Genomic DNA, 72,089 nt, shown 5'->3' on the forward strand with positions numbered 1-72,089 from the left:
TTCTCACACCATGACTTCAAGCACAGAGATTCTGCTCTCTGCCTCCATTGCCCTGCATTCGGAGGTCCTGTCACAGAAGGGCCACGTCCACACCCACCTCTCAAATTTCCCCAGATTTGGAATCCTGGATGGCCTGTTTTATTACTGAGGTGTCATCACCTCTGTGCATGTTTGGGATTCGGGGTTCTCGACAGTGGTTCCTTCTGTGCCTCCCATCAGGGCATGGTATCACTCCTTCTTGGATTGCACTGAGGGGCCCTTGGTGCCCCAGTTGTTTGCAGGAAATGGGCCGCAGGTGCTGAGGGTGACCAGTCACTCACCAGTGCCCTTGGTGCTCATTCCACTCCTCTCTGCCCGACAGCATAGCACATGCAGATGGTAGAAAGAGTCCTTACCTGCTTGCCCTGATGGACCGCTATCTTTGGCAGCACAAGCAGTCAGGCCCATCAACATTTGGGAGGTTTTAGGCAGGGGACCCATCGTGTCTCTCAGATTTGGGTTCCTTTACACTCCGTGCAACTACTTGACTTGGGTGCCGTTCCATGATCCATGTGTTCAGGGAGCTCCCAATGGGCCCCATGTGGATGCCTTATTCTATGCTGCCAAGTTTGGTGCCTAGCTGTTTAGTCCCTCCTCCACAAACACTGCAGGGTGCTATGTACGCGGCCTGTGGGACTACCATCAGCCCCCTGCTGCTCTGTTGTAAGTTACCACCAGGGCTCTTTTCAACATTTGACATTATTTACAAAATTGTCATGCCTTGTAAGAATTTAAGAAAACCGTTATGATTCACATCCATGTTGTCGAAGTCCTGCATAATTCAAAGGGGCAGATTTACAAGGAACTGACGTATCTGCATAGATGCGTCAGTTTCCTTGCGCCACAATCAAATGTCCTTGTGCCTCCATGGATGCGCTGTATTTACAATACAGTGCTCCATGACGCAAGGATTAACAGATGCGTCAGAAATTCTGACGCATCTGTTGGCTCAAAAGTCACTTATTGCTGGAGTTGTGTCGCAAGCACGACGCAACTCCAGCAATGTATTTTGAGGCCTATGCTTACTGTACTGCGTCACTTCTTACACCTGCTTTAAGCAGGCGTAAGGTTTTGACGCAGTGGTATCCTAAATGTAACGCAGTGAAATCTTGTAGATTTCAATGCGTCACTTTTACGAGGCCTTCCTGCGTGGTAACGCCCACCCTGCATATATTATACCTGACGCAGGTATAATGTGACGCAGGGCTTTACAACGTGACGCATCTCCCTAGATGCGTCACGTTGTAAATAGGCCGCATTGTTTGTGCCGCCATTGCGTCAAAAAAAGTGACGCAATGGCGGCGCAAGGAGGCGCAAGGGGCTTGTGAGTTACAAGATCAACCAAACAACTCACATCAAGCAAAATGGTCACTGAAATGTACACACAATTAATATTCCTCTTTATTAGTTATGGTTTAATGTAAATGAGATTTAGTATATTGGCTTGATGCCACCGCACTCACGTCCTTTTAATGTACAGGGCAACAGATTTCACTTGAAATACCAAATTATCATTCTGATAGGTGGAGCAGGAAGTAAAAAATGTAACCAGAAGATTTAGGCAACCTCATCCTTGGTCTGAAGATCATTATTAATATGAATACTAGCATATACAAGCATTAAAATCACCTGAGACTTTTAAAAGTTAATTTGGAAATTAAATCCTCATTAAGGCAATGGTCTGGTAATATATTCTCATGCAATCATTTTAACAATTTATACATAGTGGGTAGATTTGCACTTCCTACACATACACATTTCCTGATCACAGGCTCAAATATAGCTCAGGCCATATCTTGTTAAAGCATTTTTTTTACTGTTTACGGAAATTCTTAATAGATACTTCTGCATTTTTCACTCCATCGCTGTCTAATAAGCCAGCTCTTACACTGTCTCTGCTTTCGTTTGTGTGCTCTAGAGTACAGTGAATTTAGACAACATAGGGCCATATTCTCAAGGAGCTATCGCCGAGTTTACGGCACTTTAACGCAGTCAAAGTCGCGATAAATTTACCGCCCCATTCACAAGCTGGCGCTAGCAGCCCATATCACCAGTTTTCCGGCGATAGCAGCTGCAAAAAACATCGCCACAGATGACCCCGGCAACTATCGCTAATGAGATGCTGAGTAGGCGTTCCCGTGCAAAAAGCTGCGACAACACCACACCCCAACATTCTCAACGACCAGCCTGATCTGCGATAAGATCACAAAACAGGCGATAAGGCGCATTAGCACCAGGAAACGAACACCTGCTCCGACCTGGTGCAATGTCGGACTACAACCTGCACCAGAAAAGAGACCCCAGCCCAGAGCCACACCTGAAGAACCACAACATCCACCGCCACCACCCCAGGACACCCCTCTCCGGCACCCCTCCCCCGGCCAAAGACATGCCACATCAACTACACAGAATCATGTACCAAATAACCCGCATGATGTCGCACAATCACATCTGGTGACATGCATGTGTTGTCACAAAAATGAGCATCATACATTCACCTTCAAAGCAACAAATGAAAATGTATTAAAATAAACACCGAACAGAAATGAAGACACATGGAGGCTCCCTTCGGGACAATCCGTAGGTCACAGCCTGCAAGACAAAAATCGCGATGAGAAGGTGTGTCCTGCACACATCAAGGGACAGAGAGAGAGCGAAGGAGAGAGAGAGCAAGAAAGAAAGAGAGAGATAGAGGTACAGAGAGGCAGAGAGAGAAATAGACAGACAGAGAGGTGGAGCGAGAGATAGATGGACAGAGAGGGGGAGAGAGAGACAGACGGACAGAGAGGGGGAGAGAGAGATAGACGACAGAGAGGGGGAGAGAGAGACAGACAGAGAGAGAGGGGGAGAGAGAGATAGACGGACAGAGAGGGGAGAGAGAGAAGAAAGGAGAGAGAGGGGGAGAGAGAGATAGACGGACAGAGAGGGGGAGAGAGAGATAGAGAAAAGAAGAGAGGGACAGGGAGAGAGAGTGCCGACACTGCGTACACTGGCCACATTGCTCACCTGCTGCCACCGGTGTGTCTCCAACCATGTGCCAGTATGTAGTGCAGTTCACCAGGTCCCACATCTGAGACAGACCCGTCATCTGAAACAGAGTCCAGATACCTGAATGGCAAAGTACATACAATTGCACGTGACATCATCGCCTGTCCGCCCCTGCGCATCCAGGCAGCTGCGTCCCAGCCCCTCCCGCTGCCCAGCGGTGCATGCCTGCCCCTGCGCACCCAGGCAGATGCCCCCAGCCCCTCCCGCCGCCCAGCCGTGCATGCCTGCCCCTGCGCACGCAGGCCTCACTGCTCACCTTCCGCCACCAGTGTGTAGAAAAGAGGTCCCACAACGTGCCGCTGCAAGCCACAAGCCCGGGGCCCGCAGGCATGGCACTCTCCACATCATGCAGCCCTGCTCCGCAGGCCACCAGGTCTCAAATTTGGTGCTGGGTCTTGATTACACCATGGCAGAGGACATACCAGTGCACCCGGCATCATCACAGGCTGCACACCCGCTCAGCCTCAAAGGTGCCACTAACTCTGTGATCCAGGAGGTGACGCCACGTGGCGGTAGGCCCGTGCTGCCCGCTGGCTCAGGCCTACACTGCGGTACAGCAGGGCACACAAAACCTGAGCCGTCTGGACCACCGCGATGGGCTATCATCGCAGGCTGCACACCCGCTCAGTACTTAAGGTCCCCTACCTCAGTGCATCAAAAGTAACCGTCCTGTGGCGGTGTGCCTGTACCGGCCGCAGTGTATCCGGTGCCACCAAGTCTGTGCCCCGCTAGTCATGGACCCTCTATGATTTGGATATAGTGGTGCAGAGGCCATCATGTCACATCCGGGCCTGCAGAATGTGATGTCGCAGGTCCCTGGGCCCCCATGCCTACATGCACATCACACGGATACACCCTGGGAGAGGTTGGAAATGGCGTCGTGCACATGCGCCAAGCCCTATTTATTGGCAGGGTCACATGTGCTGTGACGCGTGTGCTGGATGGGTGTGGTGTTGGTGTAAACTAACTCTGAGGGAGTGGCTGTGGCATGCTGACAACTAGACCTGTGAGTAGCAGATCACTACATGGGAGTCCTGGCACGTGGCTTTGTTGCCCCCCCCGTAGTGGCCCAGCAGAAGGGTCTGAACAATGACCCCGGGGCACTGGCCGTGGTTCCATACGAGGCTGGACAAGGAAGTAACAAATGCGTGTGTCGCTGTTGTTGCGTCGGCACCACCTGGACGACAATCGGCAATGTGTCACCCTGCGACCCAAGTCCAACGACATGAGCCACATGAACGTACGGGGAATTCACTGACCCTACATTCATTCATACTACCACACTTGAAAGACCATAGAGACGACACATCTGTGTGATTCAGAATTTAATGCACATTCATAGGAGTGTTGCATCTGGAGCAGTACAGGCCCATGCAAACCCCACTTTCAAATGTTGGCCCGTGGAGGGCCAGCCAGAGTAATTCAGGGAATGACAAGTCCAAAGGAAGTGGAAGAGTTCAGTCCGAATTCTGTTAGCTGAGTCATTGGCAATTAAAGAATATGGCAGTCCATTGCAAGGTTCAAGGTGAGTGTCGCAGAGTGTAGCGGGGGACGATGGAAGGTGATGATGCAGAGGGCAGAACCAAGCTCAAACCGGCCATATGGCGGAGATGAATGCTACAGTTTTCTCTGTACCTGTAAGGCGGTTTCCTCTGCATCTTCGTCCTCTGCTGTTTCATGTGCCTCATGTGTGGGTGGTGCTGGCCTTTCTCCAGCACTGTGTGACAGTGACACCTCAGGGGCCGAAGGTGAGATGTCTGCCGCACTGTGTGGCACTGACACTTCAGGGCGCGGAGATGTGGATGTAGTGGTAGCAGCAGCATGCATCAGCGCCAGACCTTGTTGCAGAAATGCCATGAGGATGGTTTCGAGGTCATTGTGGAACCCAGCTACTGCTCGCTGGTGTACAGCCGTGGCAGCTGCTCTTTATGCATTGGCCCGCTCCATGGTCTCCATGAGCCTCCGCATGAGTCCCAACTCCCGGGCGAGCTCGCTGTCATAAGAGAAGAGAGGTTCGGGCTGCTCTGCAGGAGGTGTTGATTGTTCCTCTGCAATGTGAAGGGGAGATGCAGTTTAACAATGTGTTCACATGTGTGTTGTCGCATTTTAAATGTTTACATACAGACTGCAGGACTGTGTACATCCGGATGTGTGTTTGTACTTGTACAATATCAACTCAGATTTTCCTACAATGCCACTTGTGATTGGCCAGTGTCTACACCCAGTCGGCACCAGTTGTGTCCTGTGTTCTTGTGTGGACGTGATGGGGTTTGTGCCACTTTTTTGTCAGTGCTGATGTGCTCTGCATGTAATGTGTGTGTGCTGCATTGGGGGGTGGCCCCTGCTGTTCTGTTTTGCTGCACCTTATCCCTTTCATGCGGCGTGCCTTTGACTTATGTGCTTTTACAGTGCTGACATGTAGCATACTTGGGTACATTGTTCTCTTGGTGGGAGTTGGGGTCTGGGGCATGGTTTGTCCGCAGATGTGCTGTGCTTACTTTTGCATGTGTGCCATTGTGCCCATCTCCCCCTGTCCCCCCAGTCCCTGGTCGTCAGTCACCCTGGTGCTGTTTTGTCTGGTCCTGTTGAGCAGTGTCAGGTCCCCTGACTCCAGCCTCCATCTCCCCACTGATGACTGTGGACACCATTTCCTCCATGTCGTCCAACACCTCCTGTGGCGCAGGACTTCCTCCAGTCTGCATTGCTGCCTTCCGGTTGTTGGCGAGTTTCAGCTTGGTTTTGCGCTTGCCGTCATTCCAGCGCCTCTTGACCACTTCCATTGTCCTCTTCAGCACTCCGACTGCATTCACCTTGTCCACGATGGACTGCCATAGTCCATTTTTTGTTGCCAATGACACAGTGGAGGTGACGAACAGTAGTCGATGGTGTTCGACCACCTCTGTTATCAGGATCCTGTTTTCCTGCACACTGAAGAACTTCTTCCTACTCTACTTGTCCTTGCCCTTCCCTGACCCCGAGGTCCCAGGCAGGTCCTCCAGGGGGTTGTGGGGTTCTCGTTCTCCTCCGTACTTGCTCCGGCCACATCCATTGTGCTTGGCTGTTGTTTGGCATTTGTTTGTCAGTTTTTTTCCACTTTTATGGTGATTGTTCCCGCCTGATGCATGTGAATTGCAGGCCTGTAGCTGGCTTTCGCTGATTTTTGTATCGCGATTGGCCTCATCGCATCTTTTTTTGCGTTCACATTTCGCATTTTTGCGGCATGGCGTTAAATTTATCGCGGTCAGTTGACGCGTTATCTGGTGACTATCGCATAGTACCGCCGTGTTGTGATTTCCTGGTTAACACGGCGTAAAATTCCCGCGATGGACTGCGATGTTGTAGGTTGCGTTAAGTAACTTTTGCGATGGTTATCACACGTTCTTGAGAATATACACCATACTTTATAAAGTCAAAATCTATTTATTTTAGGCTTCGTTTCTTCATTTAGAGTAGATTGGCACGTCTCATAGGGATATACAAGCAAGAGACTGCAGTGTATGCATGCAGGGGCAGGCAGACCAGGATTCTTGGGGGCACAATTTGGTTGCCTATTTCAAAGTGGAGCAAAGAAGCCAGAGGCCCTAACAGTGGGAGTAGTCGAGAGTGCTAGGTAATATTTCAACAGTATGAAACCTAAAGGGCGGAACAATAAGGCCTTTTATTTCTCTCTTGTTTTTAGCCATGATTACATGTATAGCATTGGCCATATGTAAATATTTATGAATTGTAACCTTCCTTCTGATTGCCTCGTATTTATGATATTTATGGTATTTTTAATGATTTTTTTAACCAGCTTTTTAAGTGGCTTATATGTGTTTGTGCTAGCTCATTTCGATTTCACTATTTTTACGACTCATTGATATTTATTTTTGTATCTGATTTTCCCTGGGTATCAATTAAACAAAAAAAAAATACAAAAAAATAGAGTAGATTGGCTAGTAGCCTAGAAAGTGTGGTTACTGGGTGGCAGCAGAAAGGACACTCAGCCTCTGCTTTACTTTTTTGCATACCTAAAGAATGCATGCTAAAGAAACTGGAAAATTGGAAACAAGTTAAAGCAAGTCTATTTAATTTTATTTAATGCCCATAAATATACTTCAATTTAAGATATCTCGGAGGATTAAGGCAATTCTTAAAGCAATGTGCGTATTATGTTATATTACTGGTAATGTAACTCAGTGGTTAACACAGTTCCTGGAGTGATCCATGCATAATATATATTTATAAGTTAGAATCATTAAATATATCACAAGATAATAACAGAGGATGTGGCCTAAAGGCTAGGGTGGTCGACCTCAAATCCGGGCAACCGGTTCAAGTCTTGACAATGAGGCCCAACATCCTGTGATCCTGGGCAAAATCACTTAAACCCTCCGTGCCTGACCAAAACAATACAATGTGTCCTGATGCGCTCTGATACCTTCAAGTCAAGTTCGCCCTATATAAACCCCCCTCCACCCCCCCCAAAAAAAAGATTGATGGGCCAGTTGCAGAGAATTCTACCTAACATATAGGTCACAGATTTCTATTTTGTGTGTGATAGCACAATGGGTTTACACATTTGTTGTGGTGATCCATAACTGTCCCCCACTGCACAATTTGCAGGCAATTAAAATAGGCCATTAAGTTATGCCCTCATCTCAAACATCGTTATGTAACCTGTGTAAAAACAGATTGTCGAAATTCTAATGTGTGGAATGCGAAATGGAGCTTTAGCTAACTTAGGACAACCTTTCTTCTGTCCTCCATCTTGGATGTGACAGTGCGATACCCCATTTGACTGTTTCCACTGTTTACTCCCCACTGTAATAAAGAACTTTCAGACTTTGCTATAACAAGAAGCAGACTTTCCCAGCCAGGTCAAACAACATGTACCTCTCCAAAGCGAAGTCCCAAACTGCATAACATATGATGTGACATTTCATGTTTTCTGTGTAGAAGCTGTGAAACCCAAAGCAGTAGAATGATGAAATAATCACCGAATGTATTCTGTATCAAATGGTTCTCTTTGCTTATTGGTTAAAAGCCTGTGAACTATGTACTAATGTAGTGAATGTATGAAATACTTTGTCTAAAGTCCTATAAAAGAGTGAGATTTCTCCATTTAAGAAGAGACCCTTTCCGCATTCTATGAAGGTGAATCTAAGCCGGAGTCGCCATTGTTTGCCCTTTACTGAGGTTTGACTTCTCACTCCTTATTGAATCTATATGCTTTGCGGTAACTATTTTATTCTGAGTAAATCTTTAAGCTGCAACCCCTTGTCTGTCTTTCTTTGAGCAGAACACTTTTCTTTCATTTATCTAGGATTTGATCTTACAATAGAAGTGGGATGGGTTCTGAAAGGAGCACCAAAGTCCAATAGAGACTGCACTACTCCCTGTCCAAATTGCCAGGGTGCTAGGGAAGTTAAATCAGAGGCAGGTTAGTGTAATGACAGATCTGGTAGCAGAGCTGATGGTTCCTACTGGATCCGGTAGATATTGTTTGGACCTGCCGACATCTGTGATGTTTTTCTTTTGATTTTTAGGATGTTTTGGTTGGAGACCTTTGATGTACAAGGTTACAAAGAGGTACCTCAGTTGCAGTTCAAGATTTAATAACTTAATGTATTGACTGCTAAGGTAAGGTGTACTGTGAAGTGCTATCAGCCACACCAGGATAGGGTTAAAACATTGCTATTGTATGATTGTACTAAACGAGGTCAGTAGTCATTCATTCCTCAGGGCACAGGAGTGAGCGCACTGGTCACAGCAAGCTCCCGTAGGTTGAGAATCTATAAGCGAGAGTATATGGATAGCATTTTCTATCTTTTAGAAAATGTCTTGTATAGAAGAAGCAAATGTTACATTTTAAGGGAATTGTGAAAAGAGCTTAGAAAAGTGCTGTAATACACAGCCTGGTGGGGAACATGCACAGGCTCCCTATCCCCGTCTGTGCGCCAATCTACGTGTTCAGACCAATCACAACGATGCATTGCAGCATTCTTATTGGCTTAAGGGAATCTGGGAGCCTGGTTGCTTCCTGTGACGGACGATAGGCATCGGCTGGCAACGCAACCAGCAGGTAAGTTTACATTTTTGTTCTTTCTTTTTTCTTTTCTACCCTCACACTTCCCCACCACTGTTTCCGACCAGCCACCATATACCAAAAGGGTCAGTTCTAAAACATCGCAAGACACTACAGACAGAGAAAGACACTGCAAGACTTTCTATGCAGCACACATAAAAAGAGGAAAGAAATTAGGAGAAATAAATATATTTCTCCTCGTTACTCCTCTCCTGGGGAGGTCTCTCTTTTTGGAGCATTCCCAGGTTTACAAGGTCTTGTAAATCTGGGATTGCATCAAAAACCATGGGAGTTGCGTGGGAACATTCACACAATGCCCAGGGAATGCCTACTCAGGGCAGAGTAAAGCAACTCAGCTATTTTCACTACGTTACAGCATATTTCTGGAGCCCAATCAAAGCCACGCAAAGTGGCTTTGCATGGCTTCAAAAATATGACCTACAGTTTGTGTCATTCTTGCACCATGTTGCGTGGTTCAAGAACGACACAAACAAGATCATAAATATGGCCCTGAATTTGAAGATTACTGGTAATGTAGGACTAGGCTTTCTAAGTGACTATACAGAGAGCAAATTGCTTTACTTGAGCAAAGAGACCGCAAGAGTAGCAAGGGAAGGATATGCGAAGATGGAGAATTCAGTCAATGAATGTGGATTTGATTGGACACAAAGCAAGGAATTGTGGAAGAATGTCAGGATGATGATGAGTGACACAGATGTAATACTTTTAAAGCCAAAGGGGTTGAAGACACATGTGGAAGAATTGATCAAATGTATCAGAGAATGAAGCCATTTGGAAATCATTATGGAAAGGTTGAAGATGAAACGGAAGCACAAACCCACAGAAAAGGTGACAAGGGAGGCCGTAGGAGGAGTGGTAAAATAATACCCTTTGAAAGAAGTACAAAGAAGAGCATATGTGCATGTTCCATGGAATTGAGCACATCTCTTCCATTTCACAAACACTCTCCTGAAATTGAGGGAAGAGCCTCACAAGTGGTAAACACAAATAGATTTTGTGTTATGCTGATTTGTATAGCACACTAATCACCCGGAAGGGTATCCTGGTGCGCGCACACACACACACACACACACACTGATCCCTAATAATACTCACGCCATTGCCTTCCCGGCTACCTTCACGGTTACTGAGTTAGCCACCTTGTCTCTCCTCGGTCCCTGGGAATCAGGATAAGAGATGTTGGTTGGGTTATTGTCAGCTCAAATGCTAGAAAAATTGAGAAAAAGCGTTCTGCTCAAAGAGAGACAGCCAAGGGGCTAGGGCTTAAATATTTACTCAGAATGCATAAGCTGGGCTATCAATTAGTAATATCAAAGCATATAGGTTCAATAAGGAGTGGGAGTGGGAAGTCAAATCTCAGTAAAGGGCTAACAATGTATTGTGGCATGGTTTGTACCTGCTCTTTGTGGTAGTGGTTCTAAAGGATTTATGGGCAGAATGCAAGCGAGCTGTAGACTGGACAGCTCAGGATCATCCGAGAGTAGCAAACACTAATGCCCCATCACCATTAGTGAAGACCAAATACGATGTGGTTATTGCACATCTCATAACCAATGTTACCCAGAAGAAGATGAGCTGGCCGAAAATGTTCATAAGGACCCAGGAACCCGAAGGAATCTGTCCATGATTATTTTGAAAGATTGATGCAGGTGTACAGGGAACATTGCAGTATGAATGATCCCTTGGTGACAACATGGGAAGGTTCCTCACATCATTTGTGTATGCGCTCCAACCAGAAATCATCACCTAGATAATTCAGGGCGTTCTCTGCTGGCAAAGTAAGTCTTTGGACAAGATAGTGCAGTCTGCAAAATTTGCCGCAATACCCTGGATGCCAAGTGAAAGGCATTGAAGGAAAGTTTCATGGTCACCCACACCAAGTTATCTCAGATTGGGGGCATGAGACCTGTGAACGTGTGTGACCCAGTTCAGGAATTTGATATGAGTACTGGACCAAATGTGGAGGGAGTTTTTATGACTTATGGAGGGCATGCACACATTTTTGGGTGAGGAAGTAGAAGTGGGAATGTCACAAATCTTAGCGCTTTAAAGAATGTTACCCTTTGTAAAAAGGATGGCCACTACAAGAGAGAATGTTGATTCATCCCTGACAGAGTACTGATCAATGCCCAAATGACTAATCTCACAAGTAAGGGGGGAATTCCCCCTATGTCAAAACCTCCTATGATGAAACCAAAAACCCAGAGGCCCGGTCTACCTCAGACCTCTTTAGTACCCACACAGGTGCAGAATGGAAATCCTAATTTCCAGCCCAGGGCTAGAACCCAACAGAATTCATTGATGAATCATGCTCCACCATGATCATGTTTGGAAGTCCAAAGCGATTTGGACAGACCCAATGCCTGTGCCTGAGAGGGATGAGGACTGTTTACTTAGCATAGTTCTGGAAGTGGATCAGAGTGGCCTTTATTTAGAAGGGAAGCCAATGGACACCCAATGTCAGTTTTAATAGACACCGTAGCCACTCATTCAACTGTTAAGACTGTTGAGGTCCAGAATCTTCCCCTCTCAGGAAGGGAGGTGCACGTTGTTGATTGTGAGGATCTGGGTGCACTATATGATATGGCTGTGGGGCCTTATTATGGATTACACTCACAGATACCATCTTGGGTCCAGTCAGTATTGTTTATTTAACCTTAGCTCTACCCTGGGTAGCTGTTCCTGTGTGCAGTAAGGCTTGGCAAAGGAACTTAGTGTGAAGCATTTAGCAGCACCAAACGACGAAATAAGAAAATCACACACCAGTAAAAAGACACAGCAACAATTTATACAAAAGAGCGCATGTTTATGATATGGATTTTAGAACCTTTTATCACTTTAAAATGGAACATAAACTAGCATTGGCAACTGTAAGATTGAAAACTTTAGAAACATTTGGAAACGTTAATGCAATATTCCTGCCCGATATTGGTGGCCAAACCCAGCAGGGTTATGGTCTAGGGAGCCAGAAAGGATACTTTGGACAAATCCTTGGCCACCAAAGCATTTCTGAAGCAAGTTCTCAACTTTACAGGATGACCGCCATAGACTTTAATGGAAATGTCCTAATGCTGAGAGATGCAGGCAAAGAATGCTCAAAGGATGCTTCTAATGTTGTGTGATTGACAGGGGTGAAGTTTGGTCGAGTCCTTGGTCCACAGGGGGTGGAGGTGACTCTTTCCATGGATCTCGGTGTCCAACGAAGTCCTATGTGCAAGATTCCAAGGGCTACCAATGCAGACCTTGCGCTTTTGTAGCACAGTGTTCATAGTGCAAATCTTTGGTGGAGGCTGTTGTCCCCCTTGGGCAACGAATCTGATCACAACTAACACCCACGGGCCCAGCACATCTGGGCGCACCTTTTGGCTATCTCGAAATTGTGCTTTGGATTGACTGGCAAAAATTCTGCTGTGGCTACCAGAAAAGCAACTTGGGCTTTCCGCTTTAATATCCCCAGTGCCATTGTGAGAGATTCGCCAACTGACCCTTGGCGTCCCTGCTTTGGACTGGGGCAGGAAATCAACTTTTCCCCCAAGTCAGGCACGCTGTACAGGGTCCAAACTGCTCTAGCCCAAAGTACAGCAGGTGCAGTCTCTCTGATGTTGCAGCCTCTCTTTGTGCACTTTCAACAGGTGCAAAGTGGTCTTCTTCTTGTCCTCTTTCCAAATCCAGTGAGTACTGAGGGGCAGGGTGCCAGGGGTGCCCTACTTATCCCAGTAACATGGTCACTAGCCAATGGGCTACTGCGTTCCCTCCTCTTTAGTGGCAACGTTCCTGTGATGTGCAGGATCTGGCTAGCCCAGAGTGCCCCTATCTTGCCCCCCTTAATATGGCACAACACTTCTTCAGTCATTGGGAGAAGGGTAGCCCACCCTAGAGGTGTGGATACCAGTGGGCTACATACCCACGGAAAAATCAATTTGGACACAGGTTTTCTACCCTTTTCTCTGTTTCCTTGCATGGGTATAACAAATCAGCAACACAGGAACAAAGTTACAGCCCCTGTACAAGTAAAAATGCGGACCATCAAACACTATCACCAGTTTCCCATTTGTGTTTAGAGTCCTGTGAACCTGCTATGAAGGGACCTACTCTGTAAGCTCAACTGCTATTGCAAGAAAGAAGAAGTTGAGCTAGAAACCCAGGCAGCCGACGCTGACACCCAACTTAAGATCCAAGAGTCTGTAGTAAGGCGGTAGTACTCTGTCTTCACCAAATAAGACCTATGCCCTGATTTGAAGGAATCAGTCAGAGAGGAGATACAGAAAAGGAAATTGGCCTTATAAGGGGTGCCAAGCCATTAAGGATTACCCTCAGATAAAAATGCACTTTTCCCCAAACATGACCTCACAAATTGACCCCAGAAGCCATAGAAGGAATAACTCCCATCATCGAGAACGTGATAGAACAGGGCATTCTTAAAGAGGCCATTGGGAGTCGATGTAACTCTCCGATTACAGCCTTGAAGAAAGCAAATAAAAGGTGGAGAATAGTGCAGAACCTCAGAAAGAAAAGCCAAATTGTCATGCCATGCTATCCTGTGCTACCACACCCTGCCATTATACTGTTCCAAATTCCCCCAGAACGAGAGTGGTTTACCGTACCTGACTTATGACAGGCATTTTTTTCCATTCCCCTCCACAAAGAGAGCCAGTATCTCTTTAACATTCCGTTTCCAAGAGAGAATCTGTGTGTGGTGTTGCACTTCTCAGCGGCATACAGAGAGCCCCTCATATTTCAATCAGATACTGTTAAAAAACTTAGAGATACTATAGCTATCATGCAGTTCTACCCTAGAGCAGTACACCGATGACCTACTTGTGACATCAATAACAAAAGAAGTTTGTAGTCAAGACAACATCGCCCTGCTCAACCACCCACCTTGCTAAGAATGGGCATATGGGTTCCCCTGAGAAATTACACCACTGCCAAAGAGGTCAACTTCCTGGGACATCAGATTGAGAAGGGAAGAAGAGTATTCCATAAGCGTATTGAAACTGTTCTCTAAATGGAACTCTGAATCACACAGAGAGAAGTATGAATGTTTTTGCGCATGGTTGGCTATTGCCGACAATGGATGTCAAACGTTGCCCTTGTGGCAAAGCCGTTGCTGAGCCTCACACACACTGATGTCCATGACCTGGTGATGACTGGAGCCTTCCAAGAGCTCAAACATTTGCTCTGCAGTGCACCCCCTTTTGGGATGTCAGACTATACTAAACAGTAGGCGCTATTCTGCCATGAGCAAGATAGGTGCGCACCAACTGTGTTGACACAGACCCTTGATGAATCAAAGCGTCTTTTTGCCTACCTATCAGCTACCCTTGATCCAGTAGGCACAGCATTACCTGGTTGTCTCAAAGCGGTTATAGTGGTTATAGCAGTTATAGCGGTTAGCCTGAGTGTACAACAGGCCAAAGGTATTGGGATGGGCCACTATCTTATAGTCGTGGAGCCTCACTCCATTACAATTCTCATGGCCCATATATGCACACAGCATTTTACCAATAGCAACTTAACCCACCATGAGAGAATCATTTTGGCTGCAGATAATATGTCACTAAGAAGGTGCAACCCCCTCAATTCCTCAGCCCTGTTACCCACCCCAGAGGGAGATGATTGGTATGAATTTGACCACAATTACGTTGATGTCACTGAATTGTGCACAACACCGAGACCAAATATGCTGGATGTGCCCCTTGTTGAATCTGACTATGCCCTGTTTGTTGATGGTTGATGTCTGAGAGACAGACATGGTGTTTTATGAGCAGTGTATACTGCCTGTACCCTAAGTGGAGTGGTGGAAGCATCCTACTTGTGCCATGTCACTTCTGTACAAGTACCTGAACTGATTGCCTTCATCTGAGCCTGTTGCACATCCGATGGGTCTAGAGTCACCATTTATACTGACAGCAAGTATAGATTAGTTCTTGTGTATGACTTTGGGAAGTTATGGTGCCAGAGAGGACTCTTGATTTAGTTTGGCTCACCAGTAAAGAACAGCTTGTGCATCCTGAACTTGTTAAATGCACTTCATCCGCAGAGGAAAATTGCTGTAGTGAATTGTGCTGCACAAAGTAGTGGCACGATTTTGTAACAAGAGAAAATAGGTACGTGGACGAACTTGCCCACTAATGCTTTCTTCGGTCCAGAATGTTCCACTTCTATGAGAAATTTAGTGGGGAATAAGAGCACGTTTCGAGCATGCTGTAAAACACACACAGTGTAAACATTCAATGAGCTAAGGGAGCTACATCATGAAGCTCCTAAAAATGAGAAAAAGATTAGAAAGAACCGGCTGTACAAAAGATATTAACGATATATGGATATCCGGTGATGAAAGTCCTGTTTTGCCCGATTACATGCTGCCTGCAATGGTAAAACACATGTCTTACATAATGGAATGGTGATGAATTTCAAATGATACTGGTGCAACCCGTATTTATGAGTCATGGCCGCGAGATTGTGCAAGCATTGCAGAAATGTAGACCAGAAAGTTGTGAGTATGAGCCACATAGGGAAATCAAATGGCCCCTTCAACTATCACCAGATTGAATTTGTGGAGATGCCCTGATGTAATCACTTGAGATACAATTAGTCATTGTGGGGCAGATTTGCAAGCCCCTTGCGCCACTTTTGCGTCACTTTTAACATGGGAAAAGTGACGCAAAAGTGGCGCAAGGGGCTTGTAAATCTGCCCCTGTGTGTTTAGTCTTTTGCTGGTTTGAGGCTTATCCCACCAGATGTGACAGTCTGACAACTGCCAAACTACTACTGCGGGAATTAATCCCATGATTTGGAATGCTGGTTCACCTTAAATCAGATCAAGGAAGTCACTTCAAGAATGAAGTGATGCAGCTTTTATGTACCAAGCTAGGCATTGACCAAAGATTTCACTGCAGTTACAGACTGGAGGCGTCAGGTTTAGTGGAGAGAATGAATGGCACAATCAAAGCCAAACTAGAAAAAGCTTGTGTCTCGACATCCCTCAAATGGCCAGTTGCACTTACCTCAGTACTCATGAACATTCAAAGCACTACATGCAGGAGAACAGGACTCTTCCACCATGAAGTATTCATGGGGAGAGCCCTGAGAATCCCTTCAGTACCGGCAGCTGCTCTTGTGAATATCACAGATGATCTGGTTGTCACATATTTCAAAGGACTGGCTGATGTGGTGCATTCTATTTCCCACCAGGTCGAAGGTGCAGCTCCTTCTGAGAGAGGCTTCATGCCATGATCTGAGCCCTGGTTACTAGATTGATGTGAGAAAACACGTCCGCAAGTCATGCTTGGGGAAGTGATGGAGAGGACCCTACAGAGTCATCCTGATCAGCAATACTGCAGTGAAGTGTGCTGGACTGCTGAGGGTGAGAAAATCAGAAGAAGAAGCGGAGCCAACATCCACTAATTCCCCAAGTCCACCCCGATTTGAGGTTTCTGAGGCATCTGAAGAAGATGAAGAGAGTCAGCCTGGGACTTCACAGCCTTCCAGGACAGAGCCACAGCTGCCACAAGAGGTGAACAATGGTACAAAGGCAACAAACATAAATAGCACCAGAGATTCCATATTGAAGTTGCGCATTCGCACAGAGAGCCCTACCTCCTGGAAAGTGGAGCCTGATTAACCTTGGACAAGCACTTTGACATTAAATAGCGGAGTAAAGAAAGAAGACTGGTTCTGAGAATGAAGCGATCACTCATGAGCAAGAAATCACCAGTACTTCAGAGTGAAAATCAAATATCAAGGAAGAGTGGCACTAAAGTAGAACTACCAAGAGAGAACAAAAGGTGAATCGCAACTACTCAGGTCCTGACTGGAGTTACTTTGCAAGGAATGTAAATGAGTCTGATGACTGCCTGGCAGAACTTAAGAAACCTCCATGAGTTGATTTGACACGCTGAAAGACTCAACTGAACTAGGCGTTTCTGACAAAAAGCCAAGGGTACATAAAAGAGAGTCAGGGCGAGGGCCGGCTTTAGCACTGGTGGCGCCCGGTGCGACAATCATTTTTGGTGCCCCCACACCCCATGATGGCCTCCTCAGATTTGCTCATACCACCAGGCAACACTCCCCCTCCTCTCTCCAACCATAAGTTATTACTCAAAAAGACACCCCCTCTGAGGTCGCGCCCCCCCTCCACAGGTCAGAGCCCAGTGCGGCCGCACCAGTCGCACTGCCCTAGAGCTGGCCCTGGTCAGGGCAAAGGTCAGAGGACCACAGGGCCCTCAGGCAACCAGTTGACTTCGAACAAAAATCACTACAGATTCCGAGTTAGAATAAAGACTATAGGATAGGGAAGAAAGGATTAACAGCACCCAATCAAGAAGCAACACAACTTTACTTGATCTGATCTGATATTAACATGGCACAGCAACGCTGCAAAATTGTTTTAGTAGTAATAATAGTTGTCATAGCTGTATCTATAGGTGGATGGATGGTAGACGTTGTTAAGTAAAAGTCCACCACACAGAAGATGGGTCCAAGTCAGGTCTTTATTCAGCATAAAGGTAAAGACCACCAGTCCACAAGCAACTCAATCTCCAACTGGCTCCAAACACCCAGCATTCCAAACAGGGCCAGCTCTAGGGCGGTGTGACCGGTGCCACCGCACCGGGTTTTGACTCTTCGAGGGGGGCCATGTTTAGACGTATTTTATTAATGTAAAACCACCTGCTGCTGAATTTCTGGCCTCTGCAATTTTCACACAAAAAGAAAAATGTCAAGATAACGCGGTGATTAATGTTCTTCCTGGAGAGAGAATGAGTTCTCTCAAGCGGAAGTTTTAACTAATTTATGGTAGCACAGAGTGTTAATGTCCCTGCTACAAAGATTGTGTACCATGAAGATCACAAAGTGCATATCTTTTAAATAGGGCAGTGCATTCGTCAGAGAGATCCTTTTGTTCCTAGCAGTGTAGATGTTAAAATCCTAACATGGAACAGTGATCTAATAACTGTCATCAAAGAGCTGCATGCAAAGGGCAAGGTATCGATTAGAGAATTATGATGTTTTCCTCCGTCTTTCATTATTCTAAAAAAGAAAATCCTTATTGTTACCCCAAACCATGGGGTTATTTTTAAAATTCTGAGTCTGTGCTTCTCCAGACCAAGCACTCTTAAACTATACTGTCTACCAGTATGGATGACATGCTACTCCTACACCTTGTATTATGTAACATTTCTTATACACTGATTTACACACTGATTGATTGTCGCTGTGTAGTGTTTGTGATGTAAAGTGCTCTGACACCCTACACTGATGTAGGTAGCGCTATTAAATACGTCTGAGAGAGAGTGGTTATGGAGACTTAAGGGGGAACTGTTAAAGGGTAGTAGTGAGGGAGTCTGTGGGGAGTGCCCGTGGGGGGCGCCAGTAAACATTGTCGCACATGTTCCATGGTTGCTCAGCAACACAGCCAAGACACAGAATGGAAGAAAAGAGTGCAACCACAACACATCTTCCCCCCACTAAATGAAAAGAACAATGTAGAAAGATGAAATAAAAAAAACGCAACATAAGAAAATATCGACAAGAAGGAAGAAAATTGAAAAATGCATATATAAACATAAAAAACATTTCTGACCTTAACATTGCAGTATTACAAATCCAAAATATATCATTCAACAAGCCGTAATCATCATGTCATGGCATAAGCACCATGCCAGACAGGAGGAAATCTCGATCTTTTAGTGGACTGTCTACCAATAGAGTTCTGGTCATTTGTACCACCTGGTTGAACAGGAGGACATCTCCTAGTGAACTGTCCACCATCAGAGTTTTGAACCTGGTCACTCAAACCACCAGGTAGGACAGGATGACTCAAACTATAAGGAGTTCTGTTAGCTCTTGGACTGCAACCATTCCACTTAACCAACCTGGACATGCTCCACACACCTCCAGAATCCAAATGCACCACATTCTTCCTTACTTCAACAATCACAAATGAGCCCATGAACCTAGAACGTCCTTTCCTCAGGAACCCCGGTCCCCGGACCGGCACTTTTTCTCCCACACACCAACCTTTGTCACAAACCCTATTTCTAAGATCAAATCTGGCCTTGTACTTCTCTTGGTGAATCAATCTCTTGGTCTGGATATCTTCCCTAGAAACAGGTTGACTCACAGCGTGGCACTCACCTAACACACCAAGGCTCATCCTCAACTATGCAGGATTTAGATTATCATGAGGCTTCCTGCCCCTTAAGACAGAAAAAGGAGATACTAAAGTCACACAATTGGGAGTATTACAGTGAGCCCACCAAGTCTCCCTAAGCATGGATTTGAGAGATTATATAGTTTGCAAAGCTCTCTGAGCACAACTCTTCACAATTTTATTAATACTTTTTGCTAGACCATTGGCTTGCGGTGAATACAACACGGTTTTGTAGTGCTTAACAGATAACTCCTCAAAAAAGGAACACATTTCAAAAGATACAAATGGCACCCCATTGTCAGTAATGAGTCATTTTGGGACCCCTTCTCTGGAGAATTCTTCATAAAGAAACTCCAACACTGTCCGAGTGTTAACAGTAGACACACACTTAGTTACAACCCATTTCGAAGTGTAGTCAACAAGTAACAACACATAACGTTCATCATGTCCCAAAAGCTCAAATGGTCCAGCAATGTCCAAACCCAATTTGGACCATGGTTCAACAGGAATTTCAACTGGTGACAATGGAACAGTATTAGTGTTCTTACTTTTGTCACTGTTGGCATATTCCCAACAATCTTTCCCAACTTCCTCAACCTGCTGGTCCATATCTGGCCACTAATATCACTCACGGGCCCTAGCCTGGTCAAATTGCTGCCTAAGTGTCCTTCATGTGCTAGATTTATCAGTTTACTCCACAAACCACGGGGAGGTATAACTCTCTGACTCCTCAGCAGTTTCTCATCAATTATGCACACCTCATCTCTCACATGCATGAAACATTTAAAAGAGTCTGGCACATCCTGATCAGCCGGCCAACCCTTGACAACCCAATTCTTCAATTCCTCCCAATCCTTATCTTCTTGGCATGCCTGAGACCATTCATCAGCATTGACAGCATTGACAGCAGATTCATACACCCATGCCACTAAGGAATCTTCAACTCCACCTCCCTGCCGATCTAAGGGCATCCTAGACAAACAATCAGCTGGTAAGTTTTTTGAGCCAGAGCCTGAAGTCAAATTCAGACAGTCCCTCGTTCCATCTCTTGATACGTGGAGACAAATTTTCAGCATCTCTACACGAAAAGATCTGGCACAATGGTCGGTGGTCTGTTCTAACAAGTATGGGTATCCCCCACAGGAAGAACTTAAAGTGGTGAATAGCCCAAAATACAGCCAACACCTTCACCTTCTACAACGGAATACCTTTCCTCAGCACCATGGAGTGAACGTGAAGCAAACGCCACAATCGTGGTTTCCCCATCAACAACCTGAGACAAGACTGCTCCCAATCCACTCATGCTAGCATCAGTTGTCAATACTGTTTTTTTGCAAGCATCAAAATGCCCAAGGGTAGGCATCTTGCCTATGATTTTCTTGATGGTATCAAAAGAGAGAGAACATTCTTGCGACCACACAAACTTAGCATTTTTTTTCAATAACGATCTCAATGGTAAAGACAAACTAGCAAAATTGGGGACAAACTTTGAGCAAAATTATGCTAGGACCAGGAAAGACCGTACTTGGTCCTTGTCCAAAGGCACAGGCACCTTTAAGACCCTCTTAGCCAGATCCAATTTTGGACTGATTCCTTCTCCCAAGATCGTATCCCCCAGATAACTCACAGAAGTCACACGAAACTTGCATTTTTCCTTCTTGATGACAAGTCCAGCACTTTGTAAATGAGAAAGGACCTCCTGCAACTGCTTGTCATGCTCATGTTCATCTTGACTATATACCAATATGTAATCTTGAAAAATTAGCACTTTATGTAAACCCTCCAGCACTTTGCACATGACCCTTCAAAAGCAAGCAGCTGCAGAAGCCAAACCAAATGGCATACGGATGAACCTGTATGCACCCATAGGTGTGACGAATGAGGTGGGATGCCTAGAATCCGGATGGAGCATCACCTGGTGGTAAGCGGAGGACAAGTCCATCACACTGAAATTTGTTGCATCTTTTATCAGTGCCAGAGTCTCCGAAATGTTAGGTAAGGGGTGTCTGTCCACCCAGATGTGTTTATTTAGTCCCCTCAAGTCCACGCACATCCTAAAATTCTTCCCACCATCCTTTGGTGCCAAAAACAATTGGAGCCAACTATTCTGAACACTTGATCTCCTCGATGACACCTGTCTCAAGAAGTTTCTTGATCTCACGTTCTAAAGACTCCATCATCAGATGCGGCACTTACCTTACTTTTGACACAAAAGGTTGGGCTCAATGTTTTAAGACAATTTTGTGCTCAAAGTTTCTCAACAGACCCTGCTTGTCACTAAATACCATTATGAATTGGGAACAAATATCATCAGGTAGTTGACAAGTGGACAACAACAACACTTTTTCAGGAGCATTGGGGTTCAATGTAATGCCCATATCGCTCTGGTGTCTCCATCCAAGCAAATTATCTCCTCTCTTTCCTACATAAACTTTCCCTACTGTTTCCCTATCTTTGAATTGTATCTTCATATAGCCTAACACATCAATCTTCATGCCACCGTACCCCACTGGATTGATATCAGGTGGAGAAAGTTCAATATCTTCTGTATTGAATAAAGTTTCCCAATTTTTATCTCCCACCATTATGTAAGGTGATCCAGTGTCAGCCAAAACTGCCAACTGTTTACCACCAACCATTTTATTTTTATTTGATTTATTTATAGAGTTTTATATAGCGCAAACGTGACCCTGGGGTATCAGAGCGCTTCAAATTTACATGAGGTACATTTGGAATACAGCGGGTATAGCAGCATTAATATATATAATATTCCGGTACACGTCTTTCTTAGCAGTTTCAGCAAAAACAGATTAAGGAACGAGGTGTAACTATATTTCTATACAAATGGTTCCAATGAACTTTCCGTGAGTTTTACACCAGAAACAATTCCAGATCGACGTTTGGGTATTAATCACGATGCTGATGATGATCAGTCTAGTCTAAGGAAGGAACTTGCTCATTAGGAAGATCTTCGCTTCCTTCTTGAATGTTGCTGTGTTTTGAATTTTTATAATGATTGGAGGGAGGGAGTTCCAGATTCTGAGGGCTGCTCCGGAGAAAGCTCTGTCATACGTTTTCTTTTTCCGAAAGATGGGTGGTTTCAGCAACAGCTCTCTGGCACTCCTAGCTGGTCTGCTTCCCCCTGAAAGCTCAATTATCTGAGCTACGTACCTTGGTGTTTTGTAGTGGAGCACTTTGTGGGTAGTACATGCCAGTTTAAGTTGAATTTTGGCTTCGTATGGTAACCAGTTTTGCGCTTTCAGGTGAGGGGAGATATGGTCGTATTTTCTACATCCAGTAATGAGTCTTGCGGCCGCATTTAGACATGCTTTTAGTGGTGCTGTGGAAATGTTTGATAGACCTGCTAGAGTTGTACATACATATTCAATCCTTGAAATAACTAAGGATTGGACTGCCAGTTTGAGGTCCGCCGTAGAAATTAGTGGTTTCACTTTTCTGATATCGTTCAGGTGAAACCGGGCACTTTTTGCCATTGATTTGATGTGGGCTTTCATGTCTAGATTCTTATCAAGCGTGATTCCCAGTGATTCAGTAGATTCAACTAGAGTAGGGGTGCAGTTTAGCACTGTGATCAGTTTGGTCCATTCCTTCACTTCTGTGGGGTTCTTAGTTGCTGATATTAATAGGAATTCGGTTTTGTGCATTTAGTTTCAGATGATTGCTAGTTAACCAGTGTAATGACATTTTTAAGGCTTCATTCATTATCTTTATGTCTTCCAGTGATGCGATTTCGATGTAGATCTGAGTGTCATCAGTGTACATGTGATAAGATATGATTGCGTCTCGGAGAATTTCTGTAAGGGGTTCGACATAGAGGTTGAATAGTAACAGAGATAGTGTTGATCCTTGAGGGACTTCAATCGAATTTGGGCATGATGGGGATAGCGTCTGGTTGACCAGGAATCTCTGTGTTATGTTCTGCAGGAAGGATTCAAACCATTTCAGAACATTTCCAGATAGTCCCATCCTGTCTTGAAGCTTGGCTAGCAATTTTTGATGATTTACCGTGTCAAAAGCAGATGACAGGTCAAGAAGGACTAGTAGACATGTTTGATTTTGATCTAGGGCCTGTAACGCATCATCCACTATATGTAAGATTAAAAAACCATGATAAAAACCATAAAAACCATGATGTCACAAACAGGCATCTCTAGAGTGTCATCATCAATTACTCCATCGTCTCTTACTCTCAACATAAATTTCCTTTCCTCTTCCACACATTGCACCACTTGGCTCTTTGCACTGCAAAACACACGGGCGTAGTGTCCTTTTTCCCACAATTCTTACACACCGTAAATCTTGCAAAGCAACTCTGACTGTTGGACAAATGTCCCACACTACCACACCTGAAACACTTGAAACCACCAGGGAAACGCCAAACACTGTGGTGTTCACCTCCAATGGTTTTCTTGCGCACATCAGGATTGTTCTGTCTTTTTACATCACCACCCTTGTCACTGGTACTATTGTCACCATCCTTCTTTACCTCATAAACAACAACTTCTTCAGTAGATACAACATATGTCTTATCGTCCCTCATCTCACATACCCACATATTGGTATTTTCTAAGCCTTCGACAATAGCTTTCACTTCTTTGAGGTCAGGATTTTTTACCAGGAGTTTTTGTTGAACCCTCACATCATTGGTGCATCTTACAATTTGATCTCTTACCAGAGAATCAGTGAGTTGTTTCAAAATTACAAGTGCGAGCTAGAGTCTTCAGTGTCGCTACATAGATCCCAATTTTTTCTTGCTTACCTTGAACCCTCATGAAAAACTTATGTCGTTCTAATACAACATTTATCCTAGCCCCAAAATACCTCTCTAACATCATGACTGACATATCATATACATTGTCTGGTTCACCTTCACCACGTTCCAAGATAATCTCATCCAGGCTCTCATGCACATGTCTGCCTTCAATTCCTAAGTTATGCAGCAGAACCGCTTGCTTCCTGAGAGCAGAGAACTTTTTGCCACGAATAGCCAATAGGTATGAATCAAATAAAAGTTTCCAACTGTTCCAGGGCAAGACAGGATCACCTTTATCAGAAAGAAACTGTGGTGGCTGGGACATGCTAGATGATGCCATGGTGTAAGCATCAAGCAACAAGAATTATTTATTAAATTTACAAAAGGCTAGAATTAAAACAAATTAGTGATTCTCAAGGTTAATATAAGATAAACAATCTATTCACAAGTTTCAGTTTACCATATCAGCAACAATAGAAAAAGTAATGCGCAGATTGCATACGTGCCCAGAAATTCCATAAGGTGTGTACATCACAGTACTACTCACACCGTATGTCTCGGTTAAATTCCACTAAAGATTGGTGTGCGCATCACTGCGCAGCTTTTAGAACAGATGCCTACCCAGTATTGGTGTAGGTGTCTCCACACCAGTGTAAACTCAGCAATATATATATGTATATAGTGTGTGCATCGCCGCGCAAGCTCAGGAGAGCAGTGTGCACTACAGGAAATTGTTAGAAATTGTGTGCGCATCACTGCATATGCCTAAAAGATTCATGAACGCACTTAGAAAATTAAAGAATGATGTGCGCATCACCCCACATGCCAAACAGCAACCGGAAGGCTTCCAAAATGCCCCGGAAGTGCTGCGGAGGGAAAGCGTTGCATGCCAGTGAACGCGGCTGGGAGAGAAATGCCTTCGGGTGCCAGAATAGCAATGAGGAAAAGTGAGCAGCGCAAGCCTGCGGGAGCGAAGGCCTTGAGGAGACGGCTGCGTCCAAATTCAGCGATGTAGGTGTCTCACACGCTCCGCACTCACGAACACCGCCACGTCACAGGAGGCTCAGACGTCAGAAGGACAGCCGGGAGGAGCCGTAGTCACGTGCCCGCATAATTCAAACCCTTGGAGGTAACGGTCAATGCCAGATTCACTGTTACTTTAAAAAAAAAGAAAAAATTGATTTGTAGCATTCAAACGAGGAAATCAGTACATTGTAGCCCTGAGAAGGGATCACTCACGATTCGTGTAAGACAGTAGTTCCACTTGAAAGACGATCTTCCTTATGTCCAATTACACGATAAACCCTGGGTTCTAGGGGAAACTGGTGGACCATCAATACCTGTCCTCAGCAGGTAGTCACCAATCGTCGCCAATGTTAAGTAAAAGTCCACCACACAGAAGATGGGTCCATGTCAGGTCTTTATTCAGCATAAAGGTAAAGGGCCACCAGTCCACAAGCAGCTCAATCTCCAACTGGCTCCAAACACCCAACATTCCAAACAGAATGCCAGGGTTGCTCAGCAACACAGCCAAGACCCAGAATGGAAGAAAAGAGTGCAACCACAACAGAAGAGTATCTCCTGGAGGAAGATGATTTACCTAAACAGAATAATGCAACTAGCCTAACTGTGAGAAATAAAGAAACACGTGTAGGTAGTCTTTTGTATGTTCCCCATCCTGAGAGGGCGGAATTTGCATAGTCACGCTACGCAAAGCTCCGCGAAATGGTATGGCTGTTTGTGTGCTCGGGGGGAAATATCTTGTGAACACGTAGTTTGAGAACGCGAACAAGCACAAAAATGGCGAAGCCGCGGAACACAGATTTTTTGGCAATTCCGCGGTCTCTGCGGAACACAAAATTACCCAAATTCTGCAAATTCCGCGAGCGAAACGGAATTTAACGCCCAGGCCTAGTTTATAACTATACTGTCTATTGCAGATTCTTGCTGAATATGGTAACTTAATACATGTTGAAAACTGTTATGTTTATTCATATGTGCCATCATCCGCAGCATAGGGCTCAGCCTATTTTCACATTCCACTTTCGTATGCATTCTCATGTAGCGTATGTATCAACCTGTTTTTTCACCAACACTTGATTAAACTGTTTTATACCGATTATGAATGTCCATTAGAAAAAGTACACATAACTAGTGATTTTAGCCTGTATCTGTGGGCAACAAAAACATGCTTATCACTTTTCTAAAACCTTCAACAAGTGTGAATATATGATGTAATTCTTTACTGCTCTTGCTAACAAAAACCTCTCTAAAACTGGTGCACATGATCAAACCTGCAAACTTAGTGAAGATGAGAGAACATTTGTAGACAAATGAATGATAGTATAAAGCAGGGGGAAGAAAAGATGGAGAAAGGAGCAAAAATGGATGAAGGAGAGGAAAAACAGAAGTGTTGGAAGGAGGATGCCCCATCGAAGTTGTGTCTAGATGTGACAAAGAAGAAAACCTTATGTGTATTACGCAGACCAGAAAGTAATGAAACGATTAAAGGTGTAGAATGGAGTGAATGTGAACATAGCTAGTTAGCAAAAGATAGAGATAACTTTATCGGCATATACTATGTGTGTGGTAAGTCAGCTTACTTTCAGCTGCTGCACAATTGGATAGGTAGTTGCTATGTAGCCTTAGTTTTTCCTAAAATTGATCAGACTGATGAAGTGAACACAAAACTCTACACATACCTGAGATAAAATAAACATATCTTCAAACAGATGATGGCTGATATTCGTAGAGTGAATGTGGCATCGATTTATTTAAAGATTAGGAAGCTGTCAACTCTAGTAGATCGACTGGCAACACACACAGCAGGAGCACTAACCATTATGAACAAGGAATTACTTGCTATGAAAGCTATGATCTTTCGAAATCACCGCTCTTTATACACACTGCTTGCAAAGGAAGGCAGAGTTTGCAAGGTAATACATGCCAGAGAATGCTGTGTATACATCCCTAATGTATATGCCCAGATTAATAACTACATTGTGAATATCATTAATATCACCCATGAACTTATGAAACTAGAAGAAAAAGGTGCCTGGGAAAGAGTGGGTTTAATATTTAGATACACAGGACAGGGAATTGCAAAGATAGGTGAATGGTTAGTGTTAGACTTGGCATCCTTGGCATGGTACCCATGACTTTTTAAGTTCTGACCTCCTGTTTTGCTGACGTTAGTTTTGCTGGCTTTAGGACTCTGGGCACTTTACCACTGACAACCAGTACTAAAGTGCACGTGCTCTGTACTTAAATTGTAGTAACATTGACTTATCCACAATTAGTATATTTAATATACTTATACGTCCCCATTAATGTGCACTATATATGCACAGGGCCTGCAAATCGAGTACTACTAGTGGGCCTGCAGCACTGAATGTGCCTCCCACTTTAGTAGTCGTTTAAACATGTCTGAGGCCTGCCACTTCACAGCCTATATGTACAGTATGTACAGTTTTAAACTGCCGTGTTGACCTGGCAAGTTAACAGTGGCGGCTGCTACCTGGAAGAAGCAGTGGGACGGGGTGGAGGGATAGGTTAAAAAAACACTTACCTACCTACCGGCAAGCTGGCCAGCCGCCGCCTCTCCTACGTCCTCTTCCTGGCTTCTTGTGGGAGACAAGAACAGGAATCACCAGGGCTCGCAGACTCCATGCAGCTATCACAATAATGCAATGCATTGTGATTGGTCTGAGCGCCATGATGCGGCGCTCAGCCAGGGGGTGGAGGGGTGGCATGTTCTCCACGCAAGCTGTAAGGCAGCCTGCATGGAGAACTCAGTATGTTCACATGATTGTTTTGGGCGGCCTGAGAGGGCCGGCTAAGCACTCATGCTCACATAGGGAGTGCAAACCACTTCTCGCGCTGCTCTGTGAGCAGCCCTGCCCCACAAAGACACCGTAACAAGGAACACTAAAATGATAACAACCTCAAATTTTCTTTTTCCTTTTTTACATTGCAAAAAGCAGTGGGGCGACGCTCCTCTACCTTAGCGGAGGAGCCACCACTGCAAGTTAACTTTCTTGCTAGCCCCAAAGCTTCCTTTTTAATACAAATAAGTCACCCCTAAGGTAAGCCCTGGACAGCCCTGAGGGCAGGGTGCAGTGTATCTAAAAAGTTGGATATGTACTTTTGAGTTTTACATCTTGTAAGTCTAATTCCAATTGGAGAGAGATGGGACCACCAAATTTGATGTCTCTGGAATCACAATTTAAAATCGAAACATATGGTGAATTTAGATTTTAAATTGTAATGGAAAGAAATGGTACCGAAGCACACAAACAAGTCCTAACAGTTCTCTTAGACAATGATACTTCTCCAAAAGGCAGCCTACACGTTGTAGCTACAACATGAGCTGTTAGCCACAACTTATTTCCTCTAAAATGGTTTTAGGGAATCATCATTTCACACTTTTATTATTTCTATTTCTTCCTTCATGGGTACGTTTCCGTTATACAACTTCTAAACTTCAGTGTAACCCCACAGGGGTTAATTGTGCTTCCTGTGTTGTCATTTCAAACTCACAGTTATGTGAGCCTTTTATGTACACTATTTTCAGCCTTGAAAATGTCTTATAGACGGCTGCCTTTTGGAGAAGTGCTGTATATAATACGAAAACTTGAAGAATGAACCATAGAATATCTATAAAAAATGAAAAGAATATAAACTTTGTTTATCTTTACTGCTGACATATTATTTTCTAAGAGAACTGTCTGGGACTTATTTGTTTGCTTCGATACAATTTCTTTCCTACAACTACTGTGCTGGGACCATTCTTCAGGACGGATTTTTCACCCGTGATGGCAGGGTGACAGTACTAAGTGAGCGCCACCATTAGGACAGTCTTTACCCCTTTTGACTTCATCTCTTCCTACTTTAACCACAAATTTGATGTGCGTCCCCTGTAGCATAAGCCATCACATTGTTTTGGTTAGATTTGAAATTGTAATTCTGAAAATGCCACTTTTAAAAGTTTGCACAAAGAACAAGTTAGAAGTTTAGCATTTTCTTACTTTATCCATTTTGTGCCTTCAGCCTGTCTCTGAAAACATGTCAGGGGTGGGTGAGAGTTGGGCTTTGTGCATTCCTTCCAGACAGCCACACCCAAAGGGAGCTTAGGTGTGACTGATGACCCATCCAAATCCTGATTGGCCATCTTGGGCAGGATGTGAGGGGGGAGCTGACACTTAACCTGAGTGGGCTTAGGTCTGTCCCTACACAAAGGGCTGCATACACCCCTGTAGTGAGAATGGAGCCAAGGCAAGAAGGGCAGGAACTCTGTGCACTTCAAAGGCCTATCTTTGATTACTCCCCCACTTCAAGTACACTTCTGGACCTGTAGATACCTTTCCAGGAAGAAGGACTACTGTGCTGCTGAAAGGACTGTCACTCTGCTGGACACTGCTTGACTTCTGCTCCGCTTTGCTGGCCTGCTGCCTGCTGTCCTCTTGCCTGAGAGTGAGAAGGACTGGACCTGCACCTCTCCACCACTTGAACCCAGGGTTGCTCAAAGGGCTAGTCTACTTGCCTCCTGTTGGAAGTCTCAGGGACATCAGAGACTTCACTCCCATCTTCAACAGTACCTTGACTCTGCTATCTGAGAGTCTTGCCCTGCCAAGTGGTGCCAAGCCAGTTCTGGAGCCTTGTAAGTGGGTTTAAAGTGCTGCAACTTCAAAAACCCACTCATCGCCACCATTGCATAGCTCAGAATAGGCACACCTCATTCGATGCAAAGGCATCGCTGCTGCTGCCAGGATCGAGGACATCACATTGATGGCTGCGCGGCTTGAAGATTATATATCTGCTACATCAGTGAAGTTCAACGACAATGCATTTGCGATTTGCGCGGCTCAGAACCAACGCATCGTTGAGAGAATGTGGCCTAACAGCTAGAGTAGTCGACCTCGAAGATGGGTAGTCGGGTTCGCGTTTTGGCAGGGAGGCTCAACATCCTGTAATTCTGAAACCACTTAATCTTAACAAAATGAATGTGACCGCCTGTAACGCAACTGGTGCTCATGTAAAACGCTCTGATACCTTCTGGTCAAGTTTATGCTATATAAAACTCCACCCAAAAAACAAAATGTCTACAATCACCAGGATCGATGCGGATGCATCGCCTGCTTTCCTCCTTGCATCTTGTCCTGTACACAACCCTGATCCAAGGTACTGTTTCAGAGCGCCAAGGCTGATCCCTATATCCGACCCACTACGCATTGCGGTCAGCCTGAACTTTTGGATTTGACCCGGTCTAGCGTAACCAGATAGTCCTGGTTGGTGCTTTATGCTTTTAAGCACTATATTTCAAGATATTCTTTAAAAATTCATAACTCCGGTTCTCCTTATTGAATTCTTGTCATTTTGGTCTTGTTTTGTTCAATAAATTAAGGTCTATTTTTCTAAATAAGTGTGGTATCTTTTTTGTGCTGTTTTCACTGTTGCACTGTCTTAAGTGTGGCACAAATACTTTACACATTGCCTCTTAAATTAACCCTGACTGTTCTGTACCAAACTACAAGAGAGTGAGCACAGGTTAATTTAAAGTGTGTATCTGTCTGCCCCTGACTAGCATTGTGGTTCCTGCTTGCAAAGGGTGCACACTTCTGCCAACCAGAAACCCAATTTCTACCAGTTAGGCAGCATAGGTGGAGACATATTTAAACTGCTTTGGACCTCTCTCTTGGTCAAACTAATTGTTGCTGCATGTGTGCTTCTTTTAAAACTCTGCAGAAGAATTCAATCGAAGAATGGATTGAATAATGCTTAAAAGAAGCTGTCAGCAATGAGCAAAAGAAAGAGGAAAAGAACAGATGTTAAATTGAGGAAATACAAAGTGAAATTTATCACAAGATAAAGACGTTGGAAGGATCCACACAAAATAATCCAAGAATGATGACAACTGTCCTGTGATGAGCCAGATAACCAGAAGGGTGATGATTTAGTAATCATGAGGGGAGGGAAGAGGGGTGGGTTCTGAAAGTAGATTATCAAAGTTTTAATGTGTAGAACATGAAAAGGTTAATTAGCTAACTTAGGACAACTTAGCTTCTGTCATCCATTTTGGATGTGACATTGCCACCTCATTGTGACCACGTGATCAAGAACTTTCAGGCTTGCTATAACGAGAATAAGACTTTCCCTCCTGGGCCAGACAAAATGTACCTTTCCAAGGACAAGTAAACTCTCTCAGACTAAATATTATACTATGTAACATTTCTTGTTTAATGTTTAAAAGCTGTGAAACACCTGAGCTAATGTAGTAGAATGATGAGGGACTCATCCGAAAGTATTCTGTCTCAAATGTTTCTCTTTGCTTGCCTCTCATTGGTCAAAAGCCTGTGAACGATGTACTAATGTAGTAAATATTAGGCCTGGGCGAAAATTTCGTTCCGTTCGCGGAAATTGCGATAATTTGACATTTTCGCGTTCCGCAGAGAGCGTGAAAATGTCAAAATTTCCGCTTTCCGCACCTTGGCGATAATTTGTTTCTTGCTCGCGCTGTAAAATAATATATTCTCGCGCGCGCGCGATCGCCTTACCTGAATCCCTGCGTGCGCCGACAAGTTTTCTTGATCCGGTCGCGTTCTCCATGAGATGTTGTATTGTTTTTAGCCATTTGCGCTGTCTCGCGACAGTTCGCGTCCGCAGTGACGTCATGCGTCGCGCGATCACGTCTTTCTTCTCGCGTTCATGCACTCAAAACAAGATGGCCGCGCCCGCGAGCAACCACATGGGTAAGTTGGCGACCCGCAACCACGCAGAAAATCTCGCGAACATGCGGGAAAAAAACGTCCGCATCTTCGCGATATTTCCGCTTGTTTGCGATAATTTTAAACATTTTCGCGATAATTTGCAAAAGTGGATTTCGCAAATTCCGCCCACCCCTAGTAAATATAGGAAATTCATTGTCTCCAGTCCTACAAAAGAGATTTCTTCATATAAGAAAAGACCCTTTCCCCATTCTGTGAAGGTGAAGCTATGCCGGATTTGTCATTGTTAGCCCTTTATTGCGTTTTGACTTCCCACTCTATTGAACCTATATTTTTTGATATTGCTAATTGATGGCCCAGCTCATGCATTGCTGTAACTATTTTGTTCTGAGTAAATGATTAAACTTCAGCCCCTTGTCTGTCGTTCTTTGAAACTATTTTAGCATGGTTTTTAGATATAAGCAACATGAAGAATTGAGTTTTATATATGTACATGATAGTTTTTTAATTGAACATATTTTTTGTATTGCAACGGTTTTAATTAACTATGCAAATAAACTACTTGAACTGTCGTTCTTTGAGGAGAACACTTTTCTCTAATATTTCTAGGATTTGAACGCAGAATGCCAGAAAGATGGGTCCAGCGGGTAGTTCCAAAGTCCATCACTCGTGGTCCAAATTGCTGGTGTGCAAGGAAGTTAAATCAGAGGCAGGTTAGAGTGCTGATTTACCTGTATGACATACATTTGAACCCTTGCAGGTTTTAACTCAATCGATCATTATTTGATGTTGCTTAAATGCTGTTGTTTGGGTTGTTGTAGTAAATTCTTATTATTAAATGCCAATGCATTACCTTATATTATATGCAATATGATGGTAATTAGTGTAGTAACATACAAAGACATATTTGACATTCCTTGAAAGCATATATTACACAGATCTTGAGCCAAAAACAATTTTACATCTCACTTTATCTCTTGGAAACTTGTGTACCTTCGTTTTTGCTGAACCTGGAAGCAATGTTCAATCTGTGTTGCTGTTTGTCTTCCATCTCATAAAGTGGCGGCTCCTCTGCTAAGACGAACCGGGGTTTAACCCAGCGGCATCAGGGACACGCCTAAGATCTTCGAGTTCACCTGTCTTGGTATACAGAGACACGGAATACTTCTGGATGGCATCAGAGACCAAGTTTATTAGCTGCAGCTAGTAACAGTGATCCCAGAAATACTTCACAGTGTAAATTCTCAGGAGACTGCTCATTTTACTAAGGCGAGACGTCTCCTTTTATACACAATATTCACATTATAAATGTACACCCACTGCACAAAGTTCTAGCCAATAAGGTACATTTTCAAACAAAGTGTCACATAACAAAAACTCAATTTACAGTATCCCAACCCAAAAGTTAATTATTAGGAATGTCCCAAATTCAATCTCCACAAGCCTGACAAACCTATAATTGAAAGCATAACCCATGTAATGAAGAAACATAAAAAAAGAAACGGTAACAGATGCTGAACAAGATAAGGCATGTGCAAGGAAACTAAAAGTTAACGATGTCCTGAACGTTGATTGGCAATCTCAGACAAAGATCGATCAGGGAAATTGGCGTTGCGGGGTCAGTTTCAGGTGCAGAGGTCAGTTTCTTACAGTTCATTTCAGAGTCAAAAAGAAATCTAGTTAATGTATACATGAACTGAGAAGGCCAGGCCACTTTATTCGCCAGGCTACCTTCACAGGCCTACGTGAGGGCAACACAAAATGGTGGCACAGAACGAAATGGAGTCAGACTCGAGAATTACAGAACCTCAGACCCTCCTTTTGACATTACGTAGGCAATAACCTAAGACTCATGTTAATCTGAATCTAGGCCTATGTCAATATTCATTAGGTCATCAAGGTGTTGCTGTAGCATCATCTTATTATTTTCTACTTCTCTCGGGACAGGTCTCCGAACACACATAGTAGCACAAAGACTACAAATGGTGGGACCACACTGGATGCAAAGACAACAAGAGAAAAGGATGGTTAAAACCATACCAAGGAATGTCAAAATCTTCCATCCCCATTTGGACAGCAGTCCCCAAAACCATCCCGTCAATGACCAGTCTCCTTCGTCTACATGGATAGACTCAGAGATTTTATACAACCTAGAGATGGCTTGGTACACTGTAAAGGCATTATCTGGTATGTAAACACAGCAACTAGATCCAATCAATTTACATACTCCTCCTCGATCTGCAAGTATGATGTCTAATACCATACGGTTCTGCAAAGTCATAAGGCGGTCCGCTTCAAGCTCAGCTGTAACATTACTAAGAGCACCTGCTGTCTCATTAATAGTAGCTTCAACAACGCGGACAAGCTGTCGAATATGCCTACTATTGATCATAGGACCCCAAAAGGGCAAGAAGCCCTTGAAGAAATCTCCTACTTCATGTGCTGCGGTATCTTCCTTATTGAAGACACCTCTACCATGTCTCGTTCTATGATAGTCTGTAGCAGTAGTGTATGTAGGGGGAAGTAGAAACGCCACATAATACGTTCCTGAAAAATCAGGTGGCAACCATGTATAGGCTCTGTCATGACAAACAAAATATGGGCCTTTAGCTGGCACAAACGGTGGAGAAGTCCGAGATGAATAGACATAGGTTTGAGCACACACACTCTTACCTAGCTGAGCTTTTGGATTCCGACCATTACCTTGAAAACAAAAGTGGCCTTGGTGGGGTACAATCCAAATAGGGGGAGACCGTTTTTGTCTCTCCTTCTTTGTCAAACTGGTACTATATCCAGTCACGTTCCAACCAACGTAAGCCTGCACCTCATCCTTAGGGATAGCATTATATGCATCAATATCTCGGATCATAGCTACTATTCCCCTTATTAAGGAACTATTGCTCGAGTTATCTTTAAGGGAACGTAAGGGGCGTACCTCATTTGCATAGATAAACATGGTCTGAAAAGCCCACACAGACCCATTAAAAGAAAAAGACAAAACCAAATATGGCATACCTTTATCTGTCGTATGAGGCATAAGACCACAAACCCAACAATTAGTGGTATTTACTACTAACTGATGCTGATGCAACAACTATATAAACGAGTTGTTGACAAATTCTGATCTCCTTGTCTGTTCATGTTCAGGCAACGTATAAAACTGGTGCAAAGAAACAGTAGTGAAAGAAAGCATAGGTTGGGAGGTGGGTGCAGATGTCTGTTGTGTAGCATATCAATAAACAACGAAGCCAGTGTATAATAAGGGGGCACTCAAATCAATGTGGTACATCAATCAATCGAGCCACAAGCCTCAGATTCCCTGTGAACCGTTATGTTCATTTGGAATATGCTTGGCAACAACAGAATGTTGTGTAGCATAGACAGTCCAACCCACACAAGCTAATGTGATACCTACAAACATCAGAAAGCACAATATTATAAAACATTTGCTATGTATCAATGTACAAAATCTTGTCTTAAGATCTATTCTCTCAACATCTCTTTCAGTTACAACAGACTCCATCCTCTAACGTGCTGCTCGCGGCAATTTTCCTTCTTCACTCAAGTGTGCATCCAGGCGTCCTAGACGTCCCTAGAACTGCAGACCTTTCGTCAATACGCGGGCCACCGCTTAAGTTCTTATACCGCGACCCTGCAGCTGAACCCGGATGGTGGTTCGAAAAAGAAAAAGAAAAATAGTCTCTTGTCTGAAAGAGTGTAATTCACAAAAAAAGTCCAATTTTATTTGTCCTTTTTAGACCTTAAGTTGTAGCGTTCTTTACCAGGCACAGTTTGATCCTGAAAGAGTGTCTCTGGGTGCGTAGTATCAAGTCTCAAATACGGCGGCACAGCTTCTTGCACGACTTTATCATCCGCACGTTCTGACTGAGTCCATTCCAGATGTGCATCGCTAAAAGGTACAAATCTCGGAACCCTTTCACTCTCGGAATCGGCAACACCTTCCCGGACCCACTTATTGTACGGTAAGGGCAAAGGGCTCTTCTTACAATGGGTACCATTTACCCAGTTTTCATTGCTGAACACCTTAATAGCAGTCCGAATTGATAACAGGACTTGGTATGGACCGGTGCATCTTGGTTCCAAGTTCTTTGACCTCTGGAAATTCTTGGTTAGAACCCAGTCGCCAGGTTGAATCATGTGGCCTGCATCTACAGAAACTGAAGGCAAAGTGTCATGGACCTGTTGTTGAAGAACACGCAATTTAGCAGTCAAATCATGTAAGTAGTCAACCAACATAGGGTACTCGATATCACTGTACTTCTTAGGCCTCGGCACACCCCAGACATTCGCCGGGCGTCCAAAAACAATCTTGTATGGGCTAAGTCCCACGCGAGAATGTACTGTCGTTCTCGTGGACAAAAGTGCCAATGGTAAGGCATCGGGCCATGTAAGACCAGAGCTCGCTTGCACCTTGGCCAACTTCAGCTTCAGAGTTCCATTATAGCACTCGACCAGGCCAGCTGACTGGGGGTGATTCGCAGCGTGAAATTTCTGGTTAATACCCAGACCCGCACATACTTTCTTCATAATCTGACCCACGAATTCACTTCCATTATCACTCCATACCATCCTCGGCAAGCCATATCTGGGAAAGAATTCTTTGAGCAAAACCTTGGCTGTAGACAGGGCAGTATTATCCTTTAGGGGGTAGGCCTCTATCCATCTGGAAAAGGCACAAACAACCACAAGGACATACTTCAAGTTATTGCATCTTTCCATATGAATATAGACTATCTTCAACACCTCGAACGGATACGTTGGAGGAGCAAAATGACCTGCTGGAGTTGGGGTTCCCTTTCCAGGATTATGCATCAAGCAAATCATGCAGTGTTTAACCAAATTCTCAGCACACTTAGGAATTCCACCATTCTGCCATACCGGGGCCAACAACTTACATATCCCTTTTAAACTAATGTGAGCCAACCCATGAGCCATAGTAACCACCGGAAGCGCATTTGCATCCGGCAAAAACCATCGCTGGTGCTCTGACAAGTCAACCCAACAGCCTGTTGAATCCAACATTCCCGTACTCTCTCTCCACATACTCAATTCTTTCTCAGTAGCTTCTGCCTGAATCATCTTCACACTTTCTGTTGTATCTTCACACATTCCTCCTTCCACAACCCATCTGGCAGGACCTGCAACATACATCCAATTAGTCACATCTTTCGCCGTTTCTCTCGCTACTTCATCTGCAAACGCATTCCCTTGACCCACATCATCCGTAACCTTCTTATGCGCACTACACTTCACTATCGCAATTTGGGTCGGCAAAGTAAGTGATTCAAGAAGTTCACTCACTAATTGTCCATGCTGAATTTTCGTACCATGGGAAGTAAGAAATCCTCTCTCTTTCCACAAGCAACCAAAACTGTGAGCCACGCCAAATGCGTATTGGCTATCAGTATAAACATTCACTCTCTTTCCTTTTGACAACACACACGCTCTAGTCAATGCTATCAACTCCGCTGCTTGCGCTGAATTCTGTGCAATACGTGCTGTTTCAACAATCGTGTGCAAAGTTGTAACAGCATATGCTGCAGTCGTCTCTCCATTCGGAAGCTTAAAGCACGAACCATCTACCCATGGGCTACCATCAGGATTCGAAAGAGGAGTATCTTTCAGATCAACTCTACCCTTCGTTTCCTCCTCTGTCCGGAGAAAACAGTCATGCTGTTCCTGAGCATATGTCTCTACAAAAATCGGCAACAATGTAGCTGGATTCAATGTGTTGCACCGCTTGATGTGCACATGGCTAGCCAAAAGCGTCAACTCATAACCTGACAAGCGCGCACTGGTAAGATGTTGAGTCTTCGTTCTATTCAATAGGGTATCCACTGCATGTGGGACCATCACAATCAATGTATTATCCAATACCAAACCAGCAGACTGTCGGATAGAAACAGTCACAGTCGCTGCCGCTGTAGCTCTTAGACAACTAGGCAACGCCCTAGCTACCGGATCTAAAGTAGCTGAAAAATACGCACATGGGCGCTGCTTGTCTCCAAAATTGTTGTGCCAACACTGACAACGCACAACCTCCTCTCTCATGCACATAGAGTGTAAAAGGCTTACTATAGTCAGGAGTACCTAACACAGGAGCAGAACACAGTGCAGTTCGTAAATCCATAAAACTCTTCTGACATTTCTCTGTCCAGGGAAGAGGGTGTGGTGTATCCTTAGGAGTAAGTGCCAACAGAGGTTTCGCTAACAGAGAAAAATTTGGAATCCACTGTCTACAATAAGATGTAATGCCTAAAAATGCACGCACCTCTCTCTGTGTACGTGGTACAGACATTTGAGCAGTTGCTTGAATACGCTCTGGGGTCAATCGTCTTCCCTCCTTCGACAAGAGAGGACCTAAGTAGGTCACCTCTTGGCGGCAATACTGCAACTTAGAAGGTGAAACCTTATGATGAAGGTCAGACAAATGGCGTAACAAAGAAAGAGTAACTTCTTTACAAATGTCCTTAGAGTCAGCAGCAACCAAAAGATCATCAACATACTGGATAAGAGTAGCACCAGGAGGCAGAGGAAAGGTATCAAGCTGTGTTTTCAAAGCTTGACTATAGATAGAAGGACTTTCACAATAACCTTGAGGAGCTCGTTTAAACCGGAAGCTTCGGCCTCCTAAAGAGAAGGCAAAAATATCCCTACTCTCTTCAGCAATAGGAATGCTTAAAAAGGCATTCTTCAGATCAATAACAGAAAACCAAGCAGTTGAGGCAGGGATGATAATCAATAAAGCAGTAATGTCCGGGACAACAGGAAACTGTGGCACAACGATCTTATTGACCTCTCGAAGGTCGATCACAAACCGATACACAGGTGGCTGAGAAGAGTTAGTACGCTTAAGGACAGGCAGAACAGGACTGTTACACACATTACCTCTTGTTTCTTCAACCACACCTTTCTCAACCAAATCATAGATAATCTCTAAAAGAGCTCTTTCGCCATCACTGGAAATTTTGTACTGGGGAATGCGAGGTAATTTAGCATTCAACTTAAGGGTAACAACGTAGGGTGGAATCTGCAAGAGACCAACATCATTGGGACCTGTAGCCCAAAGTGTATCAGGGAGAGCACGCAGTTCCAGTGGAAGGCGATCCTTAGACAGATACATCGGGGAAATCACTGTCTTACCCACCGTAAGATGTACTCCCGAAGGAGAACAATATAATGTCGCATGCAATCTTTTCAACAAGTCCAAACCCAACAGATTCTCGCCACAGCCCGATGTTAGAATAAGGGGAGCCTCCAATTCACAGGGACCTATAGAAAGGGGCAAAGGACAAGAAACCGGATTATGAACTGGGGTGCCAGAAAATCCTACTGAAACATTAGTCAAGCCAGACAAAGGTGCGCCAGGGAGTTTAGAGTGCATGATAGAACTCTTTGCTGCACCAGTATCCTAAAAAAAGGTTCTGCCACACCTGATGTAATCACTTCAACATAAGGTCCACTTTGGTCTACTGGAACTGACACTACTCCCTCCCTTTGTCCATGGCTGTCCTAACTATCATTAAAACCAGCACTCTCACTTCCAACATAATAATCATTAGTATAGTACTGAGCGGACTGGACAGTCGGAACATTCTGTTGGTCAAAATAATTCATAGAATCCTGAGGGGAAAAGGAACGTTCATTCTGGGGAAGCGTACCACTGAGGAAATATGAATTTTGTGATCAGTTATGTCCCCTATCGTAGACCCCAACGGCTCCATGTACATGCTATACGTACATGTATGTTCCCTCCTGCTCCAGTTTTGAAGACGCAAATATATGTGCGTCCACCGTCAACATGTCCTCTTTCAGATCCACTATGAATGGGTCAGATATTCCTTTCCTAAGTATGAAAGGCCACCGACTTTATGTGGTTCACTTTCCACATTTTACAGATTCAGGCGAGTAGGCCCGAAATCTGTCATCAAGCCTTTTCCTGCCTTCTGCCTCTGAAAGCTCCAGTCTGAGCCTGCATCTGTGACCATGAACTTTGTCTCACTCCCTGCGCGGCTAACGGTGCCTGATCCAGCCCGTCGCCTGCCAAAAACTGTATTTCACCTTCAAGATTATCTCCTCCGCCCCTCATCCGATGCATTCCTGTCTAGTAGTTTAGGTAAACATTCCTCCAGCTACCGTGCAAAGGGCCAGGCCTCGCTGTCCTCATGCAAGTAATTCATAGCCCTGTTACCATGGAATATTCCTACCCCCTCGCATCTAGTGTAGACACTTAGACGCTTGTACACGCACTAACAGTCAGTATAGTCAGTATAGAATAAGATTCTATCCTAAGAGACCTCTCTTTTTGGATAACACAGTTCTTTAAACATAGGATATTAGATATGATTTGGGATTAGGTTGACATAACCCCAGACTTCAGTCTCCACATGTAGAGCTAAATGTCAAGTCCCTTTCTCCCTCTAGTTGCACGTCAATCACACGTCATGCGGCTGCGCACGCATCTCTGCCAAATATTTCTGCTGACATTGCAGGATTCTCTTATGGATCCACCCACTTGTGACATCATGTATAATGACGTTTTCTAGTTACGCCTATTCTAGTTACGCATGCATATTTTATTTTATCTTATCAGTTGTTACGCCTACTACATCTGTTTCACTGTAATGCCTTTTCTATAAAAATGATTACCTGTCAATAATATATGCCCTTCCTTCCTGAACTTTCGTGGTGATGGAATAGAACGCCTACAATTCGAATTGTATTCCTTTGTATAGGAATAAAGCCTTTTTAAAACCTCTAATACCACGGATTCTGCCTCTCATTTTACTGAGTTGTTCTTAATAGACTTTACCGCATAAAAAATAGTACCGGTAACGAAATATTTACCACACCACGTCCCCTACCCCTAGGTACTTGTTGGAAACCACCACGACCTCTCAGACCAGACATACCATTTGCACGCTGTAGCAAGATCGGGCAACTATTCTTGAAGTGACCTTCTTCTTTACAATAAGCACACTGATTAGGGCATAGCGGGAGTCGCGAAGCAAAAGACTCAGGCTTTTGCAACAGTTTCTGAAACTGTGGGGGTTGCTGAAACTGGGAAGGTTGCTGAAACTGGGAAGGTTGCTGAAACTGACGCTGATTAGGGCGAGGCGGATAAGCCTGCTGCAGAAGAACTTTCGTTTTTAATTCTCTAGTCTTCTTCTCTACTTTATCCTTCACATCTTTATCTCTATTCTCATAGTATTGTGCAGTAGCCAATATCTGAGCCGAAGAAGAAACAGCCCATGAACTCTCAGAGTCCTTTAACTTATTAGAAAGTTCAGGAAGTAAATTAAAAACAAACTTATCTACAAACAACCTCTGACCACCTTCTGTACTCATATCCTGACCACTATGATCAATGAAGGTTTCCTCAAACCTAGTGAAGAAATCAGACACACTCTCGTCTTTCTTTTGTTTGCATGCTGCTAACTTGTCCCAATTCACCCGCAGAGGAGGCATCATAGTTTTCATTAAATTAATAATCCTACCAGGTAGTTCTGCAACTAAGGGTTCAGGTTTGGCACCTCCTACCTGCCGACCATCTGCAGCAGTAATATTAACCCAGGTATCTCCTAACTCTGGCGCGTGATCCTCGTGACGGATCTTCGCCCACAAGGGTTGAGGAACTACATTGCCCATCAACATATCTATGTCAGCTAAATTCATAACACACGCATCAACTGTCTGAGACAACTCCTTATAATAACAGCAGGATTTTTACGGGGGTCAGGCAAAGTCTGCTTAAGAGCCAGGACCTCAGCTCTCTTCCAAGGGACATGCACTAACACTCGCTGAAAATGAGCCGGTGCAGCCGCCATACCATGAGCGACATCAGCCACAACTGCCTCCCTCCATACAGGGGGAACCTCTCTCATAGGATACTGCTTCACTTTTCTCCTAATAGAAGGGTCAGGTTCGAACAATGACTGAGGTGGAAGTCTAGACCTAAAAGTGAGTAGTGTCTCTACCGCTTCCTCAAAATCGGAACCCACTATCATCCCTTTAGCAAATTCAGACTGAACATTAAGCAATTCCAGTGGAATTGAACCCAACTCATTATCTTCCCACTCCTGACGAAGGAAGGTACACATGACATCAAAAACATACCTTTGTTTTGGTGCCGCCCACTGTAGGAAGATATCCATAACCACTTGTGGACTGTACTTGGAGGTCTTCGAAACCCATCTACGAGCAAGGAGATCTAACACTGCCCGCTCTTCGGGACCAGGGAGCTGACTACGTCTCTGCTTACGTTCAGAAACAGGGGTCATATTCAGTGACCCAAAGAAAGGAGACAAAAGACTAGTGACAGTCTCAGTCATTTGTTGCCGAGCAGAAGGAAAAGAAGTTAACATGAGGACAGGAGACAAAGTGTTTTGAGGTGACAGAGACGTAGGGACAGAAATAAGAGAAGTCGAAGATAAAGGAGTGTAAGGCAAAGGAGTTTGAGGCAAGGCTGGTGGCAAGGCTGGCGGCCCTAGAGGGGGCTGCGCCGGGGAAGGAAGAACCACCTGTGAAGCAACGGGTGGCTGAACAACAACAGGGGGTTGAACGACAACAAGGGGTGCAACAACTGGAGATAACGGAGGTGCAGTAGCATCCTGCACATAAGGGGGTGGTAATCTCAGTAAATGTGACATCAAAGGATCCTTTTCAGGGTCTACAGTCACATTTGAAAGGGGAGGTGGCAAAGCCGGGTAACATTTGTCAATGGCCATGCAATGTTGTCTATCTGACACTTCAATCGCACAATCTTCTTCATCTTCCTTAAACTGCCTAGCAGCTTGCATTACCGATATATTCCTTTCCTTCCTATCTCTCTTAGCTTGCTTAATTTCTCGCTGTTTGGCTTCCTTACGCCAAAGACGGAAAGAGTCAAACATCGCCGGCCGGGCTTTCTTCTTAAATAGCGCAACTTCTAGGTTATCTAAAACATCTGATTCAAAACTACCATGTTGGGGCCATCGTAAAACACCATCTTTCCTCGTATAACGAACCCATACTGCATTAAAGGCAATGGGACCTACACCATGCTTTGAATAGAGCTCATAAATTGGAGTTCCAACCGGAGGTATCAGACACGAGTCCTCCAATCGGGAATCCCTATTACAACTACAACAAAACCATTTCCTAATTTTGCTAAAACCAGGCATCTTTTAGCTCACTAGTCTTGCCTCAAACTTCAAGGGGTTATCAAAAATGATACACTCGCAAATATACGAACCCCCCGGCTTCGACTATTGCAATGGCCGAATCAAAATCAAGAAACAAAACAGTCGTGGGAGCGACCCACTTATACTTAGCCAAAATGTCTGTCACGCCACCAGAAGACCGTCTAACGTCTCGCCTTACAAATCATCACAAGAGGGTCCAAGACAGGGCGACAGTCGGGCAGCAGTCCTTCGCAGCCGTCGAAAAGGGGAAGCCTCGCAGAAAAAACCTTCGGTCCACGTCGACATGCAGGGGTCGATGAAGTGGCGGCTGTCCTCCAGAATTTCCTCACGGGGCTCCTCACAATCTTCGGGCTTGGACCGGTACCGCTGAAGTCGCCCCACGTTGGGTGCCAGTTGAAGAACCGGGGTTTAACCCAGCGGCGTCAGGGGCATGCCTAAGATCTTCGAGTTCACCTGTCTTGGTATACAGAGACACAGAATACTTCTGGATGGCATCAGAGACCAAGTTTATTAGCTGCAGCTAGTAACAGTGATCCTAGAAATACATCACAGTGTAAATTCTCAGGAGACTGCTCATTTTACTAAGGCGAGACGTCTCCTTTTACACCCAATATTCACATTATAAATGTACACCCCACTGCACAAAATTCTAGCCAATAAGGTACTTTTTCAAACAAAATGTCTCATAACAAAAACTCAATTTACAGTATCCCAACCCAAAAGTTAATTATTAGGAATGGCCCAAATCCAATCTCCACAAGCTGGACAAACCTATAATTGAAAGCATAACCCATGTAATGAAGAAACATAAAAAAAGAAACGGTAACAGGTGCTGAACAAGATAAGGCATGTGCAAGGAAACTAAAAGTTAACGATGTCCTGAACATTAATTGGCAATCTCAGACAAAGATCGATCAGGGAAATTGGCTTTGCGGGGTCAGTTTCAGGTGCAAAGGTCAGTTTCTTACAGTTCATTTCAGAGTCAAAAAGAAACCTAGTTAATGTATACATGAACTAAGAAGGCCAGGCCACTTATTCGCCAGGCTACCTTCACAAGCCTACGTGAGGGCAACACAAAATGGTGGCACAGAACGAAATGGAGTCAGACTCGAGAATTACAGAACCTCAGCTATGCTGGAGGAGCGTTGCCCCACTGCTTTAAAGCAGTGCGAGAAGTAGAAACATAAAATGATTATAACTTTTAGTTATTAGAGTTATATTTGTGCTGATTTGCGGGCGGGCGGGTGGGCAGGGCTGCTTTGCTCTCGAAGCAATGACTGGTTGGTCTGCCCTCTCAGCCACCCAAACCAATCATGTGCACTTTCCATGTTCTCCTCCCCCCCCGTGCAACCCGCCCATTCTGCCCCCGGCGATGCCAGCCGACACTGATCTCATATGAGCATGACACACAATTTGGAAAAAAGGAGTTAGTGATTGTTTGCACGTGAGCCACCTATTGCCAGGCAGGGCTGCAAGGAAAACAAGAACCTTCAACCCCCTGCCGAATGCACCTTTGCAGAGCGAAAGAAACAATTTATTTTATCCCCTGAAGGCGTCCATGTCAGCACACAGAATCTGATCACAGGCAGGAAGATTCCCTGGGTGTGGATGGCAGATCCCGGTTCTGGCTCAGGATCCATGGCTGTAACCGGAAACCAGCTGGTTCCCATTCTAATACAGCACTACCCTTAGTTTACGCAGCAACTGCCTCAGGAATGCTCCGGCAAAATCCTCTTTGTGCATAAAATGACACCAACCCTTACAGGAACTCTGTTGCTGGAGAGTTCTTTTATTAACTTAAAAAAACTTTAAAAGGGCTTAGAGCTTTCCGATTTCTTACCATTAGTTGGCTTCATCGTCACTCTCATTTCCTTGTTTCTTATTGGTGGTCAGCACGTGCAGCTCTTTGTATGTTTATCTCTTTGAAGGAGCAGGGACCAAATACTTATTAATGTCTTTATTAGTATATCTTTTTTTTTCTTTCCCAATTGTGGGAAGTGCACAGGACTGTAAAACAGAAAGCCATTTTAAAATACTAATGTAACCCAAAATATTTTAAGAGAAGTGAAACAAATGCTAGTGTATCCAACGTGACTCTAACTGCACTACGTAACAGGTTTAAAGGGTAGTTTATATATTTTCCAAATAGTACTTTGTAAAAATATGAACAATAATTCGAAACGTGAAATTTAATCTGAGCATCAGCTGTTTTCATTTAATAGTTTTAATTTAATCATGCTTTCTATTTATAGGATCTTCAAATAATATTTACAAATTATTTTAGCTTTGATTAGACCGTTGTTGGCAGAATGACACACATACATGGATATTCACCATTAGGATGTAGCCACAGCTTACATGCTACTTGACAATAATAGCAGTACAGTGCAGTTTTTGCAGCAAAGTGTTACTAGTGAGCATGACATACTGTACACTCGCTGTGTTTCATAGCCACCAAGTTTTACGTTGGCCTATGTGTGACACACCAACTGCAAACTGCATTAGCAGAGCAAGTACGTCCAAAAGGCGAGACATAATGGCTTTGCCAGTGCTTGTTCATTACTGTGTGTTTTTCATTTACACTCTCTTCCACCAATTCTGATAGACAAATATTTAAATATCAGTGATTGTTTTAAAGTTTAGAACATTTACCCTACTTGTTCTTTTCCTCGTTTATTCTCAGAACAAGTTTCTGCTTTGCTTCCCAGGGTGTGCTTTTTTATTATTGATATCTGCAGTTTCTTTAAATGTTCTCACCGCTAGTTGAGACCCAATAAAAGACGTCCACGAGTCCTAAAAGCATTGATTTTTTTGCAAATAAACATAGCCATTCTTCACTTTAAAGAAATCGCAGTCTCGGCTGTTTTATTAGTTTGTTTTAGTTTGATGACTCGATCATGGCAGCCTATAAATCTTTGACTAACCAAAAGTTTGCGTTTTATTTTCAAAGACGTCTTTAGAAATGCTGTGTAGTGAACGGATTTTCAGAACAGAAATTTTTTTTTTTTTTGCATTTGCTTTGGGGAATACATTTTGATTAGCTATGCCTTGCCCAACTCCATTCCCCAGTGAGAGGAAGGGGTTGGGGTGAGGCAGAGAGAGCGAGGGTCAGGAAGAGTGATACTGTGACAAACGAGAAGCGAGACCGAGAGGGGAGGAACAGGGGGTGTATAAGAGAGAGAAAGAGTGAGGGTGAAAAAGGATAAGTGGGGGAGAGCACGGGGCGGGGGCAGCGTTTGCGCATGTATCTGTGCGTGCGTGTTTGGGTGTATTTATGTGTGTGTTTTTTGTGACTCTTAAACCAAATGATTTGCTTACTTACTAAAACGAGGCATAAAGCTGGTGTGTTGTTTTTATGCTTCACACTCTCCTCCCCATTCAGCCTTTTTCCAGTTGTTGTTTTGTGATCGTGTTCATCTCTACTTGACGAGGCTGTTGTTATATTCTGGTGTTTAGTTCCTAGACAAACCAGCTGCAGTACAGCTTAGGAACGCTTAAAAGGGTTCTTGCCCTGTGGTAGGCGCTTTGTAGAAAGCATGAATGTTCACATCTCCAAATACAGGCCCTTCCTGGGAGCTAGATAGGATTTGATAAAGTGTAAGAGAAGTGGGATTTCGTGCAGAAATTACGACTTTCAGAAAAAATGTTGCATGTGATAAAGTGTCCCATATATTTTTTTGACAATTGGCAGAAAATAATAAATAGCGTTCCCCTAGTGGTCCTGTTTAGGGGGGGGTACAAAAAAATGACTGATGCACAATGTACAAAGAGCATCTCAGTCTAATTTTCTACATAACTACAGGACAAGAGACAGTCGCGCAAAACTCATAATACCATCAAAATTAAAAACAGGCATTCATGACATTTGCAACAAGCAACCCCTTTGTAAGTAGGACCCACAGACTGCCCTATTGAGAGGAAGACACATCTGCGTGGACACCAGCGACACTTGGACCACTGTGCAGTCGGACTGAGGCCTGACCTCTGCACGCCAAGCCTCAGGGCTCTTTTGAGGAAAGGACAAACACGAATAGAGCTGATCACAAAAGGACAGGGATAATGAAGGGATGTTGTGCGAATCGCACGCACAGGCTTCTGGGCGCTGTATTTTGAGTTTGGGCTGAACACATATATTTAGAAAGAGCGCCCTGTGATTAGTGGAAGGGTGCCAGGGGGCGAGGTGTATTTTGGTTTGCGTTTTATGGGTAGTCTCCCCTTAGCCCTATTTCTAACTTTTGCTAAAAGGCACAACTCCCATCCGAGTGATCTACCTGGATGATATCAGTTAATGCCTCAGTTACTTGCCAGTAATCTTCATTACTCTGAGTCCTAGTCTTCCTCGCCACAGTATAGTGTCCCTTCCATCCCGGCCCTTTGCTGGGGCTTCATGTTCTATAACTTTGTTTACAGGTCATTGGTGTGTATGTTGCCTCCTTTAATCCTATTGGTGGATGAAGTTGGGGGCCATGTTGGAGGGATGGGAGACTAGTAGGTTAACTTTACTTTGCTAGAAGTTTCTGTGGGAGCCTAAAGCTCATGTGTTAATTGCTGTGGCGAGGAAGAGGGATGAGGAGGTATTGAGAGGGGTATTGTGCTTTCAGCCCTGAGTTGCACAGCTAACACCAACACCCTCTTGTGAACTTGTCACCATTGGAAGCAGGAGTTGGAGGTAGGGCCTGCTGGTGGTCCACACCATCTTGCCCTACCCCGGGGGTGCCAACGGATGCACAATTCATTGGGGAGTGGTTTTATTCAGTCACGGGTGCCCCCAGCAGGGACAGTGATTTGAAGTTCCCTGGTTGCAGTCATTTGTAAATAAGTGATTCTGATATTGCAAAATGATGTGCTGTTTAAAGAATGTTGCATCTGGTAACATGGACTTTTTTGACTGTTTGTGCCTGCCCTGAGAACATATAAATATAAATATAATCTGATGACGTATAACAATGTTCTGTCATTCTGCAAAGAAATGATGTGTAATTGTTAGCATACTCGATGTACACAAGTAAGTGCACTATTAAGGTCACAAATGCCATTTTGACTTCTGGACAGCCATTATGGGGAGGTTTCGCGTTCAATAGTGTAAACTCTCGCAAAACAGATGAGGTGAGGTTCCACTGGAGGCACATTCATCAATCAATCAGGGGTTTGTAAAGCGACACTACTCACCCGTGAGGGTCTGAAGGCGCAGACTAGAGAAGGGCAGACATTAAAAAAACAAGACAGGAGGAACTAAGTGCAGGATCCCTTGACACTAGAATATGCACACTACAACAACTCCTCCACTTTCGACATACCTTTATGTAGAGACCACTACATTGTAACTACTTCACTACATACAAATGCCCCTACACAGACACAACTACATTGCCATTAGCGTTAGTTCTACAGTAAAATATAGGATCAGGTGTTGGGTTAGAGCTAGGCGTATTATTAAGGGCAGGGTTAGACTTACCATTAGGTCTAGAGTTATGTTAGGATTAGGTTTAGGGCTTGGGTAAGGTTTATGATTATGTTTAGGAACAGGTTTAGGGCTTGAGTAATGTTTATGATTATGTTTAGGAACAGGTTTAGGGCTTGAGTAATGTTTATGATTATGTTTAGGAATAGGTTTAGAGTTTGTGATAGGATAGGTTAAGTCTTAGAGTTAGATCAAGGGGCACGATCAGGCTTAAAATTATCTCTAGAGCTATAGTTACTTTTGATCTTAGAGATTGGCTTAGTGTGAAGGTAAAGTTGGACATAGGGTAAGCATTAGGTTTATCGTCAGTCCCAAGATAAGTGGTAGGCATTCGATTTAGAGTCACAATAAGGATTTGGATATGGCTCAGGAATAGGACTAGGATTAATTTCAGGGGAGGTCAAGTTAAAGTTATTGCTAGGGGTATTTTATACTTCTCTACTTGATATGGTGGTCTCTGTGTCATGGAAGCCTATTCAGTGGCATTTCAGAAAGCAATGTACTACCTTTGCAGTTCCTTCCCTCTTCGGCTTCCAATTGTTAGTAGAGGACTATTTTCCCAGTGGTTGTTTGGGAACAGTGACTATTATCAAGCAGAATAGCGGTCTTTAATTGGGGCATATTTACAAGCCCCTATCGTCACAGGAGTGTCACTTTTTGTGAAGCTCCGGTGGCATTGCGGCATTTCCCATCTTTACATGGAGGCGCTAAGCCACTTAACATGGCTTAACGCCACCTTTTAAATATGCTCCTTGCTGCCCAAGTCCTCAGTGGCAAAGGGGCGTGCATTGGATTTTGCAGTGGCGTTCCCATTGCTTTTTGATGCTGCTCCAGGTTTACAAGGCTGGGGCAGTGCCAAAAACTAGCGCCAGGGAATACCTGGTCCTAGGATGGCGATACATACTACTTTGCTCTTTATAGCACATAGAAAGAGCAAATCGCCATAAATGATTGTTTATGTGCAGGAAGGTGTCCCTTCCTGCACATCAACAATCGTCCCTGCAGTGCAGGCATCCTTGAAACATGGTGGCAGGATGTCTAACTGGCACTAGGCAACTTTATTTGTGCCAGCACTATTGGAAACTCAGAGGTGCACCGTATTCTTGTGAATAAGGCGCATCTCTGCATTTTACAAATGTCAGAGCGCGGCGTTGCCAAATTCAGCATAGCACCGCGCTCCGTCATATTTTGTAAATATGCCCCTAACTGTTTTGAAATCTAGTCCCAGAGTACTGAGGTGCTATTAGATGCCTAGTGGGTTTCTTGTGGACTGAGCAATGGAGATGCCCAGCTCTAAGAAATCTCAAGGTTTGTGTCTCAGGCAGCTTTAGGATACTATTTTGATTCTGTGGTTCTAAAGATCTTTGCTTTAAGTGAATTTTTAATTTGAACTTGTTGTGATTTATAAATAAAACATATGTTCCAATTGTGCATATACTGCCAGTCATATTAAAACCAACAGATACGTTTTTAAATAATCTGAGTTTGGCTTAATTTTAGATTTTGACGTATAGCATGACCCTCAACAAAGTATAAAAGTTTATTTCAACATGCTGAGGTGTTGGGTCTGGCAGGTGTATTCATTGAGGGCGCTTAATTTAGTACAGATGTTTACAGATGTTTGTGCAAAGCGAGTTTATGTTCTACTGGCGGGAAAGCGTTATCCAGACAAGCCGAGAGCTAAATGTGAATACGGAAGAAGAGGCGTTTGCTAGCCCATTAATGCTTTTCAGATGCAGTCATTGATATTGTAGTGATCACCAACAATTAATTTTAAATGGTGGTCTATTGTGAATGTTTGGGCCACGTACTCCATAAAATCTCCCTAAAAAGCACTTTATTTCTGTTAAAAACCTTAAAAAGCTGTACATATATAAACACACTATATCACACTTTTCATTATCATAATGATAAAAAGTGCATCCTAGCGTGGGGGTGTAGGAAGCTGGTTCTCTATATAGTGTACCAAAATGAGGTGCACTGTGCAGAGAGTCCAGGTATCCCTTACTAGTGGACAGGGGCTTGCTCTAGCAATCCCAAGGTACTCTATATGTGATAGTGGGGTTGAGCAGCCTTAGGCTTATCAGAGGGAAGTGTTAAGCACTTGTTGCACACACAGTCAATAAATGAGACATACACTCAATAAGGAAATCCAATACCAAATTATAAAAATAACATACATTTTAATTTTTATTTAGACACCAAGATCTACGAGATTAGGTAAGTACTTTTTGAGTTCATGATTTTCAGACACTTAGAAAATACAGCAGTCAGATTTGAGGCATACGCCTCGAACACATTAATGTTATCCTATGGGAAAAACATACACTGCATAGGGTCACTTACAAACAACTTACAGGACTGGTCATTCTGGACTAAGGTAAGTCAGGCCAAGGTCCTTAGAACCATCAGCAGTTTTGGGTTACCTGCCCTGGGGTGTCTGTTGGCAGAGAAGCTGGTCGCAAGGGTAGCCTCAAACGCTATCACTTAAGACTAGGAGAAACCTGTAAGCAGAAAATGCTACAGGTGGGTACTTAGGGACAAGTCAGTTGGAACGTCAAGGGGGCTTGGTTCCCGAGGGTCTCTGGGGTGTGGGTGCACCATTGGTAGGTTCGGGCTCGGGCTGTGTGGCTCGGGTGCAGAGGTGTTTTATCTGTCGGGTCACTTGCGTTGGAGGCTCTCACTTATAAGTTCGACCTGGAGGTGGGAACAAAACTGGACAGTAGGGCCACTCTGGGTGCTGGCCTCAGTGAAACCGACGTCCCTCATCGGTAGATCGGTCTTGGCGGTGTTGGTGTCTGAACTGCCTCACTGAACAAGCCTTGGTTGCTGTCAGGGGTCTGGTACCACAAGTGTTGGTGCAGGGTGGCTCCTGGGGTCCTGGTGTCTCCAAACTTGGTGGGAAGACAGACCTGGCCTCCTGGAGCATGGTGACTTCCTCCTTGGTGGCTGCTGTGTTCGTGGACCCGGTGGTCAGCAGATCGGTGAACTGGACATTGTAGTCAGTGCCTGCAGGCTGCAGGGAAGTGGCTACTTCACTTCAAGGGAAATGCTGATGGGTTGATGAAGTGCAGGCAGCCCTCCTAGGTTTTGGAGGATGCACACCTGCAGGACGAGTCGTGTCTTTGCAGTTGTTGAGACAATAGCATGGTTTGGCACTAGAGAGAAATGACCACATATTTAGAAATCGACATACTTTAGTCTATTAGAAATACAATTTAGAACAAGTTTAAATATAAATGAAATGCCTGTTTTAGAAATGACTCACAAATTGTGTGAATACCTTTAGTAAAAGAAATAATTAAAACTAAAATATGCTGTACAGTGACAAACGTAGCTGCAAAAGACATTATTAGATATGCTTCATTTATAATAGAATGTTAATAAAACTTTTGCACCAAGCAAATATACTTTAGCTTGTGCAGCAACTAGACTAAAGACTTTCTTTTCAACCTTTGCTCATAATAAAGTATTCTGTGCAACAGCCTAGCAATTATGTCATCCTAGCGATGTGCTGACTTTAATATTATGTTCATTTAGTTCCTCTCACCACATGTTAGATCATTTCCACTAAGAATAATAGACTTATTGAAACTGTAAAGAATAAATGGTGATGTAGCCTTATAAATGTTGCTTTAAATTTACTTGATACATGTTTTCATATTTGCTGACTAGCCTTTGTTTCCGTGCTGAAACTCATAGTGCATCTTTAGCTTAGGTAAGAAGGTTCTCGTGGGAACCTTCCCTCATGTAACAATTATGTTAGAAAACTTTATCATTACAAATGACTAGAGTGCAAACTGTGGGAATCTGACGAGGATGCATCGTATGACTGACAACACCATCTTATGAGCTGGTCTGATTGGACATCGAGTGAAGGTGTCTTAGAAGAATTGATACCTGTATTAAAAGATTATAATAACGAGTGTTTCTAGCTAGTTAACACATACCTCGACTTTCCCTTTGCCCGTCTGGTAGTCTTGCTGCTGGATTTCTCCTCTGCCCGAGACTCTTCTTCACGGAGAGTTGATTCCTCATAGATATCTTGAGGTGATTCCTTTATTAATTTTTGATTGATTCTACTGCACAGATCACTATTCTAAAACAGTTGATACTGCAATTGTGGGAAACTAGGCTTCGTTTTCTAAGAACTACTCTTCATGAGACGTTCTATCCCCATTTACCGCTCTTTTCCAACAGAACTCTTTATGGGTTTTTAGTTAGAATAGGTCCCTTAGCTAGCATATTAGGTTTCTTTATGGAACACATGTCTCTATTGCTGATTTCTAATCTCTTTTTATTATTTCTGTAAATTAATAAACGGAATAAAGATATTTGAGATTCTAACCTTATAGAAAATAAAACCTTTACAACTACCTTAACCTCTCGCCATTGACTCATTGTAAAATTAAAAACCATGATGTTTTGATGACTTTATTTTGCAGGGAGCTCTAATTCTAAGTACTGTGGAAATGGTCCATCGTCCTCTCCAGAGCCTGGAGGATTCCCCATGGTGCCATTTGTAAGTAGGTGTATGTAAAGATTTGAACCATCAAAGGGAGTCCTTTTGGGCTCCAGCAGGACCAAGTCTACAGCTAGTCTTCACTGCTTGCATTCTTTGGTTCTTCTTTGCCCTTCTTCTTCTTGGGCCAGGTGAAAACGAGTTCCTGGTGCCAGGGAGCCACCTAAAGACTGAGTTTAGTGGTGTTAAGGGAAGTGAAGGGGAGTAACCAATGGGCTACTTACCCTTGGGGTCACTACACCCCCTATATTACCACTTCATGTGAGAAGTGGGCATAACCCTGTCCCAGAGTTTCTAATTCCACCAAAACAAGATGGAGAAATCCCTCTTTCATAGAGCACATCAGGCAGCCCACCTTTGGGATATGACTTGCCTGGTAGCGCAACACGCCTACTTGCATAGCTGATTTGCCGCCTGTCCTGGTGCCAAATGGGCCTCAGGGCAGGGGGTGGCATCTTCCAGGCCTGGGGAAGCCAGGGTCGCATATCAAAGGTGGCAAGGGCTTTGAAGCCCCTGGCCTTGTTATGCTAAATCACTGCCTTCCTCCTGGAGGAGGCGTGGACACATTACTCTGGAGCAGGCATTGTTTCTGGCCTCAGAGAGGGTTGACACCACGCCTGCAGGGGGTCTGAAACATGTCTGTGGTGGCAGGCTGGACAAGACCTGTCATCCAGCACATTAGATAGTGGTAGGTTTTTTCAGGGGGCACCTCTAAGGTGCCCTCTGGGTGCATGGCATAATAAATCTTGTACTGGCAACAGCACATGTTTATTTAAACAAGGTTTCAGGGGAAATCATCATGTAGCTGGGGAACTCGCAATGACCAGTGCCCAGTACATGTACTTAAAATGTCTTTTCTGTTCACTTGTACTATCTAGTAATTGAACTAGAAGGCATAAGGACATATCTGCTCATGCAGATATGCTCTCACATTGCACCCTGCCTTAGGGCTACAAGGCCTGCTGTAGGGGTGACTTACATATATTCCATGCAGTGACTTAGGCATGGCACACAGTGAGTGTGCCATGTCGTGTTTTCACTCATGGTTTGCACCATGACACCCAGTCTGCAATGGCAGGCTGCATCCAATTTGTATGGGGTTCCTTAGGATGGCATAATAAATGCTGCAGCACTTAGGTACCCATGCCCTAGGTACCAGGGGTACTACCTAGTAGAGACTTACCATTCAGAGCATCAGAACTTGCTGCAATTGCTTTTATTTTACTTTGCATCAGTCACAGCTCTTGACACACATGCTAAACTCAGGATGCCACCATTTTGAAGATGGCTTTCAAATTCAGGGGCAGATTTATCCAGAATTCACAAGTCAGCAAGCCACCTTACTGCCCTGCATGAAAGGGAAAGGGGAGGAATGCACCAAATTTAACATTATACAGCGCATTCCTCTACTTTCCTTACACTGACTCCCAATATGCTGCTTAGCATCAACACAGGCACCCTTGCACCGTGGTGCAAGGGTGCCTGCTTTCTAAGCAGGATTGCTTATGTGCAGGAAGGGGCAATCCTCTGACGCATTTTCCTCTTTCCATGTGTGTTGCAGAATGCAGCACACATAGAAAGAGGAAAAATCTGGAGAAACGAAGATATTTCTCCTCATTACTCCTCACTGGGGGAGGCGTAGCATTTTGATGCATTCCCAGGTCTACCAGTAATGGTAAATCTGGGAATGCACCAAAATCCATTGGTGGGTGCATGGGAACACCCACATTGCAACCATGGAATGCCTCCATGGGGCAGAGTAACGCAACGCAACGCAGCGATTAACGCTGCGTTACTCTAGATTTATCAAGTCAATCACGTTCATGCCAGGTGGCCTTGCCTGGCTTGATAAATCTGACTTAGTAGTTGCATCCCCCAAGGGCGACGCAGCTCAATGATAAATATGCCTCTAAGTATTTTACTTGGAGAGTGACTGGAAAACAGGGTGCACAAAAAGTTTGAGTGGCAAACACACATTTTACTATTCAGGAAGCAAAAACAGTTCTCATCAAATTCAGAGGGATCAGAATTCTAAAAGACAGCAGTCAATCAGGTCCAGTCAACACTAGAACTCCAAGTCAGAGGTGGGTACAAGAAATCAGCATTCAATCTTTCCAAGGATTCAGGAATCATGACAATTTTAATGTTAGCCAAGAGCATCTGATGGGGATTTCCTTCAGTACTTTTGGGGACCCTGGTAAATGAATCCCTTAATATCCATTGCTGCATGAGAACTTTCAACAAGAGTATTCCATTGAATTTGCATCTCCTCACTAATCCAGAACCATTACAACTCCACGGTCAGTAAGCAAAGGAGAAAGGCAGACCACTTTCGAAGGGGATAAGTTGATTGGTGAACATAAGAATGGCTGTACCAGAATCTCCAAATGTGGGAGTTTAATCCAAAATCTTCTTGATTTCAAAGACCATGGAAGGAGACAGGTTTGTGTCCAAGCTAGTGAATATGTTTGAATGAGTACTATCTCTCTATTCATCGAAACAGGGGGCATATTTACGAGAAAATGTTGGAGCGCGGAGCTGCGCCACATTTGCCAGCGCCACGCTCTGACATTTTCAAAACGCAGAGATGTACTGTATTCACAGGAATATGGCTCACCCCTGTGTTTTCCCAAGCGCTGGGGCAAAATTTAGCTACCTAGCGCCAACGCAGGCACCCTTGCACCATAGTGCAAGGGTACCTGCGTTGCACCTTCCTGCGTGACACCTTCCTGCACATAAACAACCATTAATGGCATTTTGTTCTTTCTAAAGCAAAAGCAAGGGGAAATAAAGTGTCTCTCCTTGTTTCACCATTCTAACGCCTGCTCGTGCATGGCATTCGTTTTTAATGCTGCCTTAGATTTACATCTCCTGGTAAATCTGGGGCAGCGTCAAAAGCAATGGGTGTTGCGATGCAATGCCCACAGTAACACCCATTACATGCACCTTTCATGCTAAGTGATGCGTGTAAAGGGGCCGTATTTACAAGGCGGCGTGGTGGCTTAACGCCGCTTTGTAAATATGGAGAAGGGCATATCGTCACCAGAACGTCGCTAAAAGTGACATTCTGGTACCGATATCCCTTGTAAATATGCCCCAGGGTTTGCAGACATTTTTCCTCCATATAAAAGATACAGTCACCAAAAATGTGTAAACATAGCATTTTTTCCCGAAGTTGTAGATATAGGGCGTTGGGTGGAACAGATTGAAGTAGCAAGGGGGTACGCAGTGAACATGCACAAAGTGATAATTTGCGATATTCCTGATCTATAACTTCAAGGAATGCATATTTTCTTGTTCAAAACAAAAGCCAATAGAAAGTAAATATGAATTTGCAACTTAACTTTAAACATGGAAACATCTGTTTTAGGCGTATGTGCAGAACTCTGTGATTTTCAGAGATTTAGGTGCGTAGCATAGGATTTTATTATAAATCCTCAAAAAATGGTAACGTCTGGAAAATTATAGTCGGTAACCTAATCTTAAATGTATTACTTTCTTTGTCCTCTTAGCTATCCTTCAATCTAATACGAAGTACACATTGCACCCATTCCAGTCTGCTGCCCCTGTACATTTTTGCTTTTCTCAATCAGGCAAAGGAGCCAGGAATCGTGTCAGGCATGTTTTTAAAGGATTTGTAAGGCTTGACCAATGAAGGTTCAACATTGAATAGCCTTTTAAGGGGAGTAAAGCTAAGCCGCATTCAGGAAGCTCTACAGTATATCTAAGCCGATATATATTGCATAATGTGGGCCGTGGTGTTAGAAGTTCTTTATGGCAATGCCAAATAAATAGGATGCTTGAAGGACTAGAGGATCTAAAATGGGATGAGTCTGTGTTGAGACCGGAGGCTTCATGTTCTGTATTATCTTCCTTTAATGAAAAGAAAGCACTTTTACAACAAATTACATCTCGCAGAATCCTTCAAAATTGAAAACAAAATTAAGGAAACGCAACAAAAATTCTCAAAAAGAGATCGGCTCGTAAGAGAAGGCTCTTCTTACGTCTTACTTTTTCCTTGCTGTTACTTTGGGGCATATTATCAAGGACGGCGTTAAAAATTATCGCCGGTTTAGCGACAGAAAACTGCCGCTAAAGCGGCGATGATGTGCTTGATAATATGCCCTTGAGAATTCCAATAGAAGTCCATCTTCTGGTGTCAACATGGGCTTCTATAGGAATTCTCAAGGGCATATTATCATGCCCATTATCGCCGCTTTAGCGGCAGTTTTCTGCCGCTAAACCGGTGATAATTTTAACGCCGTCCTTGATAATATGCCGCTTGGATTTTCGCTGAAAAGATCTTTCTAATTATTATTTAGTGACAAAATATACGTATCTTTTAAACTTTCATAATATATTTTTGAGCAGGTCTCAATTTATGAAAGCAATTTTACTGCATGTTGAACCCATGCAGCAGGAGATCAGTTGGCAGGGCCTCGAAGGCTTTGGTGTATCTATGTGTAGTTTAGGTGTGCAAAAAAGGCATAGTCAAAAGTGTAGGTTGAACTCTTCAGTTTGGAGAGGTTTCTGTGCTTGACCAGGGGAATGTCTGATTCATAATTTACTCAATTTCTAATAATCTTACTCCTCTCTTAGGACTGAGTTGCACCTTAGCCAGGTCACATAAGTGATTGGTGACCCAGCATTGGAAGGAGAGTTTAACCCCATGTAGATTCAATCCATGGTGTGATAAGCAGTAGCTGAGGGCAGAGTTCTTAGACAAGAGGAGGCCAAATGACAGAGGAAAGGTCCCCTATCAGTTGGCTGGAACAAAGTAGTGGTGGCATTCAAAGGTGACAACATCATCGCTTCGATACTGTGGCTTTGCCGCCGCAATGTCATTGGGACCAGGTCAATCAGCCATTCCCCTGACCAACACAATACCCTTTATTGCAGAACCAACTGCAGGGTCATCTTTGGCCCTTACTTCCACTCCTTGGGTCCCTCTTACTCAAGCATAAGGATGGAGGGCTGTTACACCCACACACTTCTCTGCCCGAAACTAACTGTTTCCTGACAAACAGAGCCGGATTAAACCCTGTGGAGGCCCCTAGGCAGTTGAAATTTCGGGGTTCCCCAGCAAATTATCTCCTAATACCCAATGTACTGGATTTTGTTTGACAATGTGACAGCTGCCAGAAGATGAGCTTTTAGGGACATGCGGTTATGTGAATCTGATGTCTCTGGTTTATGTACTTTGCGTTGTTAATGGGTACATTACATTAATGCAGTATTTTGTCTATAGAGTCTTTAATGTAAAGTTTTCGTTTCTTTAAGTTGATACATTTTTTTCTATCTTTTGGAAATGATATTTAAGAAAACTTGAATGCAATTTTCTTTCAAGATCAAATCAATATTATTTTAATCCCTTGTCGCAGGGCCCCTAAAAGGAGTGGGCCCGTAGGCCGGTGTCTACTTTCCCTATTTCGTAATCCGGAACTGTTGACAACTCACCACAAGCATAAACTAATGACTTTCACAATCACAAGGCCACACTGTTATGCCCTCCAAAACCTCCCTGGTTTTATGTTGGTCTTTCATTTTTTTGTTTTGCATATCTAATGCACTAACATCCTGCAGTAGAGCCACGCAGTTTGTGGTGGCTACCGCTTTCTGAAGAAATCGCACTGCTGCGATCCCATAGTGTCGCTGCGCAGGTCACTTTTACTATCAATCTTTACATTGACTGTAAATGGATGCACTCCAATAATGAAACAACAGTGCAAACATAATTTTCTCCCTTTGGACTATTTGATTACAAACTGAATAAAAATTGTTTTTTTGTTTTTTAAAATAAAAGAGTACATTTCCTATTGATTCGTTTAACTTGCATTGATATTTTGTTTAAGGTGTGTTTGTGTTATTTTATATGCAGTTAACTGAAGGTGAAAACAACAACAACATGCAGAATGTTTTGTTTTATTAGCCAACTGTTTGACCCGGTCTCCACAGTCACAGACACTGCCCCACGGCACTCAGTATTACAGCTCCCAAACTTTTTTTTTGCTCTTCAACTGTTGCATGTATAAGGAGACAGCCTGGGAAAGTGGCAGGTATGTTTCTGGGAAATCTTCATTTACAAGTATTAGCAGATGCATTTTCACCCCTCTGGGAATAGAGCCATGGACTGCCAGGGTGGCGGGCCCCACAGTTTGAAGACGGCTGCTTTAAATTTGCTGCCATCACAGTGATGATGACCTGCTGGTGTCAGCAGACCACCATGTCTCTGATTGCTTTTATTTCAAATGCAGCCTGTTATCCTTAAAGGAAAATGTGGTGCTTTAAAAAAAGAAAGAAAATATTCACACATTTTTTGGGAGTAACCAGTGGTTCCATTGACCAGTGCCTACTGCTAAAAATGTTTTGTCAACATTCAAAAAGGGAAAGGGCTCCCTTGGGGACTCTTTTGAGTTTGTGAATGTCTTAGCACTCCCTTCATGTAGTAGGTAAAATATTAATGTTTTGCAAATGGATTTTGCTCGCAAAGCATTAATACATCCCCTTGCTAAATGCTATGTGGAAGTGATGCCCTAAACTTGCCCCTTCCAAATAGGGATTTGGTATGTACCTGCAAACACAAATTGCTATTCAGTAACATGTTATCAAATCACTATTTGGGTGTGGTACATACCAAAAAGCTATTTTGCAAATACAAAGGCTTCGATTTAGCAAATCAGAGCCTTTGCGACCCCAACAAAGCTGGGCCCTTAGTTCTAGAAGATTAAGAAGAAACATGCCTCCTTCTGTTACGTGGATACAATTCACAGATCAGCCCATAAAAATGCAATTGATCCATGAATATTACTTGTGGCTTTGAGATCATCTTGTCATCCTCCTCTCCCTCCTTTTGTCACATTATTGCACAATAATGTTTCAGCGTGTTCTTCAGCATGTACTCATTACTAGAGACTCATATGTTCCCAACTATGTTTTCATTGACGATGAAGGTTGCCTAATAAAAAAGCCCCAGCGCTATTCAATTGTGTCAATGAGCATCTGTAGAGCATACACCACCCAGTGCTATGTCACAATATCATATGCTAAAATATTGTCTGACATAAATATTGTGCTCTACATGTTGTTTACAAAATATGACTCCATTGGGTCTACTGGGTCTATATGTTTATTATTTAGTCTAGTGGGGCAGTGTGTTTTAGAAGATATTTAGGACATGGCATTTATGTCAGACGGTACTCGGACAGCAATATTCTGCCCCCATTCCCACCATCCTGATGCCTTCTGTCTTGTATGCAGCAAAGTATGGTGGCATGGTATTGTTCCAACAACGGCAACAGCAAGAACAAGTATGAGTACCACGTCTTTACAATCACATTGATCGGTTTACGATTGAAAAAGTGGCTCACCAGCTGAAGCTCATAATATTCAATTCAAGTAGCGAGGGAGCAGCATTTTGTGACAAAATATCCAAAGTAGTCATTAGTAACTTATGAATTGTAAATAGAGAAAACAAAGAACTCGGATGCTGGACTTGATGAATAGGGAGAGGAGAATAGAGAGCGTATTGGACATAACTGAGATTTTATATAGATACAAAGATACATTAGATCAATTCGTCTCTATATGCCTCTCTATATCTTTCTTATCATCTTTCTTTTTTTTCCTTTTTTTTTTTTTTCCTTCTCTGTTTTCAATGTGTATTTTTTCAGTCTAAATCTGGTTTGGGAGCGTCTCTCCATCACTAAAGACTCTTATAGAGTCTAATTGCCTCCCATCACGGGTGGGGAGGGTGGGGGGTGGGTTGCAGGGGTTTGTAGGGAGCGGGAGGGGGAGGGGAAGGGGAGGGGGAGGGGGGGAGGGGAACACGGGGGAAAAAATTGCAGAAATGAGCTTGATTTGTAGTATAAGAAACTTTAAAGGCTTTTTTGTTACTCTAATTTCTTTAAGCGATTGGAGTCTTATATTAATTATTTTGATTAATCAGAACGGGGAGAGGAATATCAATGTAAATATCGAATTTAAAACTGGCTGGTGGCGGTGCAAATTATGTAACACTGATGGTACCGGTTCAATGGGGAATAGTTTTGAATGGGGAGAGTAAAATTGCGATGTTGGAACGTAGCGGGTCTCAATGATGGGAGAAAAAGGGCCCAACTTTTTCAATTGTTACGTCAGGATCCTGTCGACATCCTCTGTATTCAGGAGACCCACATAGCTGGATGTGATAAAAATTTATTAAAAATTCCTGGATTTAATTTGATAGCAGCAACATCTCAAACGTCTAAAATACGGGGGGTCGCTATCTTGGCAAAACCTGGTTTGGGGAGTCCTAGACGTGATGAATACAGGCCCCAGCTAGGCCCGCAGGACACAAGGGTTCGCTCTCCTGTAATGGAATCTATAAGGAAGTTGGCACGGAAACTGCAAAGTACAAAGACAGCATTTATTAACCCTTAAGGGTGGTCCTACAATCCACACAACACTCTTCAGTATTGCATAGAGTAGCACAAAGAACTTGCGTACACGGTCCCCTTTTATACACAACAGAGGGGCTCATAAGTGGGTGGATACAACATGAGGCAAGGAATGTTACCTTTTATGGACATTTTCGATACAAGATCAATATGTGGGCGGAGCTGACACACTCCTTGAGCCCGCGAAAACATGGTCGAGCAAGGCTAACTAATAACAGATGTGGTCAAGTCTGGGCATGTGCCAGATGGACAAAGAAGCTATTTATAGACTGTTACTAGGCAGATTACAAGAGCAACTAACACAGAGGTTGGACTCTTCTCGTGGGGAACACGTGGAAGCATGACAATACAAGATGGAGTCCGAACTTCGGTCAACATAACGGAGAAAACATGCTCTATAAGAGGGGAATTATTGTCTTTAGTAAATGCTTAATCACATCGTTGTTTCAATTTACAACAGACGACCCTTTCAGCATTTACTGAAGACATCCGGCTTGCTAGGATAATCATCATGTATGTCAATTGTCATCATTTCCTCAACTTCTTTAGCTAAACGTTTCTGGTGAGCAACATTGGCAATAGTGTTCTTATCGGGGATACAAAATGATACACATAATGAGCAGAGTAAAGGACCACACTGAATGCAGATACAGCATGAAAACAGAACCGCTACAATAATGCAGAGACCAGTTAGAACCTTCCATCCCCAGGCAGTAATTAACGCCCAAAACCATCCAGAAAAGGACCAAGTGCCGTTTTCTGTATGGATCTCAGCTGCAATTTTATGCAGTTTATTGATGGCATTATAAACTGATGGCGTATGATCAGGGATAAACACACAACAGCTACTTCCAATAATTTTACATGCTCCTCCTCTGTCAGCTAGCATAACGTCTAATACCATACGATTCTGCAACGCAACAATTCTAGTAATTTGCAATTCCTCCGTAAGATTCCCAAGTGCAGCAGCGGTCTGATTTGTCACCGCTTCTACCACTCTTGTTAATCTTCGGATCTTTCTACTGTTCAGGGCAGCTCCAACAAAGAAAAACAATCCTAAGTTAAAATCAATATACTGCTGCAGACTGGTATCAGTCTGATCTACATCGTCAAGTGATAAAGTACGTTTATACCTATTTACAGTCACATTATTCAATAATTTCAGATCCTTATGATAAGATGCGGGAGCTAGGAATACAGGAGGTAATAGAAATGATACATAGCATACCCCAGACCACCCAGCCGGCAGACGGTAATAACCTTTATTTCCACACACAAAGTACGTATTATGGGAGGCTAAGAAGGTACTATTGTTCAACCCATCAATATTCAGAACAGTAATACAATCACTAACACCAACAGGAATGAAACCCACACTCTGGACACATAGGTCCGCTTGAGCTTGTGCTACTTGAATCACAAATTTATCCTTTCCCACAGTGTCTCTTGTGTTCGTGAAGATGTAGGGAATGGATTCATTGTCTGGTCGGTACTCTTCCCACTCCCAAATTGTCCCATTCGCTTGTGGATACCCATTTTTGTCTTGATGGCATTCTATATTGAGTCTAAAAAGCAATCGTCCCACTGTTGGTTTCCGAGTAGCAAAAAGCAAAGTATACCATGCTCTACAAGAGCCATTATGAGAGAAAGGAAGTGGTATAAATGGCGTTCCTCCTTTCTTCTGATGAGCTGGCATCATCCCACATATCCAACAGTTCATAGCATTCGTAGCAACGTGGGTATGATGCAGCATCTGGATGAAAGTGTTATTCAAGTAAGACTGTCGATGCTTCAACTCTTGATACGGTAATGTATAAAAGTAGTGCTCCTCAGGCACCGGAGTTGTCAACACAAGAATCTTCCGAGCAGGAGTTACATCCTCCACGAACCATGTGGTTATCCCAACAATGGCTACTGTCAACATGAACCCTAATGCACAAAGGATTTTCTTTTTCTCCATGTCAAGGTAAAAATGAAACCCAATATCTTCCTGAATCTAAAAGTCTGTCAGAACTCTTCCCCTTGGGCAGCGGTTGATTTCTTCACCAGCGGGCCAAGACGGGTGTCGCTACACTAATGCAGGGCTGATCCCCCCCCTTGCCTCATCGGCTCTCCGTTTCACTAACCCAAGGGCCGTTCTGACAGTATGTCCCGGTACTGGAAAACTCACTTCCTTGGTCGAAGATGATATCGCCTTCCTCCAGGAGTCGCGTGGTCCGGAAAGAGCTCCTCAGTGACGTTTGGCTCCGCAGCACGGCCTGTCTCTGCAGCCAAGATTTCTCGTTGATCGGTCAGCACGGCAGGTTCCACCAATCCGGGCGGCACCTTCCTACAGTGCAGGGAGTGGATCCAATTTTTTCTGTTGGAGACTCGCACAGCCGTCCTCGTTGCGAGGAGGACCTGCTCAGGGCCCACCCATCTCGGTTCCAAGCTGTTCGTCCTGTCGAAAACTTTCACCATCACGTGGTCCCCAGGCCGGAGACCATGTCCTTCACCGGTAGACCGATCAGGGAGCGCCTCTCGGACCTGTTGATGGATAGAAACCAAGTTATCCGTTAACTGTGCCAGATAATCGTTCATCATTACACAAGGTACATCATACACAGCCTTAGGTCTTGGTGGACCCCAAATATTCATTGGGCGTCCAAAAACAATTTCATAAGGTGTAAGGCCAGTTCGAGAGTGTGGTACCGATCTAATTGACAATAACGCCAGTGGCAGAGCGTCTGGCCAAGTCAAAGACGTTGAAGCTTGAATTTTAGCGATCTTAAGCTTCAGTGTACCATTATACTTCTCAACTAGGCCTGCAGACTGAGGGTGAAACACGGCGTGGAACTTCTGAGTGATGCCTAGGCCCTTCAAGACATACTTTATAACATCCGCTACAAAGTGAGGGCCGTTATCACTCCACAGAAGTCTACAGACGCCATATCGAGGGAAGAACTCTTTCAGCAGCAACTTCGCAGTAGTCATTGCAGTATTGTCTTTCGTAGGGTACGCTTCAACCCATTTGCTGAAGGCGCAGACCACTACTAGAACATACTTCAGGTTGTTACAGCGCTCAAGCTGGATGTAATCCATCTGCAAAACCTCGAAGGGCGCAGTAGGTGTCACAAATCCTCCTGCTGGAGTTCGAGTACCCTTTCCTGGGTTATACCTCAGGCAGATCATACAGGTCTGCACCACCCTCTTCGCTGTGCTAGCAATCTCTGGATGCTCCCAGACTTGGGTAAGCAATTTCACAATTGCGGAAGCTCCAACATGTGCTAGCCCATGTGCCATCTGAACCATAGGCTGTACAAAAGCCGTGGGTAATTTCCATCTATCCATCTGCTTATTTCTCCAGCAACCCTCATCATCCAATTCTCCCTCACTAGCCCATTGTTCCCGCTCTTTGTCAGAAGCGGTCCTTTGCATTTCTCGCACTCCCTCCTTCGCATCATGCCATCTTTCCACCTGTGACTTTACTACATACACGGCAGTAGTACCGGGCTGCATCGCAGTTTCCCGTGCTACTCGATCTGCCAACGCATTCCCTTCTCCAACTTTGTCAACTACTTTCCTATGGGCGCTACACTTAACGATGGCAATTTTCTTTGGGTATGTCAATGCGGTTAAAAGATTGTGAACTAACTCTCCATGCATTATCTGTACTCCATGTGACGTTAAAAACCCTCTCTCCTTCCAGAGTAGGCCGAAGTCATGCGCTACTCCGAAGGCATAGCGGCTATCTGTATAAACATTCACACATAGTCCTGTACTGAGCTCACATGCTCGTGTTAATGCTATCAGTTCCGCTGCTTGAGCTGATTTCTGTGGTATGCGTGCTGTCTCCACTATCGTTTGCAATGTGGTAATCGCATACGCTGCTGAAGTCGTACCATCTGGTAGCTTCAGACATGATCCGTCCACCCACAGTTCTCCATCTACATCTGGAAAGGGCGTATCCTGGAGATCAATACGACCCTTTGTTTGTTCCTCAGTCACGAGAATACAATCATGCGCTTTCCGCGCCTCAGGCTGGGTTTCGGGGTATGGCAACAATGTTGCCGGGTTTAACGTTACGCACCTTTTTAACGTAATATGAGGAGCCAAAAGCGTCAACTCATATCCCGTTAAACGGGCGCTGGTCAAATGCTGCGTCTTCGTTTGATTGAGCAGGGCATCGACAGCATGGGGGACTAATACCAACAACTTATGAGATAACACAATTCCCTCACTTTGGCGTATTGACACAGCTGTCGCCGCAACCGAGCGAAAACACCCCGGTAATGCTCGGGCGACAGGATCAAGTACAGCCGAAAAATATGCACAAGGGCGCTGCTTATCGCCGTGCATCTGCACTAAAACTGACAATGCACATCCATCTTTCTCATGCACATACAACGAAAAGGGTTTTGCATAATCAGGGGTCCCTAACACTGGTGCTGAACAAAGGGCCTGCCGTAGTTGCTGAAAAGCAGTATCACACTCATCTGACCAAGGGATTGGGATAGGCGTGTCCTTTGTCAAGAGGGCTAACAATGGCTTAGCTATGTGCGAAAACCCCAATATCCACTGTCTACAAAAAGAAACAAGACCCAGAAATGCACGCACATCCTTCTGTGTGGACGGTCTCGGTGTATCCAGAATTACTTGGATACGATCCGGTGTGAGTGCACGTCCCTCCTTAGACAAAAGGTGACCCAAATAAGTCACCTTTGGTCTACAGAATTGCAATTTCTTCCTAGATACCTTATGATTGTGGGATGCTAAAAAGGAAAGTAAGGATAACGTACTTTTTTCACACAACTCCAGGGTGTCAGCCGCCAGCAAGATGTCATCGACATATTGAATGAGGGCGACACCCTCGAGCAGAGCAAAGGAATCCAATTGTCGTTTCAAAGCCTGACTGTAAATGCTAGGGCTTTCTGTGTAGCCCTGGGGAATCCTACAAAAACGATAAGATCTATTATTTAATGTAAACCCAAAAAGATATCGGCTATCAGGGTGAATAGGAATGGAAAAGAAGGCATTCTTCAAATCAATCACTGAGAACATGGTTGCCGTAGGCGGGACCAAAGTAAGCAACGTCGTGATATCGGAAACCACTGGGTACTGAGGTATCACGATCTTGTTCACTTCTCTCAAATCAATTATAAACCGATAAACTCTGGCATCCGTATCCTTTTTCAGTATGGGAAGAATCGGACTGTTACAAATGTTGTAGGGGACTTCCTCCACTACTCCTACCGCCATCAAATCCTGCACTATCTGTATGAGAGCCACCTCCCCTCCTGGGAAATACGGTACTGTGGGAGGCGTGGTAACACCGCCCCCTCCTTGACGCTAATGTGGACCGGTGGAATCACCATTTGTCCCACATCAGTATCCGAAGTTGCCCACAAAGCACGAGGGAGGGTAGCTAACAGCGCATCCTCTGACATCGTACACATCCGTTCTGATCGGAGGTGATTATCATTCAATATCACCCGTACACCAGCAGGGGAGCAGCGGATCGTAGCCCTAAAATGCTTTAACATATCAAGGCCCATAATGTTGTCCGGTGTGTACGGGGCAAGCAGAAACGGACAGGGTGCAGAAAAAGAGTCAACTTTAAACATGAGGGGCTGCGAAAGAGGGCTTCGGGAGAGTGTTCCGTCAAACCCTACCGATGTGACCATTAAGCCGGATGGGGGAGCCCCCGGAACCAATTGCTTAGACAGTGCACTACGTGTCGCTCCTGTATCCACTAGGAACTGATCAGTAGAGCCCAAAACCTCAGCCGATACATAAGGGCCCTTCTGATCGACCGGCACCTCAACTGATTCTAACCCCCATCCAACGCATTCCTATGCATGCTGAGAGTCATAGTACCCTGACCGGTCAATCCCCGACGCTTGGTACTGATGCTGGCGATCAAAAACGTTTGATCTATCGCGGTGCTGCCCAGCAGAGTCAAAACGAGCCTGTTCGTTAGACTTCCCTCGAAAGTTCGAGAAACCCCCTCTACCTCGCGGGCCACCATAGGTATGCCCCTGACGCGATGCATGCAACACCGGGCAGTCCCTAGCCCAATGACCCGATTGCTTACAATACGCACATTGGTTCCTATTTAAATCAGATCGGCCCGAGGGAGGACCATAAGATCCTCCCCTACCTCTATTACTACCCCGCCGGGGCGGGCCATAGACTTGTGCCAACATCACCTTTGTCTTCAAATCTTTCGATTTCTTTTCCTCCTGGCCCTTTGCTTCTTGCTCCTGACGCTCATAATACTGGGCGATAGTCAGGAGGGCCGTCGGTGTAGCGGAGGACCAAGAACTTTCACTCGCTTTTAAACGGGCCGCAACTGCCGGCAGCAGATTAGCCACATATTTATCCGCAAAAAGGTGGCGGCCCGTATCGTCAGTAAGCGACTGGCCACTAAAATCATGAAACGTCTCCTCAAAGCGCGTAAAGAAGTCCGCAACTGACTCGTCAGCTTTCTGTTTACATGCAGCTAACATATTCCAGTCAATCTTTTTAGGGGGAATAATTGTCTTCAGCTTAGCCACAATAGCAGCAGGAAGATCTAAAATAATCTGGGGCGGTTTCTGCGCGGGCTTCCGTTCCCTATCCTCATCCTCAAGGTCAGACCACCGGGCCTTAAAGGCAACTGTATCATCTACTTTTCGGACAGATCGCCACATATCCGGTGGTAGAATAAGGCCAAAGAACAGGTCTATATCCGCTAAAGTCATAACGCAAGAATTCAAGGCCCCCTCGACTTCTTCGTAGAAGGCCGCTGGATTCTTGCGGGGGTCAGGCAGCGCATTCTTTAATGCCATCACATCAGCTCTATGCCACGGAGTATAAACCCAATTATACACAAAATATCCCTTAGCATCGGCGGAGGTAATGTCCGAGCTAGTCCCCGCTCCTTTAGGAGGGACATACAAAGGCGCCGCCTCGCGCATTGGCTTAGCATGCACTAGATCGCTCTTATCTGATTGAGAGGTGGATGAGTGGCCTTCTGCGGTACACGAATCCGACTGCGTCTCCTCCCCTGCTCGTTGGCGCGCTTTTTCTCTATGGGCCAGCACCGCGTCCCGCAAGGCGAATAGCCGCCGAGCCGTATCAGGAGCCTTAAAGGGAGAAAAAACACCATCATGCAATGCTTTAGCATCCGATGTCACTTCTTCAGGCTCAAAGACACTAGAATATTTCCGAAAAGCAGCAATCACTTCCTCAGCGAAATGGTTCAAAAAATACAATCTCTCTCTATCCTGCCACGACCCCCAAGTATGGAACAATTCATCCACGGACACCTTACCCTTAAGTGCACGGAAGGAAATTTGCCGAAGCTCAGCCATATGCTCAGCCGATAACATGGACCGCGTATCTACCTTACCCGTACCCGGGACGGAATCTTGTGGCCTCGGAGCAGATGCGCCAACATAAGGGGGCGGAGAGCGATCTAGTAAATAAAAATCATCATCAAGATTATTAAGGACAGGATAGAGTGGCTGCCGAACAGCATATTGACCCGAAACTTGCAGCCTACGCTCTTTCTCTTGTCTCTCCGTTTGTTCTTTGTCCTCCCGACGCCTCGCTTCCTGTGCTCGCACATGATCATTCTTCCGTTGTTCTTTATCAAACAGCGCTTTCTCACGCTTCTCTCGCTCACGCACCTCCTTCACCCACAACCGCACACACTCAAACATATCCTGACGAGCACGCCGCTTGCACATACACTGTTCCACATACTCAATCTTACGTATATCAAACGATCCATACAAAGGCCATCGTAACTCAGGATCTTTTTTTGTATATTTCCTCCATACTGTGCTGTACATTATGGAAGAAAGACCATGCTTCACGTACATATCCCTATTAGGAGTCCCCTCTGGGGGAGCTGGAGCAGATTCCTCGAGGTTCAACCGGTTTCTAAAACAGCAACACCACTTACGGAGTGCGCTGAAAGCAGGCATGCTCAGGAATAATGCAAAATATGCAATATTATAGAAAAATGGCACTTAATCGTTGCGCCGTTCAAAGTTACACAGCTCCGGAGAAATCTCTCCACATTACCTGCCTATATGTGTTGCAACGCATATATTTTCACAAAGACAAATACAAAATATGACTAGTCATCACAAATCAAACTCAAATAGCCGGACCAGGCTTCAAAAACTCGGAGCAAGTACCGTACACCGGTTCTTACCAATCAAGAGTCCAGATTCCAACTGCCAAGCTCCACAATCGCCCAAACGGCTTTCACGGCAGGACCGACAGAAGAGGTCTCAGTCGGGGACCGGCGCCACCCAGACGGTCAGCTCGGAAGGGAAGGAAGAAAAACCTCGGGATGCCAGGGCTAAGACGCCGCTGGCAGTGATCACGTCCCCGGCCAAGTCCCTCACCTTCGTCGCGACCAGTCCTTCGAGCATCCGAGTCGCCGATGAGCCCCACGTGACGGGCGCCAATTGATGAATACAGGCCCCAGCTAGGCCCGCAGGACACAAGGGTTCGCTCTCCTGTAATGGAATCTATAAGGAAGTTGGCACGGAAACTGCAAAGTACAAAGACAGCATTTATTAACCCTTAAGGGTGGTCCTACAATCCACACAACACTCTTCAGTATTGCATAGAGTAGCACAAAGAACTTGCGTACACGGTCCCCTTTTATACACAACAGAGGGGCTCATAAGTGGGTGGATACAACATGAGGCAAGGAATGTTACCTTTTATGGACATTTTCGATACAAGATCAATATGTGGGCGGAGCTGACACACTCCTTGAGCCCGCGAAAACATGGTCGAGCAAGGCTAACTAATAACAGATGTGGTCAAGTCTGGGCATGTGCCAGATGGACAAAGAAGCTATTTATAGACTGTTACTAGGCAGATTACAAGAGCAACTAACACAGAGGTTGGACTCTTCTCGTGGGGAACACGTGGAAGCATGACAATACAAGATGGAGTCCGAACTTCGGTCAACATAACGGAGAAAACATGCTCTATAAGAGGGGAATTAATGTCTTTAGTAAATGCTTAATCACATCGTTGTTTCAATTTACAACAGACGCAGACTTGTCGACAAAAATGGCAGGTGGATATAACCATTTGTTCACTCTATGGCTCTAATTTGGATGACCCACAACTCTTTATCGAACTTGAATTAGAACTGGCTTCTTGGGCCGGCCCACTTATCCTGTGTGGGGATTTTAACATTAATATTGAAAAACTAGTAAATAACAGACTCCCACAGAATTATAGTGGCCGGAAACCCAAAGTCTACAGGGCAGTATCCCATCTGATGGATAGTCATGACTTAAGGGATACTTGGGACATCTTGAAGCAGAATGATAATGGCTTCACCTATTATTCCTATCCCCACAACAAGTATGTTCGATTAGACTACATTTTGACATCATTACATAAGACAGCCTTAATAGACATAATTAAATCCCCCAAAACCATCTCTGACCACAACGCACTTACGTTAATCTTTGAATTGGATAGTTTTAATAGACCCAACATTCAATGGTCATTTGACCGAAAGCTTTTTACCTACCCAGACTATAATAATCATATTACATCATGTGCCCAATCTTTCTTTGATTGTAATCAATATAGTGCACCCAGATTCAGTGTATGGGACTGTTTTAAAGGCAGTAATTAGAGGAGAGACTATAGCGTTTGTAGCTAACCGTAAGAAAACTCAGGATAGTATTAATCAACAACTTAACGCGGAACTCATTAACCTGGAAATATTACATGCTAAACAAATTCAGCAAGGAATATCAACCTCTGATACTCTGCAAAAATTATTGATTTTAAAAACAGAAATTAATAGCTTGCTAACACAAAAAGCAGCGGAAATATATCAAGCCAATAGAGATAGAATTTATGAAGCAGGGGAAAAAGTAGGGAGGCAATTAGCTCTTAAAACTAGACAAAAACAAACATACAATAAAATAAAGAATATCGAATATGAGGGTCAACAGTACACCTCTCCTCAAGATATTGTAGATGTCTTTCGAAAATTTTACCAAAAACTATACCAAAATGATTATGAACATCTATCTACAAGAGACACGAAAACTTTTCTCAGTGAGTGGCTACTGGAACCAGAGCTATCTAGAATACTCGATCAAGTAGGTAGAGAAGAATTGGAGAAAAAAATTACAATGGTAGAATTAGAGACTGCATTGTCGGACCTAGCTAATGGGAAGGCGGCTGGTCCTGACAAGATCCCCCTAGAGTTATATAAGGTGTTGGGCAAACAGATACTACCCTATTTATTAGACCTGTTTCTAGGGATACAACATCACTCAGCTACACCAGAGTCTTGGAAACACACGAATATAGCGATATTTCCAAAAAAGGGGAAACCCCCCCAGCTTCCATCCTCATATAGACCTATCTCACTCATAAACTCTGACTCAAAACTATACTCCAAGATACTTGCAAACCGAATGAGGGGGGTCATCGAACATCTTGTATCCCCATGGCAACATGGCTTTATCCCTGGGAGAGGAACGACTGACCATACCCGTAGAGCCATTGCCTTATTTGACATCATGGGCGCCACGGGGGGAGAGATGTCGATGGTCCTACTCGATGCCGAAAAGGCATTTGATCGAGTGTCTTGGCGGTTCTTATGGGAAATTATGG

Source organism: Triturus cristatus, chromosome 6, assembly GCF_964204655.1.
Source record: "Triturus cristatus chromosome 6, aTriCri1.1, whole genome shotgun sequence".
Taxonomy (NCBI): domain Eukaryota; kingdom Metazoa; phylum Chordata; class Amphibia; order Caudata; family Salamandridae; genus Triturus; species Triturus cristatus.